This window comes from Pelophylax lessonae (genome assembly GCF_965119305.1).
Source record: "Pelophylax lessonae genome assembly, chromosome: 3".
In the NCBI taxonomy this organism is placed as follows: Eukaryota; Metazoa; Chordata; class Amphibia; order Anura; family Ranidae; genus Pelophylax; species Pelophylax lessonae.
This window is the reverse complement of record NC_138770.1, coordinates 665347925-665419565: the sequence shown is the minus strand read 5'-3', so window position 1 is coordinate 665419565 and position 71641 is coordinate 665347925. Positions and strand designations below refer to the sequence as shown.

At 47.8% G+C, this 71641-nt stretch overlaps 1 protein-coding gene across 4 annotated transcripts; it reads left to right on the top strand.

The window, feature by feature from the left end:
• Positions 1–26258: 26258 nt before the first annotated feature.
• SRF (serum response factor) lies at positions 26259–63245 on the top strand. 4 transcript variants are annotated; one of them, XM_082252149.1, is made up of 8 exons: positions 26259–26470; positions 28975–29423; positions 39928–40194; positions 54778–55006; positions 56408–56527; positions 57023–57205; positions 57362–57438; positions 62990–63245. In XM_082252149.1, exons 2-8 carry the CDS (start codon positions 28989–28991, stop codon positions 63083–63085), a joined length of 1407 nt encoding a protein of 468 aa, XP_082108275.1. In that variant the 5' UTR covers positions 26259–26470; positions 28975–28988; the 3' UTR covers positions 63086–63245. The 4 variants fall into 4 exon arrangements, with proteins under 4 accessions (XP_082108275.1, XP_082108276.1, XP_082108277.1 ...); XM_082252148.1 differs by having other exon boundaries at positions 26260–26427; XM_082252150.1 differs by lacking the exon at positions 57023–57205 and having other exon boundaries at positions 26259–26427.
• Positions 63246–71641: the final 8396 nt, after the last annotated feature.

The following is a 71641-nucleotide window of genomic DNA, read 5'->3' as shown; positions in this document are numbered from 1 at the left end:
ACACTTTCTTTTTGATCATATTTTCTATTCCGCTATTCAATTAAAACCTTTGGGGATCAATTCAATTGCGAGATAGTCTGTGTCGGTACGTGTGAGATCCACCTTTCCAAGTTGTTGGGGTTCATCTCATACTTCTGAAGATTTGAGGGTGCTGCCTGTTCCATACTCCTGCTCCTACTGCTCAACCATCCTTTTAGGGGTACAAACAATAGTAATTGGGGCCTAGTGTGGTTGTGTACGTGCGAGATACATACACTTTTTTTGATCATATTTCCTATTCCGCTATTCAATAAAAACCTTTGAGGATCAATTGAATTGCGGGATAGTCTGTGTCGGTACGTGTGAGATCCACCTTTCCAAGTTTTTGGGGTTCATCTCATACTTCTGAAGATTTGAGGGTGCTGCCTGTTCCATACTCCTCCTCCTACTCCTCATCCATCCTTTTAGGGGTACAAACAATAGTAATTGGGGCCTAGTGTGGTTGTGTACGTGCGAGATACATACACTTTTTTTGATCATATTTCCTATTCCGCTATTCAATAAAAACCTTTGAGGATCAATTGAATTGCGGGATAGTCTGTGTCGGTACGTGTGAGATCCACCTTTCCAAGTTTTTGGGGTTCATCTCATACTTCTGAAGATTTGAGGGTGCTGTCTGTTCCATACTCCTCCTACTCCTCATCCATCCTTTTAGGGGTAGAAACAATAGTAATTGGGGCCTAGTGTGGTTTTGTACGTGCGAGATACATACACTTTTTTGGATCATATTTCCTATTCCGCTATTCAATAAAAACCTTTCTAGGGCAAGATCTTAAATTACAGAAATATGAGGAGACCGTCAAATAAGGGCCGTGGCCTGGGTCGTGGTGCTGCTGGTAGAGCTCCTGTTGCAAGGAGAGGACGTGGTCGATCTGTGCCAGCTACACGCACAAGTGAAACACCTTCCTCAAGTGTGAGTAGGCGACAGAACCTGCATCAGTATTTGGTAGGGCATCAAACGCCCCTAGAAGTGATGAGGCCAGAACAAGTTGAGGCGATAGTAGATTGGTTTGCTGCTGACAGTGCCTCCAGTTCCTTCACATTGTCTCCCACCCAGTCTACTGCAGAAAGGTCAGAGTTGGCACCTGCAGCCAATGTCCAACCGTCTTTCACCTCACCCCCTTGCAAATCAGGCCAGCAGTCTGAGCCCCAAGCCATACAGCAGTCTCTTATTCTTTTTGAGGACTCTGTCAGCAGGGTTTCCCAGGGCCATCCACCTAGCCCTGCCCCAGAAGTGGAAGAGATTGAGTGCAGCGATGCCCAACCACTTATTTCTCAAGATGAGTACATGCAAGGATCATCGCAGCACGTCTCCGATGATGACGAAACGCAGGTGCCAACTGCTGCGGCGTTCAGCATTGTGGAGACCGACAAGGAGGGCAGGGGTGAAGACTGGGTGGAAGATGATGTGGAGGACGATGAGGTCCTCGACCCCACATGGAATGAACGTCATGCAGGTGACCTGAGTAGTTTGGAGGAAGAGGCGGTGGTCGCACAGAGCCACCAGCACAGCAGAAGAGGGAGCAGGGTGCAGAAGCGGAGCGGCCGTGCCCTAGACACTACGCCCGCTACTGCCCAACGCAGCAAGGGAACGAGCGCACCAAAGTCAGCTCAAAGGAGTTCTCTAGCGTGGAAGTTCTTTAGAAAATGTGCTGATGACAGGACACGAGTGGTTTGCACCCTGTGCAATCAGAGCTTGAAGCGAGGCATAAACCTTCTCAACCTGAGCACAACCTGCATGATCAGGCATCTAAGTGCAAAGCACGAGCTGCAGTGGAGTACACACCTTCAAAACCAAGAAACGTCTCTGGCTCATCCTGCTTCCTCTTCTGCTGCAGTCTCGGCCGCTCCAGCCACATCTGTAGTGATACCGGCACCTGCCACCCCGCAAACAGACGATCTGTCAGCAACACCACCACCTGGGTCACCAACAACCATCTCCACAATGTCCCGTGGAAGCGTTCAGCTTTCCATCTCCCAAACACTTGAGAGGAAGAGGAAGTACCCCCCTACCCACCCGCGATCCCTGGCCCTGAATGCCAGCATTTCAAAATTATTGGCCTTTGAAATGCTGTCATTCCGTCTGGTGGAGACGCACAGTTTTAAAAACCTTATGTCGGTGGCTGTCCCACAGTACGTCGTGCCCAGCCGCCACTACTTTTCCAGGCAAGCCATCCCTTCCCTGCACAACCAAGTGGGGGAAAATATCAGGTGTGCACTGCGCAACGCCATCTGTGCCAAGGTCCACCTAACTACGGATACGTGGACCAGTAAGCACGGTCAGGGGCGTTATATCTCCCTAACGGCACACTGGGTAAATGCAGTGGCGGATGGGCCTGAGGCGGATAGCAATTTGGCGCATGTCCTTCCACCACCGAGGATTGCAGGGCGCTTCAGTTTGCCTCCTGTTCCTAACTCCTCCTACTCCGCTTCCTCATCCTCTACCGCCTCCTCATCCGGACAGCGTAACACCTTCACCACCAACTTCAGCACGGCCAGGGGTAAACGACAGCAGGCAGTTTTACAACTTGCCTGTTTGGGGGACAAACCACACACCGCGCAGGAGTTGTGGAGGAGCATGGAACAGCAGACAAATGAGTGGTTGCTGCCAGCGAGCCTCAAGCCCGGCCTGGTGGTGTGCGATAACGGGCGAAATCTCATAGCAGCTCTGGGCCTAGCCGGTTTGACGCACATCCCTTGCCTGGCGCATGTGCTGAATTTGGTGGTGCAGAGGTTCCTTAAAAACTACCCCGATATGTCAGAGCTGCTGCAGAAAGTGCGGGCCGTTTGTGCGCACTTTCGGCGTTCTCACCCTGCTGCTGCTCGCCTGGCAGCGCTGCAGCGTAACTTCGGCCTTCCCGCTCACCGCCTCATATGTGACGTGCCCACAAGGTGGAACTCCACCTTGCACATGCTGGAAAGACTGTGCGAGCAGCAGCAGGCCATAGTGGAGTTTCAGCTGCAGCACGCACGCGTGAGTCGCTCTGCGGAACAGCACCACTTCACCACCAATAACTGGGCCTCCATGCGAGACCTGTGTGCCTTGTTGCGCTGTTTTGAGTACTCCACCAACATGGCCAGTGGCAATGACGCCGTTCTCAGCTTAACTATCCCACTTCTATGCCTCCTTGAAAAAACAATTCGGGCGATGATGGAAGAGGATGTGGCACAGGATGAGGAGGAGGAGGAGGATGAAGAGGTAACATTTCCAAGGCTTTCAGGGCAGTCATTCGCAAGGGGCTCCGAGGGTGGGTTCCTGCACACGCAAACGCCAGGGACGCAATTGTCCAGCAGGGGCACAGTTCTGGAGGATGAGGAGGATGAGGAGGAGGAGGAGCTGGAGGAGGAGATGGAACCATGTTCACAGCAGGGTGGCACCCAGGCCAGCTCATGGCCATCACTGGTGCGTGGCTGGGGGGATACAGAGGACACGGACGATACACCTCCCACAGAGGACAGCCTTTCGTTGCCTCTGGGCAGCCTGGCACACATGAGCGATTACATGCTGCAGTGTCTCCACAACGACCGCCGAGTTGCCCACATTCTAACTTGTGCTGATTACTGGGTGGCCACGCTGCTGGATCCCCGTTACAAGGACAACGTACCATCCTTAATTCACTCACTGGAGCGCGATCGCAAGATGCGCGAGTACAAGCGCACGCTGGTAGACGCCATGCTGCTGGCATTCCCATCTGACAGCGGGGCCACAGTGGAAGCACAAGGCAGAGGAGGAGGAGGAGGAGGTCGCCAACGCAACCAGGGCACCGCCAGCACCTCAGAAGGCAGGGTTAGCATGGCCGAAATGTGGAAAAGCTTTGTCAGCACGCCACAACAAACAGCAGCACCAGCAGCTCAGATGGAACGTCTTAGCAGGAGGCAGCATTTTACCAACATGGTGGAGCAGTATGTGTGCACACGCCTACATGTAGTGAATGACGGGTCTGCCCCCTTCAACTTCTGGGTCTCCAAATTGGGCACATGGCCTGAGCTTGCCCTTTACGCCTTGGAGGTGCTGGCGTGCCCTGCAGCCAGTGTATTATCTGAACGGGTATTTAGCACGGCTGGGGGCGTTATAACAGACAAGCGCAGCCGCCTGTCCAGAGACAATGTGGACAAGCTCACGTTCATTAAAATGAACCAGGCATGGATCCCACGGGACTTTTCCGTACCTTATGCAGAATAGCAATGGATACCGACCTTACCCACCCATTGTTCCATTTTTGCTCTTTCTCACTCTTTTGGGGTGTACCCTCATTTGAAATTTTTGAAAAGAAGCAGTGTTGGCTACCTCGTCCTCCTCCTCAGGGCCAGATTAATGTAGGGGCTATTGGAGCTGCAGCTCCAGGCCCCTACCTTTTATATAGGCCCCGGGTTGGCCATATTCACTGTTACCGCTCTTCTGTCACTTGTAAACACAGAAGTCTGGCTTCTATGCTCGCTTCCCCAGGCAGCACCCTCAGAACCTCCCCACACAGCGTGAAGGCCGGACAAGGAGGGACAGTTGGCGATGCATGGATGTGTTTATGGGCTTCAGAGACAGCATCCCATGTTGAATTAGGCATGCATGGCTGCACCCTTCCTCCTCTGGGTGCATGGCAAGGCACGGCCCTTAAGGCCCTTCAAAATCCTCAGCACCAAGCCCATGATGCTGTTAATCCGGCCCTGGTCCTCCTCCACCGCCGCTTCCACCTACACCGCCCATAGGTGTGCGCAGCCTATTGCATTAAGGTGTGCACCCCAAAGTTGAAATACACATGCATGTGTTTGCCAGCAGGGAGAGTAATGTATCGGGGCCATGTACCTGTAGGCAAGGAGAAATAGAGCAGAGCAGGTCCCAGGGAGATCTTTCCCATCTCCTCACTGGCAATGCTATGTGCCCTAGGTGATTAGGGTGTGCCCAGGCACACCCAGCACACCCTGTGCGCACGCCTATGTCACCGCCACATCCACCACCACCTCAACCTCCCTCCTACTCCATATGGGCCTCGTCCTTCAGAGATGAAGAAGAACATTGTTTTATTTTTCTGTTTTTTTTTGTTGTTTTAAGTTATTTCCCTATCCACATTTGTTTGCAGAGCACTTGCCATGCTCTTAATTACGTTTTGCTGCCATTTGCAGCACTCTAGCCCTTTCCTTTGGTGTTTTAGAGCCATTTTAGTGCCTTAAAGTTCGGGTCCCCATTGACTTCAATGGGGTTCGGTGTCCGGGAAAAGTTCGGTAAAAGTCCGGGACACGGACCCGGACTTTTTTTTAAAGTTCGGCCGAACCCGTCGAACACGGACATCTAGGTGTCCGCTCAACCCTAGTTAGGGACCCGGGGGAGATCTCCCGGGTCTTTATGGATTACTACTCTGACACCTATTCCCCCCTGCCTGCATATGACCTGGAGGAGTTGGAGCGCCTTTTGTCTGGCTTGCCGGTTCCGGTCTTGGAGGGTGAGGACAGTGCGTGGCTGGACAATGACATCACGCTGAAGGAAATAGAGAGAGCCATCTCATCCTTTCCCTCCAATAAATCGCCGGGCCCTGATGGGTTCCCGGTGGAGTGGTATCGGCAGTACTCAGACTCCTTGGCTCCCAGGCTCCAGGCATTGTATGCTGCGTGTTTCGATCAGGGGGCCCTGCCGGGTTCCATGCTCGAGGCGTATGTTGTTCTCCTGCCCAAGCCGGGGAAGGATCATACCCTGTGTTCCTCCTACCGCCCCATTGCCTTGCTCAATGTGGATCTCAAGATACTCACGAAGGTCTTGGCTACTAGACTGGCAGTGGTCTTGCCTTCCCTGGTGGACATTGATCAGACCGGGTTTATGCCAGGCAAGTCCACGGACACAAACCTTCGACGTCTGTTTACTCATTTGCAGGTGTCCCATGCCTCTGTTGGCACTAGGGTGGTGGTGTCCTTGGACATTGCCAAGGCCTGCGACACGGTGGATTGGGGGTACATGGGGGTGGTGCTGAGGCGCATGGGGTTTGGTTCTAAATTTTGCAAGTGGATTTCCCTCTTGTACTCCTCCCCGCGTATGGCGTTGAAGATTGGATCCTCCCTGTCTCCCTTTTTTGCAGTGGGTAGGGGGACTAGGCAGGGTTGCCCTCTTTCACCCTTTTTGTTCTCCCTGATGATTGAACCCTTGGCTATTGCATTGCGTGCATCTCCGGAGGTGGGGGCGCTGGAAGTGGGCTCCATTAAGGAGTGCCTGGCACTTTATGCGGATGATATGCTTTTATTTTTGAAGGATCCCAATGCTTCCCTGCAGGCGGTATTCAATATCCTGGACACTTTTGCAAAGTTTTCCGGCCTAAGGGTAAATTGGGATAAATCCACTATGCTCCCTATCGATCCTGGTGCCATTGCTGCAGCTGATGGGGCGCTGCCATTGAAATGGGTGACTGAGTTCACCTACCTGGGAGTCAGGGTATCGGCGAGGGTGGCGGACTATCTTAATCTGAATCTTCACCCATTGCTGGAGGTCTTCAAACGCAGGGCGGAGGTGTGGCGCGACTTACCTTTGTCGGTTCTGACTTGGTGAAAATGAAACTTCTCCCTGTCTTTCTGTATTTCCTTAGAAATTCCCCGGTGTGGGTCCCGCGTTCTTTCTTCCGCCGCGTTCATGGCCTGATAGGTTCCTTTATTTGGGGTACCTCTCCTCCTAGAATTGGTATGCAGGTGTTGCAGGAGCCCTGGGGTCAGGGGGGATTGGCTTTACCTGATCTTTATAAATATTTCCTGGCTGGGCAGGGAGTGGTGGCGCGACGCTGGCTTGTGGGGGACGATGGGGACTCTGCCACGGTGCTGGAGGCGGCTGTTTTGGGCTCCTACGAGAGTCTTCGCCTTTTACTGCATCGGGGGTCCAGGGCTAAATTTGAGCTGACGGGAACGATGCGTTCTACCATCAAAGCCTGGGAACAGATGCAGGTGCTGGTGGAGCCAGGAGCCACTGGTGTTTCCCCGGCCTCCCCATTGTGGTGGAACCCCAAGTTTCCTCATTTTGCCTCGATCCCTGACCCTGCCATCTGGGCCGTTAAGGGGGTGAAGTTGCTGGGGGATATTGTCTCTGGTGGGGAGCTGTGCACCTTTGATGCCCTGAAGGCGCGTTATGATCTTCCAAATGGGTATTTTTTTCGCTATCTTCAACTTCGCCATGCGTTTGTGGCACAGTTCGGTTCCTCTCGTGTTGTGATTAAAGCTTCAGCTCTTGAAACGGCGATACAAGCGGCGGATATGCGGAAGCCTCTCTCGGAATTGTACAGGGAATTGTTCGCTATCACTCCACCTGCTGTACGTAGGTGTCGGGAACGCTGGGTGGAGGAGGTGCCTGACCTGGATGGTGATGACTGGGATGATATGTGGAGTTCACCCTTCGCCTACCTGGTCTCTGCGAGGGACCGTCTGATTCACTTTAAATTTCTGCATCGGATTTATTACACGCCGGCGAGGCTGGCACGTATTTATCGGGCGGCCTCGGCGGAGTGTTGGCGTTGTTCACATTCACCGGCGGACTTCAGTCACGTCTTCTGGGGGTGCCCGGTGGTCAAGGACTATTGGGCATCCGTCTTAGCTTGTATTGTGGAGGTGGTTAAGATTCCGGTCCCCAGCTCCGTGGAGGTTTGCCTCTTGGGGTTGGTGGATGGCTTGGCCCCTGCGAGGGCCGTTCGTATTTTGGTCAGTTTGCTACTTTTCTATGCTCGCAAGGCTCTGCTCTTACACTGGAGGAGTCCCTTGGCTCCCACGATCCTTTTTTGGAAGGGCTTGGTTAATAAAGTGACTCCGCTCTATAAGGCCGCGTATCTCAGTAGGGGATGCCCCCGCAAGTTTGATAAAGTGTGGAAAACATGGATAGACTCTCCGGCCTCGACCTCCGTTGATCAGCTTTAGTGTTCTGTGTGCTACTGTTCGGGATTGTCTGGGGGGGGGGGGGGGTGGACATGCCGGTCGGTGATATTTTCATGTTCATTGTGTTCTTACTACATGTATAGAAGTCTCTATATTTTTTTTTTTTTTTGACTAAGCCATGGGGTTGCTGATTGTGGGCTCTGTGCTGAACCAATCTATATGTTCTATAACCTTACTACTGGATAACTGGAGCAGACTTGAGGGGTATCTTTATTAGACTGGATGGAGCCTGGAGTGGGGGGGGGGGGATGGTATGGGGGGGGGGTTTGACCTGTTTTCACTGTTTGTGTTTGTTGCCCTGCGTGGCAGTGTCTTGTCTGTTTTCTTGTGCAAAAATTCAATAAAAACAAATTTTCAAAAAAAAAAAAAAGCATGTTGGTTCTACTGTTTATCCTATGGTTTTTGTTTACACGTCCATGTGGGTGTTTGCTCGCGCATGTTCATTTGCTAAAAATGTATAATGATGAGTGTTTGAGACTGTGTTTTCATTTTTGTGCAAAATTACTTATGCCCCCTTTTAAATATTTTTGAGAAGCTGGGTAGTAAGGTGTATTTAACGCACATCCCAGCTAGGGGGTGCTATGTCCTGAAGAAGCTGGCTTTCCGGTGAAACGCGTTGACGTCATGTAGGTGCGCGTCAACGCCACCGATCACACGCTACACGAGTTACCTACATGGGTGGCTGTTACAGGATCCTGCATGGAGGCGTACATATGTTCGCAATGGTGGCATACAGCTAGCAGTCATTGGCCATTGAGGGTGGAGTGGATACCTCTGTGTGTGGTTACCTGGAGGAAGCTGAGATTTATTAGCTAGGCCTGGCATTTCAAGCAGCATGAGACGAAGGTAAAGCCTTTACTGTATTATTAGTCCTGCAGTGCGTGGAGGTAAGTGCCATTGAGGACTGTATGAGCTTGCCCTAATCCTCCGCTCTATGTCTACATGCTTTCCCCAGTAGCCTAACCAGGTCTACACAGCTAGCCTGCCTACGTTTGCTATACACCTTATCAGCAGTTTATGCCCTATTGATTTGCTTAGTGCTAATCCATGAGACTGTCATATTGGTCTTCTGTGATTTGGATACAATAAAACTAAACTATCTGTGGATTCCAGTCAAGTGCTTATGTCAGTGCCCGCTACATTTTGTTACAGTGCAATCAACTTACTTTTAGATCTTGCAACAATGGTTGCTACAACTGTTTCCATTTGTACACTGACAGCCTTGTCAGCCCACCCATGTTAGGCTCATACAATTATTGGCCATTATCTACTTAGGATGTTTAACTCCACACATTGGACTGAGGCTCGTTTTGATTTTTATGTTAAGGTGACTGGTGTCCTACCAACCCTTCATCCCAATTCCCATATTTGATCTTTAACAGTGTAAATTTGCTGTCCCGCTAAAATAACTCAACACACAGCCATTAATGTCTAAACCACTGGCAATAAAAGTGAGTACACCCCTAAGTTGAAATGTCCAAATTGGTCCCAATTAGCCATTTTTCCTCCCCGGTGTCATGCGACTCATTAGTGTTACAATGTCTCAGGTGTGAATGGGGAGCAGGTGTGTTAAATTTGGTGTTATCGCTCTCACTCTCTCATACTGGTCACTGGAAGTTCAACATGGCGCCTCATGGCAAAGAATTCTCTGAAGATCTGAAAAAAAGAATTGTTGCTCTACTTAAAGATGGCGAACCTTGGCACCCCAGATGTTTTAGAACTACATTTCCCATGATACGCATGCACTCTGCAGTGTAGTTTAGCATCATGGGAAATGTAGTTCCAAAACATCTGGGGTGCCAAGGTTCGCCATCACTGGCCTAGGCTATAAGAAGATTGCCAAGACCCTGAAATTGAGCTGCAGTAGTGGCACATGAAAAGTGTTGTCACATGAAAAGATGTGAGGGGTGTACTTACTTTTGTGAGATACTGTACTTGTATGAAAAATTACCCTATTCTGTTTGTATTGCTTCCTTTGTGTGAAATCCATGTTGTTCCTGCCAGTCCCACTGCTTTCCTATTAAAAATTGACGACACTATGCATGAGAGCACAGTGTGGTCAGTTCTCTAGCTGTACTGCTCTCCTCCAATAATCAAACTTCTGCTCACACGCAACCCCCCTCCCACCCCCCTGCTTACACACACATCCATTTACTGGGAAGTTCAGTGCCCTGCTGTTTCTCCTCCCCAGCTCTCTGTCCTCAGCTGTATAAGGAGCTTAGAGGGTGTGTGATCACTATATAAAAATAAAAAATGTTATTTCATTCTTTTCTATTTTAAACTCAATGGTTTGTGTTACAAGGTGAGGATTTACATATACTTTAATATATGATTTACATTTTGACCATAGATACTCTTAAATCTTTGCACCAATGTGTTTGTGGTAGATGGGCTCAGTCACTGGGGGTGGTAGACATGCTTGCCAGTGGTAGATGGGCTTATTTGGTGGTGGTGGAGGTAGATGGCTCAGTCAGTGATAGTGATGATAGATGGGCTTATTTGGCGGTGGAGGTAGATGGCTCTGTCCGTGATAGTGGTGATAGATGGGCTGAGTCTGGGGTTGTAGTAGATGGGCTCAGTCAGTGATGGAGATAGATGGGATCAGCTATTGATGGTGGTAGATGGGTTTATTTGGTGGTGGACGTAGATAGGCTTAGTCAGTAATGGAGGTAGATTGGCTCAATTGGTGGTGGAGATAGACAGCTCATTTTGTGGTGGAAGTACTGTGTATGGGCTCAGTCGTGATGGTGATTATTGATAAGTCGGTTGTGGTAGACAGGCTCAGTCAGTGACAGTGCTGGAGATAGATGGGCTTAGTCAGTTGAGAAGGTAGACTCGGTAGCCTTTGTGGAGGTTGTAGTTGATGGGCTCAGTCAGGCTCAGCAGGTGATGGAGGTAGATGGGCTCATTCTGTGGTTGAGTCATAGGCGTGCGCACAGGGTGTGCCAGGTGTGCCTGGGCACACCCTAATAACCCTGTGTGGAGCAGATTCCCCCTGTTTAAACCCCTGATATTTCAGCAAAGCCCCCTAATGGCTCCTACAATTCTATAAAAAATACTAAAATTGTAAGATATAATAAAAAATACTGACACCATCCACTGCCCTGACACCACTCTCTGCCCTACTGACAGCGTCCACTGCTCTACTGACACCATCATCAGTATATATACACATGTATGTGATTGAGCTTTGAGGTGCACACCCTAATGCAATAGGATGTGCACACCTATGGGTTGAGTTGATGAAAGTGGACAGGCTCACTCAATGGTGGAGGTAGAAGGGCTCACTTGGTGGTGGAGGTAGACAGGATAACTCGGTGGTGTGGCAGTGATGAAGGTAGATAAATACATTTAGTGTATTTGTTACTCTATGGAGTTTGTGGTGGTCTATATCAGATGCCACATCTAAATTATTGTTCTTAAAAAAACAGAAGGAATGCTCAGACGTTTGAGCCACTACTTACACAAGTTATCTAAAAAATATATAATTTTTATTAAAAGTATGCTGAATTAAAAAAAGAAGGCAAAATCATTTTTTTTAACATGAAATAAGGTTTAAAATATCAGTATTATTCAGAGTAATGTGAATAGGCTAGAAATAGTTGAAATATAATGTTGAAATTAATATATGCAGGTTTTACATTTTAACCACAGTTACACTTGAATCTTTGCACCAATGTCTTAGGGTAGATAGGCTTGGTCACTGGTTGAGGAAGGCATGCTTAGTTAATGCTGGAGATGGATGGGCTCGGTCAGTGGTGGTGATAGATAGGCTCAGCCAGTGGTAGTGGTAGAGAGGCTCATGGTGGTGGAGGTGGATGGGTTTAATTTGTGGTGGTGGTGATAGATGGACTCATTCTGCCATGTAGGTAGGAGGGCTGAGTCTGTGGTTGTAGTATGTGGGCTCTATCAGTGATGACAGTAGATGGGCTCATCTGGTGATGGAGGTCACCAGATCAGTAGATGGGCTCAGAAGGTAGTGGTGATAGACAAGTTCAGACCGTGATGGAGGTAGACAGGCTCCATCACTGACTGATGGAATGAAATAGTGTCCTGATTGGTACATTAAATTTGAGGCTAACTTTTCAATAGCGCTCCAGTAAATTTTGGAGGTAGGCAGGCTTAAGCGGTGTCAGTGATGGTGGTATATTGGCTCAGCCAGTGGAAGAGATAAACAGGCTCAGTCAGCGGTGAAGGTGGCCGGTCTGATTTACTGGTATAGGTAGACAGGCTCAGTCTGTGGTGGAAGTGGACAGTCTCGGCCACTGGTGGAAGTAGATGGGCTTTTTCAGTGGTGAAGGTAGACAGGCTCAGTCTGTGGTGGAGATAGATGGTCTCAGTCACTGGTGGAAGTAGTTTGGCTTGGTCAGTGGTAGAGGTAGACAGGCTCAGTCAGTGATGGAGGTAAGCGGTCTCTCAGTCACTAGTGGAGGTAGATAGTCTCAATCACTGGTGGAGGTAGATCGGCTCGGTCAGTGGTGGAGGTAGATGGGCTTGGTTAGTGGTGAAGGTAGATGATCTCAGTCAGTAGTGGAGGTAGACAGGCTCGGTGTAACGTTCATGTGTTTTTGTTAATGGATGGATTTTCAGCTGCAGAATTATCACACTCAGTAGCCTTGCAGAGATACTGTTGAATAAACCTATCCAACTCTCAGGACTTCATCACGGTGTACAGCCTGTTATGCAATATACATATACTCAATCAGATGTTTAGTGGAGGGATAGAACATATGAGAATGTATAGATGAGAGACAGGTTTGTATGGTGATTACTAGGAGTAGTATAGGAGAGTTGCAGATGATGGTAATGCAGATAGGTTCGGATGTCTAGTATAGTGCAGATGGTAAGAGGACACAGATGAAGTATACTTAGACAGAGTAACCTAGTGCAAGGATAGTTCAAGGTAGTCCCAAGAGCTAGCAATCTATGCAGATGGTATGGAATAGATAGATAGATAGTCCAGGTAATTTGTAGTAGATGACAGTAGGAGATTGGTTAGTAAGAAATCCCCTGTGGGGTACTTATCACTTAGATAGTTAGTAGTACTAATGTCCATAGAGTGAGAGATGATCCCGTAGCGAGATACGGATTAGCGGCAAGGTTCCGGCGTCAGTTCAGCAAAGGGAATGTCAGCAGCTCCGACTTCACAGGAGAAGGTGCGGTGAACATGTGGGTTTGAACGAGCGATGAGTGAGCGAAAGCCGGCGATTCAAGTAGCCGCTCATAGCGGCGCTCGGCAATGATGTCATCCGGTCTTAAAGGTATATGCGTCTCATATGTAACAAGATGGGACGCAATTTATTAAGGAGAATTATGGAATAAGGGTACCAGAGGTACCAGAACATTACAGTACCCCCCCCCTTAAGGCCGGCTCCGGAAGGCCTCTAGACCTGGTTTTTCTGTATATTTCGAGTGGAAATTGCGAATTAGTCTAGGGGCATGTATATCGGAGGTATCCAGCCAGGTGTCATCTTGGGGCCCATAGTTCTTCCATCGTACAAGATACTGGAGTCTTCTTCTATTAAAACGGGAATCCAAAATTTCTTTTATCTCAAATTCTTCTCCACCTTCCACTTGTACAGGAGGTGGAGGTGAGATAGTAGGCCTTATTCCTTGGTTAGGAACATGGGGCTTCAGTAGAGACACGTGGAAGATAGGATGTATCTTGAGGTCTGCTGGCAATGTGAGTTGCACTGCAGCTTTTCCAATAAGCTTCTCTATTGGGAAAGGTCCCAGAAATAGCGGTCCAAGTTTTTTACTAGGGATTTTTAATCTCAGATTTTTTGTAGAAAGCCAAACAAGATCCCCAATGGTATATTGGGGAGAGGGTTTCCTACGAAGGTCGTAGTACCTCTTTTGTTGGCTATGAGCATGTGATATAGTATTGTTGAGTAATCCCAGAGAATCCTTTATCTGGGCAAGATAATCAGATGCCACTGGATTACTGGATGGCAAGATACGTGGTGGAAGGAGTGTGGGATGAAACCCGTAATTTAGGTAAAATGGACTTTGTTTAGTAGTGCTATGAGTCGCGTTGTTATAGGCGAATTCCGCCAGCGGGAGGAGATCTGCCCAATCGTCCTGTAGATACGAAGTATAGCAACGCAGATACTGTTCAATGCACTGGTTAACTCTCTCTGTCTGTCCGTTGGTTTGAGGGTGGTATGCAGAAGTAAGTTTACGCTCTATTCGTAGTATCTGACATAGAGCTAACCAAAACTTTGAGATAAATTGTGAACCACGGTCAGACAGCAGTGTTTTTGGAATACCATGTAACTTAAAGACATGTTTCACAAGTAATTCCGCTGTTTGTTTGGACGAAGGTAGTTTTCGGATAGGAGTAAAATGTGCCATCTTGGTCAGATGGTCCACTGATACCAAGATGGTGTTGAAGCCTTTGGAAGGTGGTAATTCCACTATGAAATCTAAGGATACCACTTCCCACGGAACCTGGGGTATCGGTAAACTGCAAAGTAACCCCGATGGTTTCGTGTTGTCGATTTTAGACCTTGCACAGATATCACAAGATGAAACAAACTTTTTTACGGTTGTCTTCATGTCTGGCCACCAAAACTGCCTAGTAAGCAGATTTAAAGTTTTAGTCATACCCATATGTCCTGCCATAGGTACGTCATGCGACAATTCCAAGATCTTGGTTCGCATAGTAGGGGGTATGTATAATTTATCGTTGTAATAGAGGAAGCCTTCTGCGTCGGTAGTTAGTTGTGGTGGAGGTGAGTCCAGTCCTATGCTGTGCAAAATCTCTTCTTTCAGGGAGCGAATGACACCGATAATACGTTCAAGTGGTATTATAGGAACTGAGGGAACCTCGGTAGAATCCTTCTCGGTTAGTCGTGAAAGTGCATCCGCTTTTTTATTTTTGTCTGCGGGCGTATAAGTCACTAAAAAATTAAATCTCAGAAAAAATAACGACCACCGAACCTGTCGGTGGGAAAGAGTTCTATTAGTCTGAAGGTATTGAAGGTTTTTGTGATCAGTATATATCAGGATTGGCAATTGAGTGCCCTCAAGTAGATGTCGCCAATTCTCTAATGCCAGTTTTATGGCTAATAGCTCCTTCTCTCCTACTGGGTAGTTCACCTCGGGGCTGCTTAATGACTTTGAGAAGAAAGCAACTGGGTGAAGAGGTGAGGTGTTTGTTGGTCGTTGTGAGAGAACTGCTCCTACTGCCATATTTGACGCATCTACCTCCAAGATGTATTGAAGGGATGGGTCTGGATGGCATAGTATGGGGGCAGTAGTGAAGTTTGATTTCAGCAGACAGAATGCTCTATCTGCTTCTTTTGACCAATTAAATGGTTTCTTCGTGCTTGTAAGTTGTGTGAGAGGTTTTACAATCGCAGAGAAGTTTTTAATGAATTTCCTATAATAGTTGGAGAATCCTAGGAACCTTTGCAATGCTTTGCGAGTGGTTGGCACAGGCCAATCTAGAATGCAGGATATTTTGCTCATGTCCATCTTGATTCCATTTTTTGATATAATATATCCTAGGAATAGAACTTCCTCTTTATGGAACAAACATTTTTTTGATTTAACATATAAGTTATGTGCAAGTAGTCTTGATAACACAAGTCTCACATGTTTTATGTGCTCAGATAAGGAATGAGAATAGATAAGTATATCGTCCAGATATACTACAACACAAACGTCAAGCAAGTCTCTGAATATCTCATTTATAAATCGTTGGAAGGCTGCGGGAGCATTACATAGCCCAAAAGGCATTACAAGGTACTCAAACAGTCCGTATCTGGTTCTGAATGCCGTCTTCCATTCATCCCCTTTACGGATTCGTATTAAATTGTATGCCCCTTTTAGGTCCAATTTTGAAAAAAGAGAAGCTCCACGCACCTGTTCGATAAGTTCAGGAATAAGAGGCAAAGGATAACGATCCTTTATTGTAATGGCATTTAATTGTCTGAAATCAATGATAGGCCTAAGGCTAGAATCCTTATTGCGGACAAAGAAGAGTCCAGCAGCAGTTGAGGAAGTAGAAGGTCGGATGAATCCTTTTGCCAGGTTCTCATCCAGATACTCCTTAAGATGAGAGAGTTCATCCTGTGAGAGAGGATAAACATGTCCGAAGGGCAATTTGCTATTAGGGAGTAGATCGATACAACAATCATAGTCCCTATGAGGAGGTAGCATTTGAGCGTTTTTTTCAAGGAAAACCTCCGATAAGTCCTGATAACACTTGGGTATAATGTCATCCGACACTACAGACAGGATCCTATCATGTGTGGGGAGATTACACGTCGTTTCACAATAGTGAGAAGAGAACGCTAGCGTTCTTGTTTTCCAATCGATAATTGGTTGATGTATGTGTTACCAGGGAAGTCCCAAAATGATTGGGAAATGTGGTGATGTTAACACATCAAAGGTGGTGGTCTCCACATGACACTCTTCAGCAGTTACAAGGAGTGCCTGTGTCTGACTGGTGATAGGACCAGAGGATAGGGGGGTACCGTTAATAAAACTAACGGAGACAGGTTTGGGTTTAGAAACAATAGGTATTTTATTAAGGGAGACAAAACAAATGTCAATGTAGTTTCCACAAGATCCTGTGTCGATCATAGCCTGGGTGGTAATCCTAGTTTGGTCCCACTGCAATGTTAAATGAACAAAAAGATAAGGTTTAGAAAAGGAAGTTGTGAGTCCGCCTAACAGAACATTTGAACACTCACCCTCTTTTCTGCGGACAAGGGGACAGCCGTTTATCAAATGATTCGGGGATGCGCAGTACATGCAGAGATGTTCGGTCTTCCTTCTGGCACGTTCAGGAAGGGTCAGAGGTGGGCGTATCATTCCTACTTCCATAGGAGTAGGATCAGCAGGCAACATCCGAGAAGGACTGGAAAATGGTGAGCCCATCTTCTCAGCCTTTCTTTCTCGTAGTCGTCTGTCAATATTGATACTGGTCTGGATCAGTCCCTCTAGAGTGCCAGGTAAATCCGCTCGGGCGAGCTCGTCTTTAACGGCCTCAGACAGGCCGAGTCTAAACTGCGTTCTTAAAGATGTGTCGTTCCACCCTGAATCAGATGACCATCTTTTAAAATTTGCCACGAAATCTTCAACGGGTCTCCTTCCTTGTTTCAAGGCCCGTAACTGGGTATCAGCGGTACTTTGCTTATTGGGGTCTTCATATAAACTAGCGAGTTGCGCTAGGAATAGAGGGTAAGAAATAAGGAGTGGATCATCCTTTTCAAAGAGGGCGTCTGCCCAGGCCCGGGGTTCACCCGTTAAATAAGAGATGATTGTACAAACTTTAATTTGCTCAGTGGTGTAGGTTAAAGGTTTTAACAAAAAAAGTAAACGACATGCGTTTTTAAATTCACGAAATTTGCTCCGATCACCAGAAAACACTAGAGGAGGGTTTATCTTAGGCTCACGGGGCTGAGTAGCAGAAAGCTGTGTGAGACGGCCAACCTGCTGTCTCAAGGTCTGATTTTCGTTTTTTACCTCTGCAAGCGCAAGGATCAATGCATCTACTTGCTGTTTTAATTGTAGTACATGAGTGGGTAAATCTGCTGAATCCATATTTTTTTTTAAGGCTCGTTCAATCTGTAACGTTCATGCGTTTTTGTTAATGGATGGATTTTCAGCTGCAGAATTATCACACTCAGTAGCCTTGCAGAGATACTGTTGAATAAACCTATCCAACTCTCAGGACTTCATCACGGTGTACAGACTGTTATGCAATATACATATACTCAATCAGATGTTTAGTGGAGGGATAGAACATATGAGAATGTATAGATGAGAGACAGGTTTGTATGGTGATTACTAGGAGTAATATTAGGAGAGTTGCAGATGATGGTAATGCAGATAGGTTCGGATGTCTAGTATAGTGCAGATGGTAAGAGGACACAGATGGAGTATACTTAGACAGAGTAACCTAGTGCAAGGATAGTTCAAGGTAGTCCCAAGAGCTAGCAATCTATGCAGATGGTATGGAATAGATAGATAGATAGTCCAGGTAATTTGTAGTAGATGACAGTAGGAGATTGGTTAGTAAGGAATCCCCTGTGGGGTACTTATCACTTAGATAGTTAGTAGTACTAATGTCCATAGAGTGAGAGATGATCCCGTAGCGAGATACGGATCAGCGGCAAGGTTCCGGCGTCAGTTCAGCAAAGGGAATGTCAGCAGCTCCGACTTCACAGGAGAAGGTGCGGTGAACATGTGGGTTTGAACGAGCGATGAGTGAGCGAAAGCCGGCGATTCAAGTAGCCGCTCATAGCGGCGCTCGGCAATGATGTCATCCGGTCTTAAAGGTATATGCGTCTCATATGTAACAAGATGGGACGCAATTTAGTAAGGAGAATTATGGAATAAGGGTACCAGAGGTACCAGAACATTACACTCGGTCATTGATGAAAGTACTTAGAGCTCATTCAGTAGTGTTGGTAGACAGGCTCAGTTGGTAGCAGTTGTGGAGATAGACTCGCTCAGTCAGTAGAGGTAGATGGGCTCAGTCGGTGGCAGTGGTGAAGGTAGATAGGCTCATTTGGTTGTGGAGGTAGACTGTCTCAGTCACTGGTGGAGGTACATAGGGCTCATTCAGTTGTTGCGGTAGAAAGGCTAAGATGGAGGCAGTTTTGGAGATAGACGGGCTTGGTCAGTAGTAGAGGTAGGTGGGCTCACTCAGTGAAAGTGGAGGAGGTAGATTGGCTTGTTGGTTATGAAGATAGGTGGGCAAGGTCGGTGGCAGTGAAACAGATAGATTGGCTTGGTTGCTTATGGAGGTAAATGGGCTCAGTCGGTGGAAGCGGAGGAGGTAGATAGGCTTGGTTGCTTATGGAGGTAGATGGGCTCAGCCGTGGCAGTGGAGGAGGTAGATAGGCTTGGTTGCTTATGGAGGTAGATAGGCTCAGTCGGTGGAAGTGGAGGAGGTAGATTGGTTTGGTTGGTTATGGAGGTACTTCCAAAGAGAAAAAGTGACTTCACTCAAAGATGAATGAACTTGAAGTGTTTATTCCCATTCATAAAAGACAACGGTGCATCGAACAGACAATGACACGGTTGACATGTTTCACGACTCTGTAGGTCGCTTACTTATAACCCTGAGGGTTTGATCACTGGACGGCGGATCCGACCAGCACCTGGATATCTGTGCCTCACCTGAGCGGCTTTCCCTGTGTTGCTTGGTTATGGAGGTAGATGGGCTCAGTTGGTGGAAGTGGAGTAGGTAGATAGGCTTGGTTGGTTATGGGGTTAGATGGGCTCGGTTGGCGGAAGTGGAGGAGGTAGTGAGCTTGATTGGTTATGAAGGTAGATGGGCTCAGTCAGTGGAAGTGGAGGAGCTAGATGGGCTCAGTGGTTATGGAGGTAGTTGCCGTCAGTGGCAGTGGAGGAGGTATATGGGCTCAGTCGGTGGAAGCGGTGGAGGTAGATTGGCTCGGTTCGTTATGGCGGTAGATGGGCTCATTCGTGGATGTGGAGGCGGTAGATGGGCTCAGTAAGTTATGGAGGTAGATGGGCTCAGATGGTTATGGAGGTAAATGGGCTCAGTTGGGTTTGGAGGTAGATGGGCTTGGTTTGTTATGGAGGTGGATGGACTCAGTTGGTTATTGAGGTAGATGGGCTTGGTTAAGAATGGAGATAAATAGACTAAGTTGGTTATGGAGGTAGATGGACTCGGTTAGTTATGGAGGTAGATTGGCACAGTTGGTGGCGATGGAGGAGGTAGATGGGCTTGGTTAGTTATGTAGGTACATGGGTATAGTCAGTGGCAGTGGAGGAGGTAAATGGGCTTAGTTGGTTATGGGCTCAGTCGGTGGCAGTAGAGGAGGTAGATGGGCTTAGTTGGTTATGGGGTAGATGGGCTGAGTCGGTGGCAGTGGAGGAGGTAGATAGACTCGGTTGGTTATGGAGGTAGATGGGCTCAGTCGGTAGCAGTGGAGGAGGTAAATGGACTTGGTTAGTTATGTAGGTACATGGGCACAGTCGGTGGCAGTGGAGGAGGTAAATGGGCTTAGTTCGTTATGGAGGTAGATGGGCTCAGTCAGTAGCAGTGGAGGAGGTAGATGGACTTGGTTGGTTATTGAGGTAGATGGGCACAGTTGGTGGCAGTGGAGGAGGTAGATGGGCTTGGTTGGCTATGTAGGTACATGGGCACAGTCGGTGGCCTGTGGAGGAGGTAAATGGGCTTAGTTGGTTATGGGCGTAGCTAGGCTCAGTCGTGGGCAGTGGAGGAGGTAGATAGACTCGGTTGGTTATGGAGGTAGATGGGCTCAGTCGGTAGCAGTGGAGGAGGTAGATGGACTCAGGTGGTTATGGAGGTAGAGGAGCTAAGTGGGTGGCAGTGGAGCAGGTAGATAGGCTCGGTTGGGTATGGAGGTAGATGGGCTCAGTCAGTGGCAGTGGAGGAGGTAGATGGGCCCAGTTGCTTTTGGAGGTAGATGGGCTCAGTCGGTGGAAGTGGAGGAGGTAGATTGGTTTGGTTGGTTATGGAGGTAGATGGGCTCAGTGGATGGCAGTGGAGGAGGTAGATTGGCTTGGTTGGTTATGGAGGTAGATGGGCTCAGTCGTGGCAGTGAAGGAGGTAGATGGTCTTGGTTGCTTATGGAGGTAGATGTGCTCAGTCGGTGGAAGTGGAGGAGGTAGATTGGTTCAGTTGGTTATGGAGATAGATGGGCTCAGTTGATGGCAGTGGAGGAGGTAGATTGGCTTGGTTGGTTATGGAGGTAGATGGGCTCAGTTGGTGGAAGTGGAGGAGGTAGATGGGCTTGGTTGGTTATGGGGTTAGATGGGCTCGGTCGGCGGAAGTGGAGGAGGTAGATGGGCCTGGTTGGTTATGGAGGTAGATGGGCTCAGTCGGTGGCAATGGAGGAGGTAGATGAACTTGGTTAGTTATGGATGTAGATGGGCCCAGTCGGTGGCAGTGGAGGAGGTAGATGGGCTCAGTCAGTGGAAGTGGAGGAGGTAGATGGGTCTGGTTAGGTATGAAGGTAGATGGGCTTAGGCGGTAGCAGTGGAGGAGGTAGAGTGGCTTGGTTGCGTATGGAGGAAGATGGGCTCAGTCTGTGCCAGTTGAGGGGGTAGATGGGCTTGGTTGGTTATGGAGGTAGATGGGCTTGGTTGGTTATGGAGGTAGATGGGCTCCGTTGGTTATGGAGGTAGATGGCCTTGGTTAGTTATGGAGGTAGATAGGCTTGGTTGGTTATGGAGGTAGATGGGCTCCGTTGGTTATGGAGGTAGATGGGCTCAGTTGGTTATGGAGGTACTGAAGATGGGCTCAGTGGGTTGAAGTGGAGGAGGTAGATGGGCTTGGTTGGTTATGGGCTCAGTCGGTGGCAGACCATTAGAGCACTGAGACTACAGTTCTCTTACAAATCAGTGCTCCCATTACCATCTACTGGGCTACACAGTCCACCCAACAAATACCAAAGGCTATATATTGTGTATTTGGTACAGGTATTGGTATATTTAGTGCAGATTGCGGTGTGTACGCTAAGTGCAATGTTAGTATTATCAGTGCAGATTGCACTGTTTATGGTAAGTGCAATATTAGTATAATCGGTGCAAATTGCACTGTGTATGGTAAATGCAATGTTAATATAATTGGTGCAGATTGTAGTGTGTATGGTAAGTGCAATGTTAGTATATTTGGTGCAGATTGTAGTGTGTATGGTAAATGCAATGTTAGTATATATTCGGTGCAGATTGTAGTGTGTATGGTAAGTGCAATGTTAGTATAATTGGTGCAGATTGTGCTGTGTATGGTAAGTGCAATGTTAGTATAATCGGTGCAGATTGCACTGTGTATGGTAAGTGCAATGCTAGTATAATTGGTGCAGATGCTCATGCACACAGGGCATTAGAAAGAATGCGCTGCAAAGTCACTACCAATGCCAGGAAAAAGTGGCTGTAAAAAAGCGCCTTTAGGGTTCTTTCACATGGCCGCTCCGATTTCTTCTTCCGCTGCAGCATTTTATTTTTTTTTTCACGGACACGGATGACACTTGTATCATCCGCTCCGTATGTCCGCATATCATCCCATCCGTTTGCGGATGATATACGGACATAATGTAAGTCTATGGGGATTGCGGATGTCAGAGGATGACACTGCTGACATCCGATTTTGCATCCGTTCCGTTTTTTTAACGGAAGAAAAATAGGGTTCTGTTCTGAACTGAAAGGACGAAAATCGGATGTCAGCGGATGGCCATCCGCTGACATCCGCAATCCCATTGACATGCATTATGTCCGTTTTTCATCCGCAAAAAAATGGGATGAAATACGGACATACGGAGCGCCCATGTGAAAGAGCCCTAAGTAGCTTTTTGCGTTAATAGACGTTTAGCTACGTTAGCTTTTAGCACCATTTCTCTGGCTCTATTCAAAATCAATGGTTCCCTATGAGAACTGTCTTTGATTCAATTTTCAGCTCATTGATTTGTGCTAGGAGGGGGGATTTTTTTTGAGGGGGAGGATTGTGCAGGAAGTACATGTTAAATGAGAGGATTTGAGCTAAGCATGTAGAATAGCGCTCCATTTTTTTTGGGGGGGCGGGGGTGATTTTTATTTTTGCAGACACATAATGGTCATACAGTATGTCACAAAAGTGAGTACACCCCTCACATTTTTGTAAATATGTTATAGTATCTTTTCATGTGACAACACTGAAGAAATTACACTTTGCTAAAATGTAAATTAGTGAGTGTACAGCTTGTATGAGCCCCCGTTCACATGCAGGCGACGCTACTTCGCACCGCGACCTCCGAGCGGCCGCCACGGACTTCATAACATTGAAGTCTATGGCGGTCGCCTCCTGGTCGCCCCAAAGAAGCTCCGGACCCTTTTTCTAAGTCGGAGCGACTTGTGTCGCTCCTATTAGAACGGGTCCGCAGCTTCCCTATGGGAGGCGACCTACGGCGACCTGTAAGGCGACCAGGTCACCTCACAGGTCGCCCTAGTGTGAACCGGGGCTAACAGTGGAAATTTGCTGTCCCCTCAAAATAACTCAACACACAGCCATTAATGTCTAAACCGCTGGCAACAAAAGTGAGTACATCCCTAAGTTAAAATGTCCAAATTGGGCCCAAAGTGTCAATATTTTGCCGCACTGCCTTAACTCTCTTGGGCATGGAGTTCATCAGAGCTTCACAGGTTGCCACTGGAGTCCTCTTCCACTCCTGCATGACGACATCACAGAGCTGGTGGATGTTAGAGACCTTGCGCTCCTCCACCTTCCATTTGAGGATGCCCCACAGATGCTCAATAGGGTTTAGGTCAGGAGACATGCTTGGCCAGTCCATCATCTTTACCTTCAGCTTCTTTAGCAAGGCAGTGGTCATCCTGGAAGTGTGTTTGGGGTCGTTATCATGTTGGAATTCTGCCCTGCAGCCCAGTCTCTGAAGGGAGGGAATCATGCTCTGCTTCAGTATGTCACAGTACATGTTGGCATTCATGGTTCCCTCAATGAACTGTAGCTCACCAGTGCCGGCAGCACTCATGCAGCTCCAGACCATGACTCTCCCCCCACCATGCTTGACTGTAAGCAAGACACACTTGCCTTTGCACTCCTTACCTGGATGCCGCCACACATGCTTGACACCATCTGAACCAAATAAGTTTATCTTGGTCTCATCAGACCACAGGACATGGTTCCAGTAATCCATGTCCTTAGTCTGCAGCAAACTGTTTGCGGGCTTTCTTGTGCATCATCTTTAGAAGAGGCTTCCTTCTGGGATGACAGCCATGCAGACCAATTTGATGCAGTGTGCGGCGTATGGTCTGAGCACTGACAGGCTGACTCCCACCCCTTCAACCTCTGCAGCAATGCTGGCAGCACTCATACGTCTATTTCCGAAAGACAACCTCTGGATATAACCCTGAGCATGTGCACTCAACTTCTTTGGTCGACCATGGCGAGGCCTGTTCTGAGTGGAACCTGTCCTGTTAAACTGCTGTATGGTCTTGCCCACTGTGCTGCAGCTCAGTTTCAGGGTCTTGGCAGTCTTCTTGTAGCCTAGGCCACATGTGTCAAACACAAGGCCCGCAGGCTGAATCAGGCCCTCAAGGACATTTCATGTGACCCTTGCACCTCTCCCAGAGCTGCAGTAGATCTCCAACCCTCCTTTGGACCTCATCATGACCCTGCCCTTACTACTTCCCAACTCTGCCCCCAGCTTATTCCCAGCAGCAACATAAGATAAGGGGTGCACTTTCATGTAAGGGAGGGGGGAACTCTTAACATTTGATGTCAGGGGGTTGGGATACTCTGGGCATCTAGCATTACAGATACAATCATAATGTTGATGCGGCCCTCGATGAAGTTGAGTTTGACACCCCTGGCCTAGGCCATCTTTATGGAGAGCAACAATTCTTTCTTTCAGATCCTCAGAGAGTTATTTGCGATGAGGTGCCATGTTGAACTTCAAATGACCAGTATGGCAGAGTGAGAGCAATAACACCAAATTTAACACACCTGCTCCCCATCCACACCTGAGACCTTGTAATACTAACGAGTCCCATGACATCGGGGAGGGAAAATAGCTAATTGGGCCCAACTTGGGACATTTTCACTTAGGGGTGTACTCACTTTTGTAGCCAGTGGTTTAGACATTAATGGCTGTGTGTTGAGTTATTTTGAGGGGACAGCAAATTTACATTGTTATACAAGCTGTACACTCACTACTTTACATGGTAGCAAAGTGTCATTTCTTCAGTGTTGTCACATGAAAAGATAGAATAAAATATTTACAAAAATGCGAGGGGTGTACTCACTTTTGTGAGATACTGTACATCTTGGGGGGGGGGGGGGGGCGCAGTTTGGCATGTTTGCCCTGGGCTCTAGCTGACCTTGTCCCGGTACTGCCTGTAAAGCCGGTGCCGGTTGCACTGTTGGGGAACTTTTTATTGCAAAAATGTCAGTTGGTAGCCTAAGGGTTGATATTTAGGGCTCTGTATCTTTAACCACTTGCCGACTGCCGCATGACTATTTACGTCGGCAGTCAGCCCCTCACAGGCAGAGCGACGTAGGGCTACGTCGCTAGCCTGTAAGGGTTTTGGGAGCGAGCGCGCGCCGCCGGATGCGCGCTCTCGCTCCTGCTCGGTCACGGACACCCCCGCACTCGCGATCTTTCGTGACAGCGGGAGAAAGGCAGGCGGCTAGTGTAAACAAAGCCGCCTGTCAGTTCTCCCCTGTGTAAGAATGGTGATCAAATGGTTTTACTATGTAGGACCATTGATCTCTGTTCTTACACATCAAGCCACAGCCAATCACAGTTAGAAACACGCCCCTAGGACACACTTAACCCCTCCCTCTCCAATACAGTTAACTCCTTCACTGCAAATATAATTTTTACAGTAACAGTGCATATTTATAGCACTGATTACTGTAGTAATGTCACTGGTACCCCCAAAAATGTCAGTCAAGGGTCCGATCTGTCCGCCGCAATGTTGCAGTCCGGCAAAAAAAATCGCAGATCGCCGCCATTACTCGTTAAAAAAAAAACAACAAAAATGACAAAAATCTTTCCCTTAGTTAGTAAACGCAATAACTTTTGCGCAAACCAATCAAAATACGCTTTTTGCGATTTTTTTTTTTTTTTACCAAACATATGTAGCATAAAACAAATTGGCCTAAAATGTTAAAAAATTTTGATTTTTACATTTTTTTTGGGGGGAATTTCATATAAAAAAATGTGAAAAATATTGTTATTTTTGCAAAATTGTCGCTCTTTTTTTGTTTATAGCGCATGATCAAAAAATCGCACAGGTGATCAAATACCACCAAAAGAAAGCTCTGTTTGTGGGAAAAAAAGGATGTAAATTTCGTTTGGGTACGGCGTCGCAGGACCGCGCAATTGTCCGTTAAATTCACGCAGTGCCGAATCGCAAAATAGGCCCTGGTCAGGAAGGGGGTAAAATCTTCCGGGGCTTAAGTGGATATTTAGGGCTCTGTATCTTTAATGTCCACCTGCTCTGTATTGTGTCAAATAATGTTTCTATTTACAATTTGCAACCCAAAAATCTTGTCTGATAGGCTGAGCACTAATTCGGAACTGTCCGATGACTTTCACTATTTACTTGTTTGTGGCTCGGTTCTGGGTTCAGTGTCTCGCTGACATCATACATGACATACGCAGCCCCGCCCCTCCTCTGGCCCTCCCAATGGGCGCCTTGCTGTCTTCCTGGACTCAGCCAATGAGCGCCCCGCGCGGTGACTCACCATATATGGACAGTCTTTTCCATATAAGGAAAGATCTCCTCGCTTTATATGGCTGAAAATAGTCCTAGCCGTGCTCCGTATTATCCCTCCGCGCTGCTCTGCCTGGACGGAAGGGGGGGGAAGTAGTGCCGGGAGGCGGCGGAGGGGTTCTCTGTCATCTTCCGTACGCTGAGTGGGAGTGAGGCGGCTCGGCCTGTGATTGGTTGCTGGGAGGTGTGCGCGGGGAAGCCGGGAGAGCCAGAGGCGCAGGGCGGCCGTGAGACGCCACAGAGGAGGCCGGGAGGGAGAACCGAGTGAAGAGGGTGAGAGCACCGGGGGACCGCGGAGGACAACCGGGGAAGGAGGGTGAGGGGACTTGCTGGGGTATATAGAGGGTGAGGGGACCGGGGTACACCGGAAGGGGGGGAGACGAGGGGGATTGGACGGGCATGGGGGCGGGGTAGAGGTATCGGGGTGTACAGTGCGGGGTATGAGAAGGGGGACATATACTGGGGTGTATGGGGGGACGATAGAGGGAGGTGTGATGTGGGGGATATGATGGGTGTATAGATAGTGGGGTGTATGTGGGTGAGGGGTGCATGTAGTGGGGAGGGGGGGGTATGGTGAGGGGTGCATGTAGTGGGGAGGGGGGGGTATGGTGAGGGGTACATGTAGTGGGGAGGGGGGGGGGTATGGTGAGGGGTACATGTAGTGGGGAGGGGGGGGGTATGGTGAGGGGTACATGTAGTGGGGAGGGGGGGGGGTATGGTGAGGGGTACATGTAGTGGGGAGGGGGGGGGTATGGTGAGGGGTACATGTAGTGGGGAGGGGGGGGGTATGGTGAGGGGTACATGTAGTGGGGAGGGGGGGGGTATGGTGAGGGGTACATGTAGTGGGGAGGGGGGGGGGTATGGTGAGGGGTACATGTAGTGGGGAGGGGGGGGGGGTATGGTGAGGGGTACATGTAGTGGGGAGGGGGGGGGGTATGGTGAGGGGTACATGTAGTGGGGAGGGGGGGGGGTATGGTGAGGGGTACATGTAGTGGGGAGGGGGGGGGGGTATGGTGAGGGGTACATGTAGTGGGGAGGGGGGGGGGGTATGGTGAGGGGTACATGTAGTGGGGAGGGGGGGGGTATGGTGAGGGGTACATGTAGTGGGGAGGGGGGGGGTATGGTGAGGGGTACATGTAGTGGGGAGGGGGGGGTATGGTGAGGGGTACATGTAGTGGGGAGGGGGGGGGGTATGGTGAGGGGTACATGTAGTGGGGAGGGGGGGGGGTATGGTGAGGGGTACATGTAGTGGGGAGGGGGGGGGGGTATGGTGAGGGGTACATGTAGTGGGGAGGGGGGGGGGGTATGGTGAGGGGTACATGTAGTGGGGAGGGGGGGGGGTATGGTGAGGGGTACATGTAGTGGGGAGGGGGGGGGTATGGTGAGGGGTACATGTAGTGGGGAGGGGGGGGGTATGGTGAGGGGTACATGTAGTGGGGAGGGGGGGGTATGGTGAGGGGTACATGTAGTGGGGAGGGGGGGGGGTATGGTGAGGGGTACATGTAGTGGGGAGGGGGGGGGGTATGGTGAGGGGTACATGTAGTGGGGAGGGGGGGGGGGTATGGTGAGGGGTACATGTAGTGGGGAGGGGGGGGGGGTATGGTGAGGGGTACATGTAGTGGGGAGGGGGGGGGGGTATGGTGAGGGGTACATGTAGTGGGGAGGGGGTATGGTGAGGGGTACATGTAGTGGGGGGGGGGGTATGGTGAGGGGTACATGTAGTGGGGGGGGGGGTATGGTGAGGGGTACATGTAGTGGGGGGGGGGTATGGTGAGGGGTACATGTAGTGGGGAGGGGGGGGGTATGGTGAGGGGTGTATGTGGGGAGGGGGGTATGATAAGGGGTACATGTAGTGGGGGATGTGAAAAGGGGGACTATAGTGGAGGGACTATGGTGGGGGGTATGAGGGGTGCATGTAGTGGGGAGGGGGGGGGGTATGGTGAGGGGTGTATGTGGGGAGGGGGGTATGATAAGGGGTACATGTAGTGGGGGATGTGGGGAGGGGGACTATAGTGGAAGGACTATGATGTGGGGGGTATGAGGGGTACATGTAGTGGGGAGGGAGGTATGGTGAGGGGGGTATGATAAGGGGTACATGTAGTGGGGGATATGGTGAGGGGGGGTATGGTGGGGAGGGGAGTGCGGTGAGGGGGACTATAGTGGAGGGATTATGATGCGAGTTGGGGGGTATGAGGGGTACATGGAGTATTTACAGTGAGGGGTTCATAAAATGTGTTATGTACAGTGGGGAGATATTTATAAGGAGGGATAAGTGTACTGGGGTGAGGGGTACATATAGGGGTGTACATTAATTGTGAAAGCATGAATGATATAGTGGGGGGGTGGTGCTTGAAGGGGGAGGTGTTGTGGGAGGAGGGGTACATATAGGGAGGAGGTGTTGTGGGAGGAGGGGTACATATAGGGAGGAGGGGTACAAATAAAGGAGGTAGATATATAGTATTTTCTGTGAGGGTTATATACAGTGGGGTGGTATAGAAGGTTAGTGGTGTATATGATGATAATGGGGGGTGGGTGTATGTTAGGGGGAGTAGTATTCAGGGGTTATTAGAGGGCTATTGGATGAGAAGTATACAGAGGAATATGAGGGGGGGGGTATATAGTATGTACACAGAGGGGGGTATATAGAGGATGAGAGGGGATATAGTGTGTGTGTTTACAGAGGGGGAGGTGGGTGTATAGTGTATGTATTTATGCAGAGGATGAGGGGGGGGGGATATAGTGTGTGTATATACAGAGGGGGAGGGTATTGGTCTGGTTTATTAGTGCTATTAACCTTGTCCATTCTTTCTATGCTCTTAGGGTGCCGGGTGGAGATGTTGCCCACCCAGGCCGGTTCCTCTCCCGGGAACGGTGTAGGCCGCAACCCCGGATTATCGTTATCCCGTAACCGGCCAGGGAACGGAAGTTCTCCAGGGAGGGGTAGTCGGCCTCGGTACGAGGTTTCTCCAGGAGTCGGATCAGCCATGTACAGCGGTAGTGAAGCCACCTCTGACTCTGCAGAGGATGATGATACCCCGGCCCGCGGGATGAAGAGAGGACTAGCTGAGCTGGAGCTGCCTGATCCAGTGGGACCTGGAGGACCAGGGGTAGCAACACCTGGAGGATACCCTGGGGTGAGCGGAGTGGTGTCTGGGGCAAAGCCTGGCAAGAAGACACGGGGCAGGGTGAAGATCAAGATGGAGTTCATTGACAACAAGCTGAGGAGGTACACCACCTTCAGCAAGAGGAAGACCGGCATCATGAAGAAGGTAAGGGTGGGGGGGGGGGGGCACACGTTGTACAATGGTGGTCACTCAACTGAGGTCTTAGTTATGAGTGTTGGAGCTTCTGCTGTCTCTGCATGTCATAGTAGGAGGTTGTCATCTCTCATATGACTTCCTATAGGTGAGCGGATTGGTGGTTGAGTTATCTATGGTGGGAATTTGAGGTTTACTGCTGGTGTCAGCCCAGTGTTGAGGACTGGTGCTATTTACCCAGTGATTAGCCATGATTAAGGCCTGATGGCCGAAACACGTTGGCTTTTTATTTGACTGCCGTTCATATGCTAAAATGATGTTTTAACCGACGTCCATAGCACAGCCTTTCTCCGTTTTTTGTGCTTTACCCAGTGGGTGAGGGTCAGATGTCAGAGATGATCCCTGTGCAGGAGGGCTATCAGAATTGTTGGGTTTTGCGTTCTGTGTATTTGGTGGTTGTCCAATCCTCCCCAGTGAGTCTGGTGATGTGAACACATTTGTCACATGCAGATTGTTCTGTGCAGTCTTGTGTGCATAGCTCGCTCATCCCTGGTGGGTCTGTACCCTGGTCTATGACCCCCCCCCCTTTCCCCAGGACAGAAGGCTGAGATCCTTGAAGGTGATCTCCATGATCCTGTGCCCTGGTCTGCTATGAACCCCCCTGCGCCCCTCCGGGCAGAAGGCCGAGATCCATGAAAGTGACCTGGGTCTGCTTTATGCTGTAATCCTGTGTGGCGCTCACCCCTTGTCTGACGAGTCTATACCCTTGGTCTGCTATGACCCCCCCAGGACAGAAGGCCGAGATCCTTGAAGGTGATCTCCATCTACTTAATGATCCTGTGGGCCTGTGCCCTGGTCTGCTATGACCCCCCCCCCCAGGACAGAAGGCCGAGATCCTTGAAGGTGATCTCCATCTGCTTAATGATCCTGTGTAGGTCTATGCCCTGGTCTGCTATGAACCCCCCCCCCCCCACGGGCAGAAGGGCAAGATCCATGAAGTGACCTGGGTCTGCTTCATCCTGTATGGCCCTCACCCCTTGTCTGGTGGGTCTGTACCCTGGTCTGCTATGACCCCCCCCCTCTTCTCCCCCCCCCCCCCCCCCCCAGGACAGAAGGCCGAGATCCTTGAAGGTGATCTCCATCTGCTTCATGATCCTGTGTGGGTCTTTACCCTGGTCTGCTATGACCCCCCCCCCTTCCGCAGGGCAGAAGGTCAGGATCTATGAAGGTGATCTGGGTCTGCTTTATGCTTCTCTAATCCTGTGTGGCACTCGCCCCTTGTCTGGTGGGCCTGTGCCTTGGTCTGCTATGACCCCCCCCCCCCCCCCAGGACAGAAGGTCGAGATCCTTGAAGGTGATCTCCATCTGCTTCATGATCCTGTGTGGGTCTGTCCTGGGGAAGGGGGGGGGGGTCTTAGCAGACCTACACAGAATCATGAAGCAGATGGAGATCACCTTCAAGGATCTCGACCTTCTGTCCTGGGGGGGGGGGTCATAGCAGGCACAGGCCCACCAGACAAGGGGCGAGTGGCACACAGGATTAGAGGAACATAAAGCAGACCCAGATCACCTTCGTGGATCCCAACCTTCTGTCCTGGGGAAGGGGGGGTTTAATAGCAGACCATGAACTAGGTTGGGATCCATGAAGGTGATCTGGGTCTGCTTTATGCTCCTGTAATCCTGTGTGGCACTCGCCCCTTGTCTGGTGGGCCTGTGCCTTGGTCTACTATGACCCTCTCCCCCCCTTCCCCAGGCCAGAAGGCCAAGATCCATGAAGGGGATCTCCAATGTGCTTCATGATCCTGTGTAGGACTGTGCCCTGGTCTGCTATGAACCCCCCTCCCCAGGCAGAAGGGCAAGATCCATGAAGGTGATCTGGGTCTGCTTTATGCTCCTGTAATCCTGTGTGGAGCTCGCCCCTTGTCTGGTGGGCCTGTGCCTTGGTCTGCTATTACCCCCCCCCCCCCCCCCCCCTGGACGGAAGGCTGAGATCCATGAAGGTGATCTTGGTTTGCTTTCTGATCTTGTGTGGGTCTGTGCCCTGAACCCCCCCTCAGGATAGAAGGCTGAAATCCATGAAGGTGTTTTTTTTTTTGCTCGGTCTGCTTTATGCTCCTCTAATTCTGTGTGGCGCTCGCTCTGTCTGGTTGGTCTGTAACCAGGTCTCTCTCACCTGGGACGGGCGCAGAGATCTGTGATTTGTGCTCTGTCTTCTCTAAGCTCCTCTTCTGCAAAACATTAGAAAGTGATTGGATTTCTGTCCTCATGGTTCCTGTTAGGACGATCGGTTGGCTTGTCGGGTTGTTTGCTGTTTTTGGCTTGTTGTGTCCCTGATCTGCTTGTGGCAATCCCGCCTGCTGTACGCTTTCTGCACCTGGTATGTTTCTGTAGAGGGATCATTCAGCTGTTTATTTCTTCTGCTTGGCTCTGAGGGGGGGTTGGGGGCTGTAGCCAAAGGCGGCTGTCCTTTCCATTCTCAGGGGGGTTGCAGAGACCCCCTTCAGTGGGCAGACAAGAAACAGATGTGTTTTAGGGCATGAAGGTGATAACAGCTGTAGGGGGGGGGAGGGGATGGGCTAACATACAGAGCATTAGTCGAAGTTGTGTGTGAAGTGCCATGTCTATCCAGTTGCCACAGTGCCGAACTCTCCTTTAGAAGTGGGGTACACAGAGCTTTTCCCCCATGAGTGGTATTGGGGTACACAGAGCGCTTCCCCCGTGAGTGGTATTGGGGTACACAGTAAAAGCGCTTCCCCCGTGAGTGGTATTGGGGGTACACAAGCTGATGGGAAAGCGCAGTCTGCTGTTGTGAAAGTTTTCTGTCCTTTTGTAGTTTTAGTTGAGTCCAAGAAACCTCTGATGCATCAATTTCACATCATGGGGGGTCGATTTACTAAAACTCAAAAGTGCAAAATCTGGTGCTGCTGTGCATGATAGCCAATCGGCTTCTATCTTCAGCTTGTTCAATTAACCACTTAAAGACCAGCCCCCACAGATATACTGCAGCAGGCTGGCTCTCCTGTGTAATCCGCTGTACCTGTACGGTGGCTCGCGGGCGCAGGTTTTGAGCGTGCGCGGTCGTGCGCCCGCTCTCTAGCCCTGCAGCTAAGCAACGGATCTGGCGACTGCAATGGCCGCTGGGAACCCGGCAATCGCTGCAGGGACTGATAGAAGGCGGTGTGGTGCTGTAAACACAGCACACCGCTCATCTGTCACTGATTGGAACTGGGCTCCTGTGTTTCTCTTATTTCGGACCACAGGAGCCCTGTTTCCATCCACCAAGTCTGGCCCCCCACACAGTTAGAATCACCCCTAGGTCCACATTTAACCCTTTGATTGCCCCTGGTGTTAACACCTTCCCTGCCAGTGTCATGATTACAGTGACGGTGCATATTTTTAGCCCTGATTGCTGTAGTAATGTCACTGGTCTTTTCTTTCTGTAAAATGCAATATGGCAACCTGGAGGCGTTCTGTACACAGACGGTGTGCAGAAGCGCGCCCCCATATGTAATTTCCTACCTGTGTGATTGGCTCACTGTCTTACCCAGAAGTCTGCACCAGGGTACAAGTCAGGTTTAGGGCATCCCCTGCAACAGTAGTTTTGGTGAAATACTCCCGAAAGGAAACTACGTCTAAAGGGATACAGACTCTGCTGCTTTCCTCATTAGAAATGTGCAAGTGCAGCAAGTTGATTGATAATTATAAATCGATCCTATTCACTTTGTATACACAGACACATGGCTATCTTTTTATTGAGGCTGGGCTCACACATACGCTAATTGGATGTGGGTTTTCCCGCATCCAATTCTCATGACGGGTGACTGTGACCGGCTCTCAATGAAGCTGGTTCACGCAGGTCCCGAGCAGCTGCGGTCTGCATTCAAAAAGGGTCCTGTGCGTCTTTGGGTCTAATTCAGGTACGAGTACAGGCAAAAATTCAGACTGGATTCGCACCTAAACCGATGACCAGGGGTGCACTGGACCCCAGGCGCAAAACCGCGGCTGCATGTGTGTGAATCCAGCCTAAAGGTAGGAATCGGCAACAAAGTTTGTTAAAATCCCTGCATTGTACATGGATCACCCAGAGGGGAATGGTGTGTGTGTGTGTGTGTGTGTGTGTAAAAAAAAAAAAAAAAAAAAAAAAAAAAAAAAAAATATAAATATATATATATATATATATATATATATATATATATATATATATATATAATATACTCTTTTTAACACGCAGCTTAATCTAGGTGGGTTCTCTTCCTATCCATAGCTTATTTAAAACGGAGTTTTAATTATGGCTTTTATTTTTTTTTTCCATCGTTACATTGGTCTAGCCTTGACCTTTGTGTGCTATACCTAGATGATCCCTGTGGAAGCTGGAAATCGCTGTAATAGGCACCGCTACTGCAATGATTGCTGCTGGGTCATGTGCTGAGTGGCTGCCCTGCTTGGTGAGCACAGGGTGCCTTTCCCCTTCTGTCTGTGACCCCTTGGTAAGGGTCACATTCTGCTCCTAAATGCCTATGAGATGCTGAATAGTCAAATCTTGGAAGAACACCATTCACTGTGATCTCACAAGATTTGTGATACTGTGCATTCCCCGAGATCTCATCGGAAGGAGCTGCTATCATCTTCGAAGTATAGAAGCAGGGCAAAGGTAAGTATGCTAAGTGTAAGGTCACCTTTACAGAAAATATGTAAGGTGACCTTGCGCTTGCAACCTGGGGTCTGCCTGTCCCTCAGTCCTGCGATCCCCTGCTGTCAGACACTGGGAGGCTGCTTCACCGGTCCAGATATTTGAAATTCCCACGACTTGCTTTCCTCTCCTTTGCTTTCCTTGCATTGCTGACCAGTTGGGCTAGACAGTCGGATGGTCAGCACCATCCATGTGATGATACTGACAAATAAGAATGCCTCTTCCACACGCGCTGAGAGGTACAGATAAGAGATTACGCTGCAGGAAATGTAAATTCTTCGGACCAGTTAATCAGCTTCAGGGGTTCCAACAGCTGGGCAACCCCGGATGCAAGTAATAGCTGGGATCAGAGGGGGTGGGGAGGATGTTCAGACCGCCCACCGTCTATTTAAGGGTAAATACCAGGGTTGTAGCAGCAGCTAGCTGCTTTAACCCTGGTATCTTTTTTTTTTTTTTTTTTTTTTTTTTTTTTTTTCTTGTTTACACAGCAGGTGTTCCAGAATCTGATATAAAAGTGATCCCGATGGCGGATTCGCCACAGGATCTTTTTTTTTTTTTTGGGCCGCAGGAAAGGTGAGAACAATCCCCCCCCCCCCCCCCCAGTTTTTTTTTTTTTTTTTTTCCCTGCTTACTGGAGCCGTCAATCGCGACAAACGATCCAATTCAGATGGGCAGAAAGTCTAGTGAGGGCAAGATGGCCCCTACTTGACTCTATGCCCCTGGAGGACCAGAGCGACCTCAAACATTACTTCTACCCAATGGCCTTAAAGGGGTGTGTGTGTGTGTGTGTATATATATATATATATAATCTCTCCACCTCCGAGCTCGCACGCGGAAGCGAACGCATACTTAAGTCATACGGCCACATATGTAAACAATGTTGAAACCACACATATGAGGTATCACCACGAGCGTTCGAGCGAGAGCAATAATTTTAGCACTAGACCTCATCTGTAACTCTTAACAGGCAACCTGTAAAAAAATTTAAAGCGTTGCCTAAGGGGATTAAGTACCATAGTTTGTCGCCATTCCATGAGCGTGCGCAATTTTACAGCATGACATGTTGGGTATAAATTTACTCAGCCCAATTTTTTGTATAATGTGAAAGAGAATATTACGCTAACATTACTGTTTTTAATTCAAAAAACAGTATTTTTTTTTTCAGAAAATTGGGTTTGTTAGACCACTGCGCAAATAGTGTGACATAAAGTATTGCAATGATCTCCATTTTATTCTCAAGGGTCTCTGCTAAAAAAAGTCTAGAAAAAAAAATGGTTTTAATTTGGAAAACCACATGTCAGAAATAGGCCTGGTCCTTAAGGCCCCTTTCACACAGGCGGACAGTTCAGATCCGCCTGTCCGTTTTTTGGGTGGATCTGAACAGTCCCCCCCATGCATCTCTATGGGGGATCGGATGTCAGCGGAGACATGTCCGCTGACATCCGATCTGTCAAATCTGGACGGATGGAAACCCTATTTTCCATCCGTCCAGCGGATCGGGTGAGAACGGACCGACGGTCCGTTCTCACCAGATTTCCCCCATAGAGATGCATGGGGAACTGACAGCTGTGTCTCTGCACACAGCGCGGAGACACAGCTGTCCTCCTGCTGCTCAGCGGGGGATCGGCGGCTTGATCCTCCGCTGAGAAAAACGGACTCCGTCCAACGGACGGATAGTGTGAAAGGGGCCTAAGTGGTTAAGCAGACTCTGATTTTTACTGCTTGGTTTTATTTAGGGATTTTCCTAAATGGGGGAGAGGGTCATGTGACTGGCACAAATTAAATTTTTTGGAAAGTTTAGAAGGATACACATCGATTTTTTTCTATTGCTCAATAATTGTGAGTAATGAGTTTTAGGCTCCATTTCCACTAGTGACTTTCCATGCGTCTTTGGACGCACACAGTCGCATGACAAGTCACAGCCCATTGATTTAACTGGCACTCGTTCCCATCTATGCCACTTTAAAAATCAGCGATGGGGGGGGGGGGGGGGGGAGATGCTTAAAGTGGAGCTCCGCTTTAGGGCTAGGTTTACACTTCTGTGTCTATTATTATTATTTATTATTTTCTTTTTTTGACAGTGAAAGTCAAAATAGAGGGTGCTGGGAAAATCGGGGGGATGCTTTATGTGCTAAAACATAGAAAAACATTTGCCGTTGAAGTCTGTTGGGCCAAAAGTGTGCTGGTGCACTAAACGGAGCCCCTTTATTTTTCTCTATCTGGCAGCACACAGATGTAAACATTCCTCACAGAGGAGAATAGCAATCCCCTTGTCATGGATTATTGTGCATTAAAGCACGCAGGTGCCTTTCTGGTCAGCACCTGAAAATGCTAGGTGCCTGGCTGTGTCAGAACAGATCTGCAGCCGGTGAAGTCAGTTCCTGCTCTTTGTTTCAGGTGACTGATAACACCAGTAAATGAGTGACTGGAAACCTGGCATTTTTTTTAAAAGCAGATGTCCGTAGTGGGAGACTTTCTCTCATTATGAACTTCCTGTAACCCTATTGGCTCTTGGGTTGAACATATTGGCTCCTGAATTCCTTATTAATTTGTTAATTTCTGCTTCATAGTGTCAACCCCTAAGGCTAGTTTCACACACATGCGAATCAGGCGTAAATTCGCATAACATGTGAAAGAACGTTGGTTTCTATTGTGCCTGTTCACATAGGTCTAGTGCAAGACGAAGCCTGGGTTCACACTGGTGTCAATAAACATTGAATGCGATTCTCACCGCATTGCTGTGCAGATCACATGCTATGCTATGTCTGTGCGATGCAAATTCAGCCATATAGTTTGTATGGCTGAACTAGCATTGCATTCGCACGAAAATGCTGCAGGAACCTCCCCCCACTGGTATTGGATCGCGTGGGTGTTCATGCCCATTCGATCCGATTCCTGTCAGAATTCACAGTTTGCACTGCGAGACGATCTGGGGATGTCAATACCTCTGTATTGACACCCACAACGGTTCGCAGAGAGCAGTGTGAACTGCCTGCGAGGGAGATGCGATGCGGGAACGCACTAGAATAGTACTGGTTCCGCCATCATATGTGTGAACCCAGGCTTTAAAGAGTCCTGTCAGTTTTCTGAGCAGTGCGGTCCGGGTCGGATGCAAATTCAGACCTGTTGACTTTAATAGGAGCGTTTTTGAATCGCACATGTCATTCAGGCTGGGTTCACTTCACACTGGTGTCCTGTTAGACATAGCATGTGATTTGCACTACTGTGCTGATCACATGCGATGTCTGTGCGATGCGAATTTAGGCATACAAATTGTATGGATAAATTCACATCGCATTCACACCAAAATGGTACAGGGCCATTATTTTTTTTATTTTTGGTTTACACTGGAATCGAATCGCCGTTTGCATCTGTGAACCAATCCGGTGGTGTCAACTTTGCCTTTACATCCCCCAGTGGTTCACAGATGTCCGTGTGAACCCCCGACAGGTGACATGCGATGCGGGAACCTGCACGGGAATCGCGCTGGTTCCCGCATCACATATATGTGAATCGGGACTCCATTGTGAACAGGATAAAATTCTGACCTGAAAATCTGTACAACTACTACTTTTGTCAACTAGCTGTGAAAACAAAGCTTCAATTCGCACCGCACGTGTGGTCCCTTTTGGTCTTGTTAATTATCCCATTGGAAGTATGTTATAACTGGTCAAGAAGTGAGAAAACAGCTGTAGATTCTTCCAGTAACTTCCTATACTCTATGCATGCGATAACTATCAGTTGAGTTGTTCCCAGCTATCTCCTGAGGGCTACCCCCCCCCCCCCCCATACAGTTTAGGGGAAGGAGTTCTGAAATCATGTCCTAGGCTAAAAATGCTGTACCCTCAGTAGGGATGCGCCGAAATGAAAATTGTGGGTAGAAACCGAAAATTCAGGATGCCCTTGGCTGAAAACCTAAATACTTTCCCCCCCCCCCCAAAACTCATGTCGGGAGAGAGAGAGAATAGTTCATAATTTAGATGTGGCACGTTGATATCCAGAAAAAACAAGCCACCAGTGACTCGAGAGAACATGCTGGGACTTGTAGTCCTGCAGCCATGGGAAACTGATATTGAATGCTATACTGTCCCTATAATCAGTTAACAGGAAATCATAAAATGAGAGCGAGATGGAGACTTCTGCAGCGCACATGAAGGGAGGAGGTGGGTGCAGCCATTGTGGAATAGGCACAGAGGACGAGGAAGATCCTCCTCCTCCTCCTCCGCTCTGCATGCTGGGTCCTCTCCTCAGGATGTTACTGGTTGCTAGACGCTGGCGCCCGGCCTGAGATACCCGCCTGACAGGGAAGTGAAGGGCTCACTTCATTACAGCTATTAGCGGCTGCCTGCCCGGTCAGTCCTTTACCTGTGCTGCGCCCACCCTTCTGCGGCCATTAATTTTCGGCATCTTTAACCCGTTTTCGGCTGACAATTTTGGTTGCCGAAATTTCGGTGCACCACTAGTAAGGGCTCATTCACACTAGCTTTGGTCTCTGAAGAGCGTCCACGTTTGCTTCCTCGTTGGTTGCTTTAAGTGGTTGTAAACCTTAATATACCCAGAGTAGTGACCGGCCTCAGGTGATAAGAGATGAAACCAATCCTACATAAGTTGTACCTGTTTATCTGCAGTATTCTCATCTCTACATTTGTTCAAAGTGGCGTTTATAAAGTTTGTTTGAGCTGTCAGGAAAAGCGAGTGGATTGCTGAAGTAATTCTGCAGAGCTCTGATTGCTGGTTGGAGGAAAAGAATGCACACCCCTTCACACACGCTGTCCACCACAGGCTGTGTGCTGGAGATCTCTCTCCTGTTAGCTTTTTTTTTTTTCTCTTGGTGTCAGGAAATATGGTCATGCTGATAGCAGAGGAATGAAACAGCAGACAGAAATGACACTTGGTGCTCTTAGGCTGGGTTCATACTGCTGCACAGAATGGCTCGCAGCAGGGGTTCGGGGCGTCCCTGTTCACTGTTTCAGGTCCGATTTCAGGCTGAATTCGGACCAGAAGACGCACAGGACTCCTGTGCAATTCACATCGGAGCCACTCCTGAGATGTGTGAACCAGCTCCATAGAGAGCCAGTCACAATCGGACATGCCAAATTGCGAATATGATGCTGGGAAACCCGCATAGAATTTACAATAGTGGGAACCCAGCCTTGAGCTGGATACACACTATACAACTTTTGTTGTTAGATTTACCTTCAACTATGTAGTGCAAGGGCCTGCATGATTGTATACAAATTAAAAGTGTTTAGATTTGACCTCCTATTATATGGAATCGAAAGAAATCTAAAGCCAATTGTATAGTGTGTATCCAGCTTTAGTGCAAAAGCAACGCGGCATAATTTCTGCTGCAAAGCAGAGCGCCACGGTATGTGGAGAACACCGGGCTGCTGCCTCTGCAGCTAAAGGGGAGGGGGGGCCATAAAAACATGCCGACTCTGGGGTTTTCCTGCCCCTTGGCTGCTAGTGTGTTACTGGGAGGATCACAGGGTAAAAAGGGAATGGAAGCCTGAATATAATACGAAGGATCAATAAGATGATCGGGGGGTGCTAACTTATTACACTTTATCATGTTTCTGTTTTCGAAGTATCACTAATAATTTGTTTTGGATTATTACACTTTGCTGTATCTGATAACCTGATTGGGTCTTGTGCAGACCAGATCTCCATACCTCAGTGTTTGCTGGCTGTGTGTTTTACATTGGGATGAAGCTCCTAACTGTTCTGAGTGATTGTGAGCCCCTGTATTGAGTGACTTCTTGTAGTGTCGCTATGTACCATATATATATATATAGTCTGATGCCTTTTTTGTTTTTTTCCTTCCAGGCGTATGAACTGTCTACACTGACTGGGACGCAGGTCCTGCTGCTGGTCGCCAGTGAGACCGGTCACGTCTATACCTTCGCCACCAGGAAACTTCAGCCAATGATAACAAGTGAGACCGGGAAGGCATTAATACAGACTTGTTTAAACTCTCCGGACTCTCCTCCACGCTCCGACCCTTCCACCGACCAGCGAATGAGTGCTACAGGCTTCGAGGAGACCGACCTCACCTACCAAGTGTCTGAGTCTGACAGCAGCGGGGAGACCAAGGTGAGCTGTGCTCAGTGTTTCTTCCATTGGGGGTCATTCTCTCTCTCTCCATACTTTGTGGTCATGTAGGGTTCCTCTAGCTCAGCGTCTCCTTTGTGCGCAGATGGATTTCTGTTTTTTTTTTTTTTTTTTTTTTGTTCTGAGACTGTCTGGATCTAGATTTGTTATATTTTAAAGCGGTTGTAAACCCTATAAAAAAAAAAAAACCTGCAAGACAAAGGCATAATGAGCTAGTATGCATCGCATACTAGCCCATTATGTGTAACTTGCCTTAAAACGAAGCCCCGACACGGACCCCCGGACGTCGCTGCAGGCGCTGCCATGATCCCTCGCAGTCTCTTCCGGGTTCGGCGGCTCCGGCGCGCTGATTGGCCGGAAGAGACGGCTCCGGCGCGATGATTGGCCGGAGCCGCGATGACGTCACTCCCGCGCGCATTTTTCCGGCAAACTAATTGAAGGTCCCCCCCGGACCTTCAGAGCGCATGCGCCGCTAGCGCGAGCGGCTGCATGCACTGTAAATATCTCCTAAACCATGCCGGTTTAGGAGATATTATTTGTACCTACAGGTAAGCCTTATTATAGGCTTACCTGTAGGTAAAAGTGTCAAAAAGCGGGATACTACCGCTTTAAGGAAACTGGTTGTGAGGGAACAGGGCGGCCATTGCTGATCTACTTTCCAAAATACTAGTTTTCTGGCTGACTATGGATTAAATACTGACCTGAAAGAATGGTAATTGCTCAGGAAATGAGAAAATGATTGGAATGTTTGTGCTTATTCAGGTAAGCACATTTTGTTAGAAGAAAAAAAAAATACTTTTAGACATAGAGATATTTATTTTTATAAAATAAAAATTGTGCAGATAGATGGATATCTCTATCTTCTCCACCCCCCCCCCAAAAAAGAAAACGCGTTATGCTTAACTTTTTTTTTTTTTTTTTAGCGTCGTTTTACACTACCGCGGCACAATTTTGGGGGCGACCTGTGAAGGTGCGTGCACTGTGACTTCGGCGCGACTTGCACGTACTTCATATAATGAATGTCAATGCAAGTCGCCCCGAAGTAGTACAGGAACTATTTTCTAAGTCAGAGCGACTTGAGTCGCTCCTATTAGAAGGGTTCCCATAGCACTGCATGGACCGCAACTTGTCAGGCTGACCAGTCGCCTGACAAGTCGCGGTAATGTGAATGGGCACTTATAGTGTGATTTTTTTTTTTGCTTTTATTTATGTGTTTTTTTTTTTTTTTTTTTTCCCTCAGCGGGGGATCGATCTGCCGATCCCCCGCTGAGCAGGTGGATGGCATCGGTCTCCACGCTGTGTGCAGAGACAGCTGTCAGGTCCCCGCTGTTCTCTATGGGGGAATCTGACGGCAACGGACCGTCTGTCCGTTCTCATCCAATCCGCTGGACGGATGGGAAATGGGGTTTGCATCCGACCAGATTTGATGGATCGGATGTCAGCAGACATGTCTCCACTGACATTCGATGCCCCATCGAGATGCATGGGGCATCCGTTCAGATCCGCCTGAAAAAACGGGACAGGCGGATCTGAACGGACCGTAGGTGTGAAAGGGGCCTAACAAACATGTTATGCTTACCTGCTCTGTGCAGTGGTATTGCACAGAGCAGCCTGAATCTCTTCTTCTGGCGTTCTTTGTCACGCTCTAGGCTCCTCCCCTTTTTTGAGGTGCCACCACAGGAAGCTGCTTCCTTTGGTGGCGCACCTGCATGCTCTTCTGAGCCGCTCTGTGTGCGTTAGTTGACGCTTCCTCCTCACAGGATTTGCTTGATGGCAGCAGGAGCTGCCTCAACAAAGCCTGTGAAAGAGTAGGTGGAGCGGCTACAGATAGGTACAGCGCTGGATCAAGTGAGGGAGTAATCTTACTGGGACGTTGTTTTACCTTAAAGCAGTGATGGCAAACTTTGGCACTCCAAGATGTTCTGGAACTATATTTCCCATGATGCTCAGCTACACTGCAGTAACATCATGGGAAATGGAGAACCTTGGCACCCCAGATGTTTTGGAACCGCATCAGTGCCTTAAGGCAGTGGTCCTCAACCCTGGCCTACAGGGCCCAATAACAGGCCAGGTTTGCAAGATAACTGAAATACATCCCAGGTGATATAATTTGCTTCTCAGTGATTGCAGTACTCTAGTCTTCATCTCCCCAAGGTAATACTTAAATCTGGTCTGTTAGTGGGCCCTGGGGACTGAAGTTGAGGATCACTGCCTTAGGGAATGGATTAAGGTAAATGTGTAGTCTTTAGACCCACTTGGAGGGGGGGGGTCTCTTCCAGCTGCCTTGTATGTGTAGTTTCTGTGCTCAGAGGTAATGGTAAGCAGCCTCTTGGCTGAAGCTTTCGTCTGTCCTAACATGAGTGCTGATTAGTGGTGGAGCATTGTTTGTGTTCCCCGAGAAGCAACTATTGAGGATTTACTAGCTTCTATTTTTACCCCCACAACACATTTTTATGAGCTGGCTGAATAGAAGCTCAGGTTGGCCAGTGTGTTCGGTTGTGGTCTTGTGCTTCCAATTACACTGGGCAGAATGACGTTTGCTGTTATGTGAGCAGACTCTGGATTAGACACGGTAATGCACCCTCCTCTGTTGGTGGATCGTTTTTTTCAATGTTATGGGATTATGAAGTCATTTTTAAAAAGCCAATGCTTGAGGCTCGATCACACTAGATATGTTGGACAGCCAAGAAGCCCTCCCAGTCCAAACGCAAGACGAGGTTAAAAGCCTTTTTGTTCAGCACATCAAAGGTGTTACTCAAACTCTTAATGCTGCTCTGTGAATTTACCTTTATTGCAATGTCACAAGCTACATTTTAATTACTTTTTAAAGTGATTGTAAAGTCTCGTGTTCATATAAAAAAAAATTATGCTTACCACCTCCTGTGCAGTTGGTTTTGCACAGAGCAGCCCGGATCCTCCTTCTCGGGTCCCTCTTTACGGATCCTGGCCCCTCTCCTATTGAGTGCCTCCACAGCAAGCAGCTTGTTATGGGGGCACCCGAAACGAGCTTCAGCTCTTGTGTGTCTGTTCAGACACGGAGCTGCCGTTCGGCCCGACGCTTTACCCAAAATTTTATGTCCCCAATCTTAGAAAATAAAATTTTATCAATGGTTTTCATAATTTTGATGCCAAAATGTGTTCTGCTACATATTTTTGGTAAATGAAAACCCAAAAGTATATGGATTTGAGCAAAAGTTATCGCATTTACAAACTAGGGGAAAGATTTGTTGTGCGTGCCGTGTGGGTTTTTTTTTTATTTTTGCGGGACTAAGACATTGCAGACAGAACAGACACCTGACATTTTTGACACTTGGGGAGGGGACCAGTGACATTACTACAGTAATCAGTACTAAAAATATGTGCTGTTACTATACTAATGACATTGGCAGGGAAGGGGTTAACACCAGGGGCGGTCATAGGGTTAAATGTGTCCCCAGGGACTCTAGGGAGTGCTTTCTAACTGTGTGGGGGATGGGCTTGCTGGATAAACAAGAGACCTGTGTTCCTAAATGAGGAACACAGGATCCCTGTGGTCATTGAACAGCGGTCTGCTGTGTTTACAACAGCAGACCACTGTTCTTTCTCCACAGGGAGTGATTGCGGGTGCCCGGCAGACATTGCGGTCGCCGGACCCACTGGCTCCCCCTGTGGCCAATTGGCGTGTGCGCCCCCGCAAAGTGATGTACAGGTACATTGTTTCGCTGGACAGAGCCGACCTGCCACAGTAACTACGGTGGCTGGTCGGCAAGTGGTTAAAGCTGAGGGACTGGGCATTGGTGTCATCAGCTGGGGGAGTGTTTTTTGTGTTTTTTTTTTTTTTTTTTTTTTTTCCCCGGACATACAGCATCAGAACATCTCCATGCTGCTGCTCCTTATCTGCAAAAGAGCCATGTGGAACTGCAATCTGATTTTTGTTCCTACTGCCCCTCCATTCTGAACTTGGTCAGATCTGATCTTGAGACCCTCTGCTTCCAGCTGCCTGGGTTTGTGAATACCTGTGGCCTTGCCTTAGAGACACCTTTCAACAAGCTTATTGTATATCTCGAGATACAGAGGGGATGGTCCTATTGCAGCAAGTAACCCCAGATCATAACCTTCTCAGAACAGACATCTGGAATCTGGTAACCTGTTACGTTGTGCTTTTTGGCCAAATTTTTTGTTTTCCTTCGGTGCTGACCACAGGGGTTTTAAGGACACTTCGGCTTCTGATCTCTATACCATCCTAGAAGAGGCTGTGCCACCAGTCAGTTACTATCTCACACAGATTTGGGGTTCCCACACCTTTCTCTCTGAGATTACAATTGAGGAATTGCAGTTTCCTACCTTTACTTCAAATGTGGAACGGAAGCACGCTAAAGGGTCTTGGATCTCACCTGAGGGTTTGTTGGATCTGTTCCCCTTTCGGAGGAATTTTTTTTTTTTTTTTTTTTTTTTCCTTTCAACAGGCCAGTACTGTTAACCACTCGCTTACTGGGCACACTTACCCCCTTCCTGCCTAGGCCAATTTTAAGCTTTCAGAGCTCTCACTTTGAATGACAGTTGTGCGGTCAGGCAACACTGTACTCTGAAATTTTCAATTCAATTTTTTTTTCACACAAATGGAGCTTTCTTTTGGTGGCATTTAATCAGCACTGGGTTTATTTTTCTGGGGGTAATCCACAATTTAGGATATTCTTTTGCTTTTCCCTTTATTTTTTTTTAACAGGATAAATTGGGTGAATCTCCAGAATAGGGGCTGAGGTTACAATAAAAATCTTATCAGGTCTTCTAGTTCATCTCCACTGTTGTACTATTAGTTATCCTTTAATACTACAGGTACAAAAATCCTATCCTACAGCTGTGCATTTAAGGCTGCATTCACACTTTAGTGTTTTTTGTGGTCACACCCAAAATCGCATGACTTTGAAAAACGAAGACCTAGAAGTGCTTTTGCCATCAAAGAATTGGGAGCGCTTTAAATTTACTTTTCTCTTTGAGCCATTGTCATCTTGGGGAGAAACAGTGGAGGGGGAATCCATTCAGGATTGTATGTTACAGTGGTGGAAACCTCTTCCCCCCCCCCCCCTCTTTACTGCCGGTGTGTGGATCTCTTTACTGCCGGTGTGTGGATCTCTTTACTGCCGGTGTGTGGATCTCTTTACTGCCGGTGTGTGGATCTCTTTACTGCCGGTGTGTGGATCTCTTTACTGCCGGTGTGTGGATCTCTTTACTGCCGGTGTGTGGATCTCTTTACTGCCGGTGTGTGGATCTCTTTACTGCCGGTGTGTGGATCTCTTTACTGCCGGTGTGTGGATCTCTTTACTGCCGGTGTGTGGATCTCTTTACTGCCGGTGTGTGGATCTCTTTACTGCCGGTGTGTGGATCTCTTATGAAGGTGAGTGACCTAGACACAGATTTTGGGCATGCACCTTGTGAAAGAGTGGACTTTTGTGTTTTGGGACTGTTCTATGAATATATGACGAGGTTTTTCTATGTTTGTTCTGGCAAGTTTACAGTGGTAGTAAATAGAAAAACTGCTGACAAGCAGGGTTTTTCATAACGGAAGAGACCCAAGAGGTCACAAATGTTCCCTCTGCCTGTCATTGGGGGGGGGGACGACACTGATCTGAGCCACACATTTGCACCCAAGACCACATTTACAGCCCACTCTGTGTGCCATGACAATGTGACTGCCTAGACGATGTGATTCCTATACGCATGTACGGCAGTGACATTACCTTGGCCCGGCCATTCAAACAGCCGAGGATATGAAACCCAAAAGAAAAGACTATGCGAAGATTGAAGCGCTGGGGGCAGCCATAACAGTGCTGTGCTGGAGGGCTCAGGTTAAGTCTGTCATAATGTGCTAGTATGCTGTGCAGTATCCTGACACGACTGTTGATGGCAATGATCAAGACTTGGGCTATGAGTTGTGCTGTGTTGGATGCAATGTAGGGTGATAGTGATATCAAGACACTGTGTTGTATGGTTTTTAGTGATGGCAATATCGGGACGCGGGCTATAATTGTTCTATGGTTAAGGCAATATGGGGACACAGGCTGTAGTGTTTGGTTCTGTACAGGGTGATGGTTTTATCAGGACATGGGCGGTGTTGGGTGATGTCTATATCGGGACACAGGCACTGTGCATTCTCTGGTACCCTATTGGGTAATAGAGATGGTGGTACGTGAGTTGTGGTGTTGTATAATGTAGGGTAATTGATATTGGTACCACTAGCAGTGATGTTGTGTAGACTGATGGCAGTATCAGGACATGGAACTTTGTTGTTGGTTGTTGTAGGGTAATGGTGATATCGGTATGTGGGCTGTTGTATGGTGTAGGGCAGTGATGGTGAGCCTTGGCACCCCCAGATGTTTTTCAACTACATTTCCCATGATGCTCATATACACTGCAGAGTGTGTATGAGCATCATGGGAAATGTATTTCAAAACATCTGGGGTGCCAAGGTTCGCCATCGCTGGTGTAGGGTAATGATTAAATTGGTATGTGGGCTGTGGTATTGTATGGTGATATCAGTATATGGGCTGTGGTGTTGTATGGTGTAGTAGGGTAATGGCGATGTCGGTGTTTGGGCTGTGGTGTTGTATGGTGTAGTAGGGTAATGGCGATATCGGTATGTGGGCTGTGGTGTTGTATGGTGTAGTAGGGTAATGGCGATATCAGTATGTGGGCTGTGGTGTTGTATGGTGTGGTAGGGTAATGGCGATATCGGTATGTGGGCTGTGGTGTTGTATGGTGTGGTAGGGTAATGGCGATGTCGGTATTTGGGCTGTGGTGTTGTATGGTGTGGTAGGGTAATGGCGATGTCGGTATTTGGGCTGTGGTGTTGTATGGTGTGGTAGGGTAATGGCGATATCGGTATGTGGGCTGTGGTGTTGTATGGTGTAGGGTAATGGCGATATCGGTATGTGGGCTGTGGTGTTGTATGGTGTAGTAGGGTAATGGTGATATCAGTATTTGGGCTGTGGTGTTGTATGGTGTAGTAGGGTAATGGCGATGTCGGTATGTGGGCTGTGATGTATGGGGGATATTGGTATGTAGGGTGATGGTGGTTTTGGTATGTGGGCTGTGGTGTAGGGTGATGGTGATATTGATACACGGCCTGTGGTTTTTGGTGTCCGAAGTAATTGTTGTGCAATAATGGAAGCAGATTAGATGGGTAACATTTGCGTACACTGAAGGCTTTTTGTCAGCTACTCGGACATTGTCCCACCATGTGACTTGCCAATGATAGATGGGACAGACAAGGGACAGGTGTTGTGCACCCCCCCCCCCCCCCCCCTCCTCCTGTCATGACACAGCTGTGCTGGATCTCTCTCACTTCTCATTGATAAAATTGTGATTCGGCCTCCATGGCCATATAAGGAGACGTTTCCCTTCAGTCCTTTGCTGGCAGGGCCTCCCGCATTCCTTATAAGCTGCAGCTGTCTCTTTCTATGGGAGGGGGGGAGTGTCTGCGCGTCTTCTAAATGGAAAGCTCCTTCCCAGCCAGGTCACATTGCAGCAACATTACTCTGATCCTGTGTGTGCTGTGCCCACCTGGCAGTGATATCTATACAGTGCCGGCACTATTAGTGGTGTCTGTATTATGACTACACATGTCTGCTGCTCCTCTACTACACAACCTTCCATTCTCCATATACCTTGAGGTGTGAAGTCCTTAGAGAAAGAGACACGGCATGTTTTCAAGTGTGGTGTATGCAACAATGTGTTCATTGCTGGATCTGCCATCTTACAGTTTTGCTTTGTTTACACTTCTTAGCCTGATGCCGGTATTTTGTATTCATTTTTTTTATTTTTTTTTATATTTGGGATAGTTAAAGCGGTTGTACACCAGAAAACGAAAAAAAAACCTGCAAGACAAAGGCATAATGAGCTAGTGTGCATCGCATACTAGCTCATTATGTATTACTTGCCTTAGAACGAAGCCCCGACATGGACCCCTGGACATCGCTGCGGGCGCCGCCATGATCCCTTGGCGTCTCTTCCGGGTTCGGCGGCTCCGGCACTGTGATTGGCCGGAGCCGCGATGACGTCACTCATGCGCGTGGGAGTGATTTTCCAGCAAGCTCCCGGCAAGGAAGACTGGAGGTCCCCCCCGGACCTTCAAAGCGCATGCGCTGCTCGCGTGAGCGGCTGCACGCACTGCAAATATCTCCTAAACCGTACCGGTTTAGGAGATATTGTACATACAGGTAAACCTTATAGGCTTACCTGTAGGTAAAAGTGTCAAAAAGCGATATACTACCGCTTTAAGCGGTTGTAAAAGCAATTTTTTTTTCTTAAAAAATACTTACCTGCTTTGCACAAAGCAGTCCCTTACATCTTTTGGATTCCCTCACTGGCGCGGTTTGCTCCTTTCTTGCGTGTTCCCCCATAGCAAGCGGTGTACTATGGGGGTACAGGCAGGGCTGCTGTTAGAAATCGCGGGACCCTGTACAGACTACCTGGCAGGCCCCCCCCAAGAAAATATTAAAGATAAATATTTAGCTAAAACTACATCAAAAATCACTATCAGACACAAATATAACATAATTCGCATAATTCCTGCTAAATCTAAAAAAAAAAAATGTTAAAGATGAGAAAAATATACAGGCTGGGCAGTTGGAGCTCAGTGATCAGAGAGACAGAGAGAGAGAAACAAAGTTACAGTTTACAAATAAACTCCTGAGCAGAGATAAGTGCTGGGAGGGGGATTAGTGAGGGACGACTGTCTTTCTCAGCAGATAAAAGCTGATAGCAGGGAGAGGGACAGATCAGATTCAGGTGCTGTAGGTAGATTTCTGTATTTGTTGTCCATCACTAATCCCCCCTCTCTGTGCCCCCCCCCCCTGTGTGCTCGGGCCCCCTACAAGAGGGCTGGTGGTCCCCCCTATCAGCGGCCCTGGGTACAGGTGGGCACGCACTTCCAAGCTGGTCTGTGTGCATTCATAGACATATACAGCATGGCTTGGCCATGTCTCTGCTTCCTCCTTAGAGGATTGGACTGACAGCAGCAGGAGCCAATGGCTCCGGGTGCTGCTGCTGCTTCTGAGACTTGGAAGAGGTAGGGAGAGCATGCAGCCCTGGATTGAGAGAGGACTCGGGTAAGTCTGGCTATACAATTTTAAATGTAAAATTTTCCTTTTTAGATTTACCAAAACCATATAATAGGTCAAACCTAAATGCTTTCAATTTGTATGCAATCAAGCAGGCCCTTTTTACTAGATAGTTGAAGGTAAATCTGAAGGAAATTGAATAAGAAAATTGTGTAATTTATGGCCAGCTTAAAGTGATAGTCTAAAGCCCCGTACACACGTACCGATCGTCGGCCGAACGATCGGCCGTCTTTTGTCCAGGGCTGTCGTGTCTGTTGAAAAGTGCAAAAGACTGCACACGAATTTTGTCGGCCAACAGCCGACTGCAGAAGTGATGTCATGTAATGGTTAACTTTCCATGTGTTTTTTCTTTTCTGAGCATGCCCAGTCTTGCAAATCTGCTGTCTGTCGGCCGAAATCTGTACTGACTGGCGAACAATCGGCCGTTCTGGTGTCGGCATACAAAAATTTTAATGCTTGCACGACAGATTCTGTTCGGCCGAAAGAGCGCTGTCAGAAGCATCATACTAACAAGCCGAAAATCAGCTGATCGTTCGGCGGCCGAATATTTTCGGCCGCCAATCGGTACGTGCGTACGGGGCTTAAGTTTGTTTTTTTTTTTTCAAACCTTTAATGTTCTGCTTTGTGCAGTTGGTTTTGCACTGATCCTCCTCTTCTCGGTTCCCCCACTGGCGCTCCTGGCTCAACCCTCCTACCAAGTGCCCCCCCCCCCCAGCAAACACCTTGCTGTGGGGGCAGCCGAGCAGGCTTGCGCCCGAGCCGCTGCTGTGCGCGTCCGTTCTGAGCCGCTGCTGTGCGCGTCCGTTCTGAGCCGCTGCTGTGCGCGTCCGTTCTGAGCCGCTGCTGTGCGCGTCCGTTCTGAGCCGCTGCTCTGCGTGATCCACCTCCACCCCCGCTCCTTATTGACTCACTGGCTCTGATTTGAGTCAGTGACTCCGCTGTCACAGCCAATGAGGGAGAGCCGGGGCTCTCATGCACATCGCTGGATCGTGATGGGGTGGTAATTATTCAGGGGGCTGCTGCACACAAAGTTGCATGAAGTTAAAAACCCTAAATCCTTAAACACTTGAAGTCTTTTGGGAAGGTAGGGGGTCCACAACAAGTAGTAAAACTATTTTTTACCTTCGTGCAGGGAATACATTGGGGTAAAAAAATGTTTTAACTTTAGAACCACTTAGTTATCTGTGCCCCCACCAAGATATTAGTTTCATATTTCTGACACCGTACCAGAAGTGGTGTGGAGGTTGTTGGGACAGGAAGGCACGCAGTATATCTATCTAACCCATCTTCACTGTGCTACGAATGTTTTCATTTGCTTCCTCTCCTGACGGGAACTGAGGCTATAATCTAATTAACGGCTAGGTTCACACCTGGGGGGGGGGGGGGGGGGGGGGGGTTGTTTGGTGGAGGCACATGAGCCTATTCATTTGAATGGGCTGCCATGGCCCGTGAAACGCAGGAAAGTCCCTGCACTATTTAAATCGCAGCCTGCGAGGGAAGGTATTTCCCCCCCTTCGGGCATTGTGCCATTAGGATTAATGGCACCCGCCCGCAGATCCTGCGTTTCGCTGTGTCGGTGATTGGAGCTGCGGGAATTTGTGTGCATGCTCTGCAGTGGCACCACCTGCACAGGTGTGAATCTAGCCTAAAAGAGGCTGACAAAATAAGTTGGGCATCAGTGTTCATCTGGAATCGATCTACAATTTGAAATCTAATCAAACTAAATTAGAAAATGAAAGCAATTGTAGCACCCTCCCCTAGTTTGGTTGCCAGGCTAAATTTGTTTTTTTGCTTCATTGTAATCAGTGGAGCAGTGATCTGTTTTTTGTCTGGTCTGGGTTTTCACACTGGGTGTTTGATTTCTCTCGTCTGCTTCTGGTATAAGCTTCCAGAATATTCGGCAGGGAGAGTCAAATGATCAATATGACTAATTGTCATACCCCAGCCAATCCTTGGATGGAGGCCCACTGATAGGTGGCTGGGTGTATGGGGGGGGGGGTGCAAGAAGATACATGTGCAGGATAGGGACTCATAGGCTGTTTCTAGTACTGATTAAATTGATCACTGTGCAGTTGGGACAATAAGAGATCTAAAGGCAAATTTCTTCATCGTGGAGTAAGGAAGGGTTATTACCCCCATCGTGTGTTTTGTTTTTTTTTTTTTTTTGCAGTCTTTTTACACTTTGTGACATTTCTCTCACTTCCTATTTTGGTTAGGAGACAGGAAGTGAAGGGAAATTTCCTCCAAAGTGAGAGAATCTGACACTAGTAGTGTCCCCATTGGAAGATTTCTCCTCTTTTCCTGTTCTGGGGACAACCCAAAATTTTGGTATTTTCTTTTACTTTTGTTGATGACGGTAAACGGGATGAATAGAGGGGGGTGTGTGTGTATATTAATCTAATATATATGTATGTTCTTGTTTTGTTTTTGTTTGTTTTTTTTTTTTTTTTTGCCTTTGAATTACACTTTAAATTGCAAAATGCTTAAACATGTGGCATGGCGGCAGTGCATCGAGTGCCGGTTCACATATGTGCGACTGCGGCGATCGCATAGAATATCGGAGCGCACTGCTCCTTCCTTACATGCGATCGGGTGTGCGGTGCGAATTCAGCTATACACTTTGTATGGCTAAATTCGCACTGTAAAGTCGCACAGGATCCTTTTTTTGAGCCGCATCAGGATTGGATCGCACAGTGGTTCACACTTGTGCGATCCAATCCTGTGCGAACTGTAAGATCGCACTGCGATAAGCGATCAAACTGGGGGTGTCGTTAACAGTACATTGACACCCCCAGCGTATCGCATATGGCAGTGTGAACTGCCAGGGGTGCGTTTTGCGATGCTGGAACAGGCTGCAAATTCGCAGCCTTCCCGCATCGCATAAGTGTGAACCGAGCCGGACATTGCTTCACCTGTTTTGTTAGTGTGCTAGCTGCAATGCGTTACTTACACAATCAAGCCCCCCCCCCCATGCTGACCCCAACCTATTTGTTCGTGTGTGTGTGTGTGTTTGTTTTTTTTTTTTTTTTTCTCTCGCTTGTACCAATTTACATTTTAAGTTGATAATCAATTATGCTAGATATCAGAAGCCTGGCACTGGACCTGTCTGCAGTCACCACTGTGTCTGATCTAGAATCCAACTCTGCCTGGGATTGGATAATAGACAAGCCACCTATATAGGTCATCTGAGTGTTTAACCCCCATGTAAGCTTGTTCATTGTGTTCAGCAGTATGCCAAGCGGTAGAACTCCTTGCTGGCTCTGGGTGCCAACCATTTCCTCCCAGCCCTTTTAACAGGTTCTAAAATGCCCTTAGGCAAAGCAGGTATTCCAATCATGTGACCGCTGAGATTGGCAGTCACAGCGGTCGCATGATCGGAATGCTCCCCAATGCAAGCATGCATCAGGAGCTTTTCTTTACCTGCCGGCTACTGTGCTGGGAGTGCGCATACTGCATAGCCAAGTGCCTACATTGGGATGCATTTATGCGGCCGCTCAGCGTTGAAGACCACAATGGCAGAAAGAGCTTTAGATTAGCTGTTCTTCCTTTAATGTGCAGACATTGCATACAGAGCACTCACTACAAAAACAGTGTGGAGTGCGCTGCACAGCGCCGTGTAACAGGACTTCTTGTGTAAACTGGCCAGGCATGTATTTGTTTGTGTTCGATCCCTTCCCTGGGTTGGAGCATTTTAGGGGGGGTGGGGGGGAGTTGTCTTCCAGCATGAAAAGAGAATGATGGATTGGGTGGTATGCAGCATGTGTAGGCTGAGCTAAGGACAGAGTGTCCCCATCATCACATGCTGCTTCTAAATTGATTCTGATAGCATTTATCTTCACTCTGCACCGTGTCGGTTGTCTTTCTGAGATGCCAGCATTGCCCTAACACAGGAGGTCACTGTGCTGTAACATAAGCTGTCTTCTGTAGATCTCCTTCTGATGTACTAATGTACGTTTGGCTTTTCTCTTTTTTTGAGGTTATGGATTTAAAGTGGTTCTACAGGCTTTTTTCCCTTTAATGCATTGTATGAATGAAGGTAAAAAAACCTTCTCTGTGCAGCTTCCCCCCCCCCCCCCCCAAGACTTACATGAGCCCTATCTTGATCAAGCGATGTGCACAAGTGCCTCAGCTCTCCAGGAACTCTGCCCCCTCATTGCAAGCTTCTTGCTCTGGGGGGCACTCAGCAGAAGGGGCCAGGAGCACCAGTGGAGGGCCCCAGAAAAGGGATCGGCGCTGCTCTGTGCAAAACAATTAATAGAACAAGTCATTTAAAAAAAAAAAAAAAAAAAGACTGACAAATTCTGCAGTTCGCTTTTGCTCAGAACTTCACTTGTGTTTTCTGTAGGTGACAGGATGAGGGTCGATGCTCCTAAAGAGTCTCTTTACCTACCCATTCCTAAACACACCCCCCCCCCCCCCCCCCGGGTCGTCTTTCACTGCTTGTGCCACCATGTTTATGATGGAGAGGCCTCCCTGGCTTTTCTGGGTTCAGCCTCCAGAGAACACAATGCTGGGCACCTACATATCCTAAGGCATAGCGAGCACGGTGTACTTCATTCGCCTTGGCCAGTGGTATCCAAATGCAGCCATTTGCCTTTATCTGGCCCTTGGGGCACTTTTTCCTTCCACTGATGCAAACAATGGGCCATAATTGTTACTGGCGCCAGTGACGGGGCCGCTATTCCTCCTCCTGGCGCCAGTGACGGGGCCGCTATTCCTCCTCCTGGCGCCAGTGACGGGGCCGCTATTCCTCCTCCTGGCGCCAGTGACGGGGCCGCTATTCCTCCTCCTGGCGCCAGTGACGGGGCCGCTATTCCTCCTCCTGGCGCCAGTGACGGGGCCGCTATTCCTCCTCCTGGCGCCAGTGACGGGGCCGCTATTCCTCCTCCTGGCGCCAGTGACGGGGCCGCTATTCCTCCTCCTGGCGCCAGTGACGGGGCCGCTATTCCTCCTCCTGGCGCCAGTGACGGGGCCGCTGTCTATTCTTCCTCCTGGCGCCAGTGACGGGGCCGCTGTCTATTCTTCCTCCTGGCGCCAGTGACGGGGCCGCTGTCTATTCCTCCTCCCTGGCGCCAGTGACGGGGCCGCTATTCTTCCCCCTAATGCCAAAGATGTACAGTTGGCTTCCACTGATGCCCGGACAATTTTTCGCTTCCACTGGTCACATTCCGACCCTGTAAGTCTGAAGCACAGTAAACTGGCCATTTGTTTAAAAATATTTTGGAGACCCTTGGCCTATGCAGATGATGTGCATGGTGCCACACTTTATTTTGGAAGGGGGTGGAGGAGAAAAGGTTAACAATCTACAGCAAAAAAAGAAGTTGGTGCTAATGTAGAGGGGGTACAGAGGGGAGTATTTAGAGGGTGAAAATACGCTTTAAGTTTTCTACCATGCATGTTTTGTTGTTTCTATATGTAGTAGTAGAGGCTTTCAAATAAATGTACCGTCTCTTCCTTTTTTTACTAGGACTCCCTAAAGCCAGCCTTCACCGTCTCTAATCTTCCGGGCACTTCCACCATCCAGACGGCACCCACCACATCCACCTCTATGCAGGTTACCAGTGGGCACTCCTTCCCTATTACAAACTATCTGGCACCTGTCACCAGTGCCAATGGAACTGTTCTCAAGACAGAAGGCAGTGCTATAAGTTCTGGAGGTTTGATGCAGCTGCCCACTGGCTTCACACTGATGTCTGGTAAGCCACATCCCGGGGATCTAGACTGTTCTGATCACATCTGGCTATACAGGTCTTCCCATTCGAGTAAGCAATCATTCTGTAAAATACTCCAAACATTGTTTAGAATTGTTAAAGTAGAACTATAGGCAAAACTTTATTTTTTTGGATAGAGTAATGGGACGGGAGTGTTAAACCCTGGTTGGGGTGTCGTCAGCCCCCCCCCCCCCCCCTTGTGTTTGCACATAGGGGAGATTTACCTCCACTTCCTGTCCCATAGCCAAAACAGGAAGTGAGAGGAAATCACTGCTAATTAGAGGAATACCTTAGGGACCCCCAGACCATCATAACTAGTACCTCCATTGGAAGATTTCCCCTCCTAATAATTTTCTGGGGACAACACAAAATTTATTTATTTTTTTATTTTTTTATTTTTTTTTTTTTTCTCTTTTTTTTCTTTTTTCTCTTATATTTTTTTTTTTTCCTTTTTTCTTGCGAATGGTAAACGGGACAAATGAAGAGGATTAATCTCCCTAATGTGAGAACTGACAAGTGCTCAAATCTCTCTCCACTCTATCCAAAACTAAAAGTTTTGCTTTTTAGTTATATTTTTATTGTGCCCAAACAGTACTCTGAAATTTATTTTTTTTGTCCGGAATTTATATGGATGCCTAGCAGTGCACTTCCTATGCCTAAGCACTGCGGCTCTGTAGCCTCAATTGTAAATAGGGTCTTGCCAGATTTGTAACATGATTTGTTGATATCACTACTGTGCCGCTCACTGTTCTCCTTGCTAGAGGCCTACATGAAGAAGCAAAGCTCTGCCTCTTCCAAGATGGCCACCTCCACACAAGGACTCAGGGTGCAGAACAAGGTATAAGTCAGTGGGATCAAATGCAGGGGGACCACAGCCAAATCTGCTGACTAATTGTTTGTCCTCTGTCTGCCTTTTTTTTTGGCACAGATTAGAGTTCTGTGCTTTAACCCTAAAGAGATTCTTTCCTCTAGGATAGTCCCCTGCCCAGGGGCCGGATGTAGCACAATTTCATTCACTGACACCAATGAAGGGGCACAGTTTCCAACGATGCCAATGAGGCATTTTCTACTTCCGATGGCCACAGTCCAGCCTCTCTGTCTCAAGTATAGTAAACTGTCCTTTTTTTTATTTAGAAAGTTTGGAGACCCCTGCTCTGACTTTAAACTAGTTGAAAATCCAGTCCCTTCCTGCACCTCCCTTGACAGTAAATATATGGTTGATAATTTTGTATGACTGCCCAGACTTTGTAGGGCTCATTTTTTTTTTTTTGTTGGCATCCCTTTTTCTCCAAATGTTTCACTTGTACTGTGGTGTCAAGACGATGAACGGTCTTGTAGACTGCCCCATTCCTGCTTCTCTGTGAAGGGATTGCTTTGTTTTTCCAGCAGGGGGAGCTGTAGCTCAGCAGGTTCCTGTACAAGCCATCCAAGTTCACTCGGCCACGCAGGCTTCTCCGTCCAGCGACAGCAGCTCAGATTTGGTCCAAACGTCAGCTAGCGGGACAGGTTTGTGCGACTACTGGCTGAAATCTTGCTGCGTGTGTGCTGATTGATGTAATTGCCGGCTGTCTGTGCACTTTTAATAAAAGCAGATTGGTCAGCCGTCTTGTATGGTATGTGTGCATATATGCAGTTTTTTGAAGCTGGCTTTGTTACATGCTCTGATTTTGGGGGGCTGAACAACTGTGCGCACCTAGACAACCGGCTGGTGAGATGAGCGTGCAAGAAGTTCTCTCATGTACGTTTAGATGTGATGTCCTCCACCCACGTGTCATTGAGAAATCAAACCGGCATTTGTAGGTAATATCCCTTCCTGTGTGAGATGCTTTTCCAGCATTGGCTGGTGTGTGTGGACAGCTGACCTTGTGTGTGAGGCTGATATGTCTGAAGGGTGGTATTGGCTGCCACTGTAGCCATAGGCTGGTGAGTGGTTAAGATATGATGACCATAAGTGCTATGACAGACAGCTCTCTTTAATGTACTGTCTGTCTCTTCCACTAGTGACCTTGCCCGCTGCTATCATGACTTCCTCTGTGCCCACCACAGTGAGCGGTCACATGATGTACCCCAGTCCGCACGCTGTCATGTATGCTCCCACTCAGGGTTTGGCAGATGGGAGCCTGGCGGTGCTCAATGCCTTCTCCTCGGCTCCACAGATGCAGGTGTCCCACTCGCAGGAGCAGGGTAAGGCCTGAGTGATAACTGCATGCTGTATACTGGCACTCTTCCTCATCTACCCACAAACGTTTGCAGTGGTTGGGTGGGTCTTTTGATACTTCAGCATGGTGTGCATATCTTCTACAAGATGGTCTCTCTTAGACTGCTTTGTGTCTTTCACAGGTGGAGTACAGCAAGTTTTCCTCACAGCGCCACCTGGCACCGTCCAGATTCCAGTGTCGGCAGTACAGCTTCACCAGGTACATGGCGAATGCTTCCCTGTTCTGTAGTAAGCCCTTCAGTCTTTAGGGACCGTGTGTTAAATAGTCCTTGGGGACCTGCTGTGTGTGTGTGTTACCAAAACATATTCAAGCTATAGTTATATAATGGATATTGGTTGAAATTGCACACGTTTTCAGGGTATGTACATCCAAATACGGAGAAAGTATTTTCCTCAGCGGCGAGCGATCCGCCAATCCCCACTGAGCAGGCGTATGTCAGGTCTGTCTCCGCTTACTTTGCAGGGACGGACATGTCAGATCCCCGCCTGTCCTGTCCTTTTTTTCATCCAATCCTCCAGACGGAGTGAAAATGGGGTTTCCATGTGTCTGGAATTCACGGACAGGATTTGATGTCGGCGGACATGTCACCGCTGACATCCTCTGCTCTATAGAGGTGCATGGAGCAATCCGATCAGGTCTGCCTGAAAAACTGACAGGCGGACCTAATCGGAAAGCCTGTGTTAAAGGGGCCTTACAGCTCTTAATAGCCACTCCCCCCCTCCTCCCCCTCCTTTTAAGGAACCAAAAGTAATAAGACAATTGAATCAAAAGCTGTTTCATGGCTAGGTGTGGGCTACTCCTTCGTTATTTCTTAACCACTTCAATACCGGCCCATAGTAAATTGACGTCCTGAGTTTAAAGCTAAATACCGGTGTTATGGCAGCAGATAGCTGCCATAACCCTGGTATTTTTTTAAACTGCAGGCGATGGGCTTTCCGATAAGGGTGGTCCCAGCGGCGGATTCGCCGCGAGATCACCCTCCGGGATGGCGAAAGGGGTGCCCCCCCCCCTCCCGCCGCGTCCCGGTCCTTTTCCCTGCTTACCGGACCCGCCGGCAGCGGGGAAAACGATCGGGTCCCGGATCCTCACAGACAGGATGTTGAGTAAGGGCAAGCTTGCCCTCACTCGACTCTATTGTCTTGGAGGACCGGAGCGACGGCAAACATCGTTGCCGAGCAACCGGCTTAAAGGTCCCTTTTTTTTTTTTTTTTTCCATCTTTATTAGTGTACTTGTGAGATCTGAGGACTTTTTGACCCCAGATCTCACAAAAAAGAGGTCCTGTCATGCCTATTTCTATTACAAGGAATGTTTACATTCCTTGTATTAGAAATAAAAATGATAATTTTTTTTTTTTTTTTTTTTTTTTTTTAAAACGGTGTAAAAATAAAAAATAATAAATAAAATAGTAAAAAAAATAAAGCATCCTGTCCCCGTTGGCTCGCGTGCAGAAGCGAACGCACACGGAAACCCCGCCCACATATGTAAACGGTGTTCAAACCACACGTGAGGTATTGCCGCAATAATTTGAGCCCTAGACCTCCTCTGTAACTCTAAGATGGCAACCTGTAGAAATTTCTAAAGTGTCGCCTATGGGGATTTTGAAGTACCAAAGTTCGTCGCCATTCCATGAGCGTGCGCAATTTTGAAGCATGACATGTTGGGTATCTATTTACTCGGCGTAACATTATCTTTCACATTATGGAAAAAAATTGGGCTAACTTTACTGGATTCTTATTTTTTAATTCAAAAAAGTGATTTTTTTTTCAAAAAAAATTGCGTTTGGAAGACCGCTGCGCAAATACGGTGTGATAAAAAATATTAGAATAATCTCCATTTTATTCTCTAGGGTCTCTGCTAAAAAAAATATATAATGTTTGGGGAATCTAAGTAGTTTTCTAGCAAAATCAACTGATTTTAACTTATAAACACCAAATGTCAAAAATAGGCCTAGTAGGCAAGTGGTTAATCATTTCTTCATCATTTCTTCATCAGTTAAGCAGGTAAAGGGTCTGGAGTTGACTTTAATGGCTCGTTTCCACTGAGCTTTCTGGTACGGTTCGGTACGGTACGCTATTTATGCCGTATCCATTATGAATGGTACCCTAATTCCGAACCGTACTGTACCACTTTTTGGTACCCTTTCGTTGGGGTACCAAGCACATTAGTACCGTACCAACAGGGTGGAGCTACACTCTGCAGAACTTTGATTGGTTGACAGAGAATCGTCTATCACAGCTTTCCTGCTACACCACGCCTATCATGAAAGGGTACTATTGGCAGTGGAAACGCAATGTGTACCGTTCCGAACCGTACCGTACTACTAGGCAAAAGTGTGCTATTTGCATTCGGAGTCCATTGCTGTGAACCTACATCATGTAGGTTCAACTGAGCTGTCTATGCAAGGGAAACGGGCCATTGTAAGGCTTCAAAAATTAAACCAATCCATCAGATGGCAGCAACATTGGGAGTTGCCAAATCAAGTTTGCTGCTTTTACACAGGTTTTTTTACCTGCATGCATAAAGGTAAAAAGCCTTGAGCCTTTACAACTCCTGTAAGTTTCCGAAGTACAACACAGTACAAAAAGGTGGTAAATAAAACTTTGAATAGATGGTATGATAAATATTACTCCATTAAAAGAAGAAAAATTCTACTCCCCTAGCTGGGGATTGATGCTGCATCCACCTATTTCGAAGACCAAGAACTGAGCGATCAAAGACTGCTGACTGTTCGTTTCTCAGTCTTCATTGAGCAGATAGACTGGGGGCTGTGGATGAGTGCTGTCACTGAGCGGCTCTCTGAATCAGCTGCCAGTCTAGGCATCTAGGTGGATCCTGACTGTAAAGTCAGAATCGCTCCACAGCCTGGACAAGCTAAGTTAAATTAGCCAACAGCGGGCTTTAACCCGGTGTCAGCTGAAAACTGGTCAGAGTGCAGATCGAACTTTACTCCTGCGAACCATAGGAAAAACGGGGTAAAAAATCACTAATTTTTAACCACTTTACCACTAGATTTTGCTGTCTTACGTCTGGGCCACTTTTTGCGATTCGGCACTGTGTGACTTTAACTGACAATTGCGCAGTCGTGCGACGCCACACCCAAACGAAATTTACGTCTTTTTTTTTTCCCCACAAACAGAGCTTTCTTTTGGTGGTATTTGATCACCTGTGCGTTTTTTTTTTTTTTTCTCGGGACTGCGACATTGCGGCGGACAGATCGGACCCTTGACTGACATTTTTGACACTTTTGGGGCTACCAGTGACATTACTGCAGTGCTATATATATATATATATATATATATATATATATATATATATATATATATATATATATATATATATATATATATATATATATATATATATATATATATATATATATATATATGAGATGTGTGTATATATGCACTGTTACTGTAAAAATGACACTGGCAGGGAAGGGGTTAATTTTATTGGAGAAGGAGGGGTTAATGTATGCCTGGTGCTTACTGACGTGTACAGGGGGAGGTGACTGAGAGACACAAGGACAGATCCAGGGTTCAGCTATGCTGAACCCTGCAATCTGACCCTGACAATCTGACCCTGCCTGTCACTTAGGAGATCCGCCCGCTTGTGTTTACACAAGTGGGCGGATCTCCACACTAGATCCGCGACGATCGGGGAAGAGCAGCGGCGATCGCCGCCGTTCCTCCCCTGGCCCAACTCTCACTGTGACTGGCGAGAAAGGGGAGTGTCTGACGTAGATCTACGTCGTCGGACGATAACGAGCCACTTTGCCGCAGTACTATTACCGTACGCAGATGGCAAGTGGTTAATACAAGCAGAGAAGATGGACTGAGGTAAGAAAAAAAAATAGGAGAAACCTTAACAAAATTGGAAAATGGGCCCTTTGCAGGCATGAAAAGTGTTCTGTTTTAAAACATTGTAACTATGTAGTTATGTGTTGGAGGCATAGATAACCAGGAAAGGGATGAGAAGTGACAGAAGTTGGGCTAAAGACCCCCAAAATGAGGGGGGGGGGCCAAAGTACGTTGATATGAACTCAACTAGACCAATAGAGTAATCCAGAAACTAGGAAATCGAAGACTACAATTTAGCAGCAGTCCAAAGATTTCCACAAGATTTGGTAAAGGATGTCAGATGTTAATATTCAAAGTATTCCTGAGGGTGTCTCTGGTGTATCAATCTGTGTATTGAAAGGTGATCATCATTGCATTTTTTTTTTTTTTGGAGTCTGGAAGTCTGACAGTAATTTCCATAAAGAAAGGCGGGGTGGACGCACAGATAAACCATGGAAATGACTTACTGACGTGGTTGAATCCTTAACCTCCCTGGCGGTCTGATTATGTCCAGATTTCTGTGCTAAAAGCGCTACATTGTTTTGCATAGAAATCTGTTTTACGTTTTAAAACTCACCTTCCCCCTGCGATTTCCCCCCGCCGTCCTTCCGCTGTGTGCTCGGCCGATGCCGGCACCTGTCTTCCGGTTCCCTTCCCTGTGAGCGTTGCGACGCAGGGGGGTGGAACTGGCAGCAAATTCATAAATGTAAATACACTAAATGAGATGATGGAAAGCTGTGATCCTAACGGATTACACTGTATCATCCAATTTCACCACAGGATTTCATCTGGTGACTTTTCCAGTGCCCTGCCTGTGTTTTTCCAGTGCTTTGTGCCTGGAAAATGGAGAACGGCTGCCTGAAAAAGCGTTCTTTTTGTGCAAAAGCACTTTTAGACAAACTGGAAAACAGCGAAACGGAGTTACTTGAAGAACTGAGCGATAGCGTTTCGTGGGAAAATTCGTCATCAGTTACGGAAAGTGACGACAGCGACGATTCTGATGTCTTTCTGGCACATTTCTCCGTTGGAAATTCTGAAGAATTATTTGATATTCTTCCCAAATTCCACAATCTATGTGCCAGAAAGAGACATCAGAATCGTCGCTGTCTTCACTTTCCGTACCGGATGACGAATTTTCCCACGAAACGCTATCGCTCAGTTGTTCAAGTAACTCCGTTTCGCTGTCGCTGTTTTCCAGTTTGTCTAAAAGCGATTTTTGCGCAAAAATGCTTTTTTGGATGCCATGGTCGTTCTCTATTTGCCAGGCACAAATTACTGGAACAGTACAGGCAGGGCACTGGAAAAGTCACCAGGTAAAATCCTGTGGTGAAATGGCATGATACAGTGTAATCCTTTAGGATCACAGCTTTTGTATCTCATTTGGTGTATTTACACTTTTGAAATTGACAGGTACCCTTCCCCACTTCATTCGGACCTTGCCGCAGCGAGGTACATCAGAAGTTCGGCCTCCCTCTGCTTCCAGGCCAATTACCGGGCGCTTTGCACGTGTGCAATAGGGACCCGGCCATGATGCAGCAACGCTTCACCGTCGGGTTCCCTTACAGGAAGTGGCGGTGGCATCACCCGACAGCTGATGGAAACATCGGCTGCCTTGCCGACATCGCTTGATTCCTGGACAGGTAAGTGTCCTAATATTAAAAGTCAGCAGCTACAGTATGTGTACAGTGTGTAACTGCTGACCTTTAACTTTTGGAGTAGGGGGAGCGGAACTCCGCTTTATGTCAACTTTGAAGCTGCATTACAAGTCAGAAAATAACCGTAAAGGGAAAGAGCTTGTATTTTTGTTCCTTGATGACAGGGTCTTCGTAGGGATCCTTATTCCCGAACCCCCTCCCCCCTTCTCTTTCAGTCTTGCATGTGTTACATGTGTAATATCTGTTCTGTCCTGCAGATGGCAGTCATCGGACAGCAGACGGGCAGCAGCAGTAATCTGACGGAACTGCAGGTGGTGAATTTGGACACTGCACACAACAGCAAGAATGACTGACTGCTGTATATGGGGAGCCAACACCGGGCCCCCAGGCGGTGACACACAACATGGGGAGTCAACACCAGGGCCCCAGACGGTGACACAATACAGACTGCAACACCTATTTATTGATGCCTTTTTCACATTTTTTTTTTTTTTAAAGACTTTTTTTGCTTGTGTGCAAGCTAAAGAGGCTCACAGTGGGAGGGGAAGGGGGGTTTACAATGTGGCTTTGTTTATCCCACCCAGATATCAGCTGTCACTCGGTTGCCTCTAGGGATTCTGGGAGTTGGTGAATTGCACTGAATGCGATGGGGACATGCACTCCTGTAGTCGGTGGGGACTGAGCATCGTCTCTGGTGGAGCCCCAGCAAGGCCACGCATAGCAGAGAAATAGTTTTTATTAAGGGAACGCAGAGGAAGGACTACAAATCCTTTTATTTTTCTAAATGTGGATTCTCAGTATTTATGTAAAGTGTCAGGTTCTCTTTTGGTTCCTGCATATAAAAAGGGGGAGGGGTGATATTTTTATCAGCTTCTTGTATAGCAAATGGTTTTGTGATCAAGGATTGTTTAATCCTTCTCTGCCAGTCCATATCATGGTTCTGTGGTCTGTCATTGAAGAGTTAAATGTAAGTTCACTCAGATGGCACTACAGGAGTTGCGAAATCGCAGCTGTCAGTATTTTAAAGCCTTTTCTGATCACATGTACTGTATTTCTGGGGATGATTGGATCATTCAGGAACTTTATCATGAATGGAGGCCACGCCTCTCTGCATATCACCGGCAGCTGACTGCCTGAGTACTGCAGAGCCCCATGTGAGTCAAGTCAGTTGTTTTCAGCCATGGAGAGAATGTGGTTTGATGGTACTCCTGTATGACTGATTGTAAAGTCAGCTGTCCATCTCACCAACTCCCGACATGATCTACTGTATCGGTCCCCATCTGCCTCCCCTCAGGGCATTCTCTCATCCATCCAATGTACCCAAATCCTGGGTATGAATTCCTGATGTGGTACATTAGAAATGTACTCCTGCCATTCATCACCTACAGGTCTGTCATCAGTATGGCAGTCCATGAGTGTGGAAAGGATGCCCATGGACATTAGATGGGTCTCCTGATCTGGAAATGAAAGCTGAGATCCACTCAAAAGGGGAAAGGTCTGCCTCATACCCCCCCCCCCCCCGCCACATTTGGCACCTTCTGGGGGGCGGGGGAAGGCGCGGAGGACCTGCTCCCACTTCTGGCTTATTTCGGCAAAGTGAGCCTCCTTTCCTTCGCCCCCCTTGCAGCCAGCCCATTCACAAAGTGCAGCAGGAAACCAGCTGTGAAGCCGCAAGGCTTCACTGCTTATTTTAGCTTGGCCAAGGACACCCCTGGATGCCTGGACAGGTAAGTGCCCTAATGGCAAAAGTCAGCAGCTACAGAATTTTTAGCTGCTGGCTTTACTCCATGGGGGGGCGACTCGACTCCTCTTGAATGTCTATAGGGCACCAGAAGACACACTGGCCAGCTTTTCAATCACCCACATCCCCTGCATGCTAAGCTGGTGCCTGAGGTGTCTACATTGCTGCTTACCTGCCCACCTTTACAGACCAAGTATATATGTGCATGCATTAATAGTCGTGTGACCATTTCAGCATCTCCAGCCATGAAGGGCTGCATAAGCCGATGCATTCTGTCAGTGTGATTTACCTGTCGGGCAGGACTCGCATGTGCAGTAATCTACAAACTAGGTCAGGTGTACATTTTTAGCCCAATCTAAATTCTGCTGCAAACCAAGACTTGAATATGGCTCATAACTTAAAGTGGAGTTCCAGCCTTTTCTGTGTCTTAAGTCAGCAGCTACAAAAAGTGTAGCTGCTGACTTTTAATAAACACACTCACCTGTCCCACGGTCCAGCGATGCGGCCGCCCGAAGCCTCGATCCTCTCCCTCTGGTCTTGCCGGTGTCACTGGTGTGGGCACCCGGCTGTGACAGCTTGCGACTTCACAGCCAGTTACGCACTGCGCATGTGCGATTTGTGCTGCGCATCTTGATTGGCCGGCAATCTTCTGGGACCTTTGACATGTCCCAGAAGATTGCTGGGAGGGAGGAGGAGAGGAGAACTTCCGCTCAGGGTGCCGCGGCGCTCCGAGCGCAAGTGGGAGGGGTTACCTGTCAAAACTAGGTGCCCCCCAAAAAAAAGACATGCCAAATGTGGCATGTCAGGGGGGTCAGGACTACCTAAAGCGGAAGTTCCATTTTTCGGTGAATCTCCGCTTTAAGAAAATCTGTGAACATTTTCTTACCGTTTTCATATAGTGTGTATACCACTTTTTGACATCTGGTTCTGACTCTTCGTGTGAAAATTCCCAAAGGGACAAACTCCCAAATATTTCTTGTACTGGAGCAGAACAAACGGTTTTGGTTTTTTTTTTTTTTATGTGTATTGTTTTCATACAGGAAGAATCAGAAAAGAGACTGCGCATAATCAGAAACCATAAACAAAAAAAATAAAAATCTTTGTTGTGTTAGAATTTTTGTTCATCTGTCCTGAATCATGCTATGAAACGAGGAAAATCAGACAATCGTTTGCCCAATTTTCTTGTAGTATGTACCCCACGTTAGATTCCTCATCCAGCAGATCATGTCCTGGGGGGTTAGGTGCCACCTCTACATCATCTCCAGGTCACTTAAGACATGCTGAGACTGTTTACATGTGACTTTCACCCCTCTTCTCGTGCCAAGTGCTGCTCTCCTTCAGCCAGCGATGTGTATTCTTGTACACAGTCAGGTAGAGGCATGTTCTGGGGGGGGGGGGGGGGGGGGGGGTTGGGGGAGCAGTGTATCCCCAGAGTTTTTTCTTTAACTACCCCAAGCAGGAGTTTCTTCAGTCTACTGCGCTTTGCAGAAGAGCCACATACGTGCCATATACATAATATTGGTTGGGAGCTCAATTTTTTTTTTTTTTTTTGGCTGTCCTTCTTTCTAACCAGATTATGGCGCCAGCTTTGAGAGGATGGGATAACCTTGAACCCTGTATTCCTTGGAAAGCAGAGATGGTCTTTACAAGGGGTGAATCCCAGAATAGACCAATGGGAAATATTTTAAAAAATTGCATGTCGCATGGTTGTACAGGAGAGACAAAGGAATCCCCATAGATGGGGTGCCTGGCTGGGATCAGGGGTCTACAGGAGGAAAGGGGGTGCCTGGCAGGGATCAGGGGTCTACAGGAGGAAAGGGGGTGCCTGGCAGGGATCAGGGGTCTACAGCAGGAAAGGGGGATGGCCTGGCAGGGAATCAGGGGGTCTCTGGCAGGAAGGGGGTGCTGGTATCTTGGGGTTTACTGCAGGAGAAGTGTGCCTAGCTTGGATTGAGGTCTATGGCTGGCAGAGCGGGTGCTTAGCTTGGGATTGGCAGAAAGGAGGGGGGAGTGCCTAGCTGAGATTGGGTTCTATAGGGGAAGGGTTCCTCTCTAGGCACCAGATTACTGTGCTAGCTTGGAGGAGGGTTAACACTGAACCCCGGATAGCAGTGATAGTGGGTATTACAGAAGGGCAATCCCAGATTAGACTAATTTAAAATATTTAACTTGCCTGGCATGGGATTGGGGGGGGTCAAAGGCAGCAGTGGTGTCCTGGCTGTGATTGGGGTCTACGGCAGGAAGGGAGTGCCTGGCTTGGGTCAGGGGTCTACCAAGGAAAGGGAAAGTTCGGATCGAGGTCTACTGCAGTAAGGGAATACCTGGCTCGTATCAGGGGTCTACTGTGGGAAAGGGGTGCCTGGCTGGGATCAAGGTCTGATGGGAAGGGGAAGCCAGGTTGGGATTGGGGTCTACGGCAGGAAGGGTCTTTTGTTGCTGCTGCAAGTTTTTCTACAAAGCTCCTGAGCTCAGGGAGATGTGACGTTGTGAGGTGGCTTCACTTTTTTTTTTTTTTTTATTTTATTTTCCAGCTTTTGATTTAATCTGGTTTTTATCTTTTTGTTATGCTTGTGTGCTTTTTATTGAAAATTTTCCAGGGATTTCCCAGGAGAAGTTGTGGAAGTAAGACACAGTACTGTGTACATAATCTTTTTGTATAAAATAAGAAAAAAAAGAAGAAAAAAAACTTTCAATAAATGTATCATTTTGTGCACATTTTATTGGTCTGGTCTGATTTTTGGTTTTCCCTTTTATTATTCAGAGCTATAGAGACCCCCCCCCCCCCCCATTTCCAGATCATTCATTTCAACGACATGGCAAATGAGGTTTAATGTGGAGAAGTGTAAGATTTTGCACTTGGGGACTAAAAACATAAAAGCACAATACACGTTAGGGGGGAACCCTTGGGGGAATCAAAAATGGAGAAAGATCTGGGAGTCTTGGTAGATGATAGACTAGGTAATAGAATGCAATGCCAAGTAACGTGCCTCCTTACTAAATACCTCACTGTCTACTTTCCAAAAGCTTCATTTGGGGTGTATTTTGTACTGTCCTGGCCTTTTTGGGTCTTTGTCAGTACATGTGGATTCTATAACTTTCCCACAGACTAAAAAAAAATAAACACTGATTTGGGTTATTTTCAGCAAAAATGTAGCAGAGTACAATTTATCCTAAATTTATGAACAAAGATTGTTTGCAAAATTTTACAACAAACGGGGGGTGCACTTTTTTTTTTTTTTTCCTTTAGCAAAAAATAAAACCCAGCGGGGTGTGGGAAGAAAAATAATAAACCTCTTCATATGGGTACAGTGTTGCATGACTGTGAAATTGTCCTTCAAAGTGGGTCAGCGCTGAAAGCTGAAAATTGGCCAACAGGATTTCTGTTAGGATGAAGGGGTATATTTATACAGTGCATCCCCGAAAGTATTCAGTGCTTCACTTTTTCCACATTTTGTTATGGTACAGCCCGATTCCAAAATGGATTAAATTCATTCTTTTCTTTAAAATTCTACAAACCATATCCCCATGACAACCTGAAAGAAGTTTTGAAATCTTTGCTGAAAAAATATGTATAGTAATACTTTGGTTTGCAAGTAGAATTCCTTCCAGCAGCATGCTTGTAATCCAAAACACTCATTTATATAAAGGCAAATTTTTCCCGTAAAGAAATAATGGAAACTCAGATGATTCGTTCCACAACCATTTATTGGTATAAATAAAGATATGCTGCTATCATAAAGTACATTACTGTACAAGCATGCCATCCCCTCTGTTAAATAACATTCTGTCCCTCTGTACTGTATATAGATGCCTATTTATACTGTATCAGAGCGTCTACCGGCGCTCGTGTGACTCCTCGGCTCTCTAAATCTCTCCTCCCCGGATGTCGGGAGTGTTCAGCTCCGCCCGCCGGAGAGAGATGAGTGCCGGGAGACACTCTGATACAGTAGAAATTAGCATATTTTATATACAGTACAGGGACACTTTAGTACAGAATAAGCATGCCATCCCCTCTGTTACATAACTGCTCGTATATCAAGACGGCCCTCGCATATCAAGACAGATTTTTTTTTTTTAAATGTTGCGTGTCTTTCAAAATGCTCACAAACCAAGGTATTGCTGGAAGTATCAGTCTTTGCTCAATACTTTGGTGATCCACCCTTGGCACCAATTACAGCCTCAACTCTTGTATGATGCTACAAGCTTGTCCTACCTCTTTTTGGGCAGTTTCTCTCATTCTTCTTTGCAGGACCTCTCAAGCTCCATCAGGTTGGATGGGAAGCGTTGGTGCACAGCAATCTTCAGATCTCTCCAGAGATGTTTAATCGGGTTCAAGTCTGGCCTTTGGCTGGGACACTCAAGGACATTCACAGAGTTTTCCTGTAGCCACTCCTTTGTTATCTTGGCTGTGTGCTTAGTCGTTGTCCTGTTGGAAGATGAATCTTTGGCCCATTCTGAGGTCCAGAGCGCTCAGGTTGTCATTGTCTCTGTACATTCCTGCATTTATCTTTCCCTCAATCCTGACTAGTCTCCCAGTTCCTGCCGCTGAAAAATATCCCCACAGCATGATGCTGCCAACACCATACTTCACTGTAAGGAAGTTATTGGCCAGGTGATGAGCGGTGTCCTCTTTCCTCCAGACATGATACTTGCCATTTCAAGCCAAAGGGTTTAAACTATTCATCAGACCAGAGAATTTTGTTTCTCATGGTCAGAGTTCTTCAGGTGTCTTTTGGCAAATTTGAGGCGGGCTGTCATGTGCCTTCAACTGAGGAGTGGCTTCCGTCTGGCCACTCTACCATACAGGCTTGATTGGTGGGGAGTGCTGTAGAGATGATTATTATTCTGGAAGGTTCTCTTCTCTCCACAGAAACTCACTCTGTGATGTAATTTAGTTATCTTTCAAACCTGGCCTGTTAGTGGGTCCTGAGGACAGGAGTTGAGAACCACTGCCCTAGGCAGGGGTACATTTTAGAGATATCATTTATATCGGTGTATGATGTCTAATGGGTACTCCTATTGTTTTTAACCATTTGCCGACCGCCGCACGATTTACAGCGGCGGTCAGCCCCTCACAGGCAAAGCGACGTAGGGCTACGTCGCTAGCCTGTGAGGCTCTAGGGAGTGAGCGCCGCTGGAGGCACGCTCCCGCGCGGTCACGGACTCTCCCGCGCGTGTGCCTGATGTCCGCCGGGCACTTGCGATCGTCCATTACACCGGGAGAAAGGCAGGCGGCTAATGTAAACAAAGCCGCCTGTCATTCTTCCCTGTGTAAGAATGGAGATCAGACACGGTTCTGCTATGTAGGACCGTTGATCACTGTTCTTACACATCAAGCCACAGCCAATCACAGTTAGAAACACGCCCCTAGGGACACACTTAACCCCCTCCCTCAAAGTTCACCCCTTCCCTGCCAGTGTCATTATTACAGTAACAGTGCATATTTATAGCACTGATTACTGTAATAGTGTCACTGGTAACCCCAAAAATGTCAGTCAAGGGTTCAATCTATCCACCGCAATGTCGCAGTCCCGCAAAAAAAATCGCAGATCGCCGCCATTACGCCTTAAAAAAAAAAAAAATGACAAATCTTTCCCTTTGTTAGTAAACGCAATAACTTTTGCGCAAACCAATCAAAATATGCTTTTTGCGTTTTTTTTTTTTTCCCCCAAATATATGGTAAAAAAAAATAAATTAAATTGGCCTAAAATGTTTAAATTTTGATGATTTTTTTGGGAATTTCATATAAATAAATGTGAAAAATATTGTTGTTTTTGTTTATAGCGCGTGATCAAAAAATCGCACAGGTGATCAAATACCACCAAAAGAAAGCTCTGTTTGTGGGAAAAAAAGACGTCAAATTCGTTTAGGTACAGCGTCGCACGACCGCGCAATTGTCCGTTAAAATCACGCAGTGCCGAATCGCAAAATAGGCCCTGGTCAGGAAGGGGGTTAAATCTTCCGGGGCTTAAGTGGTTAATCAGTTCTAATTTGGACTTCACTTTTATATTTATGTACTTTTGTTCTGATCTTATGTCTACTGAATAAAATGTTATTTCTCTGTCGCTCATTGACAGACGCAGTCCTCTTTGATATCAAATTGGGTTATACTGCCCTCTACAGGAGTAGGACACTAGGCAGAAAAACGTTCTGGCCACACCCTAGGGGCAGTCCCAGAGGGTATATCCTCTCACTTCCTGCTACAGGATGTCAGTTTTTTTTCTGTCTAGTCAGGAGTAAGGACCTAAGTTCCTTGCTGGGATCTTTGGTCCTGGCAAGATTTTTTAGATAAATCCTTTTTTTAGTTAGCTTTTTTCTCCAGTTTCCTGTGAGATCTTCAAGCAAATTATGCCGGATCTGGGCGATGGGCTGGATGTTGAGATCCAGTGGTCACCCCAGCCGGCCTACAAGCGCGTGCAGACTCCAGCTCCGCGCTGGATCGGCCGCGACACATTCAAACAATTATGCTGGAGCTGGGCGACGGGCTGGATGTTGAGATCCAGTGGTCACCCCAGCCGGCTTACAAGCGCGTGCAGGCCCTAGCTCCGCGCTGGGTCGGCCTGCGACATAGTCCCGCTGGACGGGGACTGGCCCTGCGAGTTAAACATCTCGCCAGGACACCTACGACCAGTCGGAAACTGAGTCATGGCGTCTGCATTGGTCGACAGCCCCCCCACTTCGGTGGAGAGGGGTTCTGTTAGGAGTGGGTGCCCGTCGGTTCCGGTATGGTGAGTAGATGTTCCCCCCCCCCCCTCCCCCCCTGTCGGGTTTTTGGGATGGATACGGGCCCCTCTGTGGATGGTCGGACCCTTTGATCTTAAGGTTCCCCCTCTATCCTATGACATGTTTCACAGATCTCCCTCTTGATAGTGATTTGGTGAATAGGAGATACACTCCAGGAGGCTTGGTTTGGGAGCTGACTATTTAATAGTCACTATAAAGAACTGGCGATGTAAGAGGCCATGACTGGGGTCGAGGATGGAGACAGGGGCTGGCATTACTAGTAGTCATGTAAAAGGGGTGATATAATACAATGCACCTACCCAATGCATAGTGATGCAGCACAGGGACTACCGCCATCCTCCCGCAGGTCGCACGGCATAAGCCGCTGCTATCCTCTCGCAGGCTGCACTATTCATGCCGCCACTATCCTTCCACAGGCCGTTCG

Coding starts and splice junctions, on each gene's coding strand:
- SRF (XM_082252149.1), top strand. CDS start 28,989: ATGTTGCCCACCCAGGCCGGTTCCTCTCCCGGGAACGGTGTAGGCCGC. Junction 29,424..39,927: donor AGACCGGCATCATGAAGAAG/GTAAGGGTGGGG, acceptor TTTTCCTTCCAG/GCGTATGAACTGTCTACACT. Junction 57,206..57,361: donor GTCCCACTCGCAGGAGCAGG/GTAAGGCCTGAG, acceptor TGTCTTTCACAG/GTGGAGTACAGCAAGTTTTC.